Below are 72,089 nucleotides of genomic sequence, written 5' to 3'. Positions count from 1 at the left end.
TTTGTGTGGATTTATCCTCGTCTTCTTCTGTAGGTACTAATTTAAGGCACCGTACCTACTTCCCTGCATGGCTGTTTTCCGGCAACCATCCGGCTAGACCCTGATCAGATGGTCGATCAGTCTATGAGTAGTTCTATGTATCCTCTGGATCCTGTTATTCTCGAGGATGCCCCTGGTCTTATGGAGTCTTCTTGTGGCCTGGTGGAAGAAATACCTGGTCCTTTTCTCGGCCACCTCCCTCAGTGGTGTGTACTGGAGCCTTTCTCTGATGGTTGCATTCGTGATTCTGTTGTCCCATGATGTTCCGTCGATGATCCGGTAGCATGATGTTTCCGTGGCTTCTAATCTTCTCCAGTGTGTCTCTGCTATGGAATTTTGATTGTTTAAAACACTTTGTTTGAATCATATAACACCAATAGGATTTAAAAAATAAAAGATTACTACTAACAAACACTTTATTAAAAAATAATTACAATTTAGTTCTATGGTATAAAACAGTTCATTTCAAAGGCAGTGCATAGTCGTGTATTACATTTCTGACACATAAAGGCAGTTTGTTCCTTAGGACACAAACAACACTGACCTTTGGTTGTTGTTAAGGAAAAATGATCAATGTTATCTATCCTAGTATCGTCGGTCGGCCTAGTAACTACCGAACTTCGGATTTGTTGATTAGAAAATGACCAAGCAGCTGCGCGACCCGGTCTTGCTTTATTTGATTTTAGCAGGATTTGAATAATGTCATTGCGGAACGTTTTCAATATAACGATTTTTTTAATGTTCAGTGCATTGCAGTGTCTTCTATAAAGCAGCCTACCATTATTTACACTTATATCTAGGATTTGGGCTAGCAACTTTAGGTACCATCGATGTGATTGTGGGCCAGTTCGATATAAAGACAAAAGCATGTTAGCAAGGTCTACGTCTCCTATATGCTTATTATACTCTAAAACTACCTGGGGACATGGTATGTTAATTTTTTTTGTTCCTTACAGTATCTTTAAACATGAAATATTGTTATGGTATCAGGAAATGATGAAACTAAACTGACACATTTATTATCTGCCCGTTGGGTAATATTAATTTTCATTTCGTTGTCGCTAACTCTTTCGAAGCTACCTCTTCCTCTTTTAAGTAATACCTTGCCAGAAAACATAATAGAATTTCTCATTCTATTGTTTTGAATTGTCCGTAGGCTAAATATGCCTAACTCACTTCTTACATTTATTATTTCTCAACACGTAATTGGCTAAATAGCCAAGTGCTAAAGCCACAAAAAAAACTCACTTCTTACATATGTAACTAATTCAAGTGAAGTAAACCAATTATCAAAATATAAAATTTTACATGGTTTCTCATGAATACTTATAAGGCTACTACCACTTTCTGCACTATTCCAAAGTATCTTTCCTCGTAATTTGTAAAATTGTGATTAAAAAAGGTATTATCACCATGATAAAGAAAAAAATCGTATACGATACCGGTCACTTCACATCTAAAAAATATTATTAAATAAAAAAAAATCTAAAAAATAATTTAAACCCCTATTTTTTCGACCTGCTTTTTATATATTGTCGTCTAGTTCCTGCTCGTGTTCCCTTATATGGAACCATCATTTCATCTATCGAAAAACGCTGTTCTTCTGGAATTGCTCAGCAGTTTTGGCATATATGTTTCAACAATGGACGGACTTTAAAGTACCTGTCGGTTCCATTATCATCTTCATTGTTTGCGAAATTAATGTTTCTTTTGAGCCTGATAACGTTTTAGGAACATCAAATCAGCTAGTTGATCATAATGGAATAATTGAGACAAAAAATCGCAATAGGAAGACATGTATCTCGATCAACAGCTCAATGCCAACGAAAGATTTTATTTCTTTAATATCAGTGGCTACGGATTTACCTGTCATCTGGGTTGAATACAGATTTGTATTTTCTGATTTGAACATTCATTCTTCACAGAATGAATGTTCGTTTTTGGGTGATGTTGCCGGACTGCATCTTCATTCTCTTGGCGGAAATGTTCGTCGATTGGATCAAGCATGCCTTCATAACGAGATTCAACGAACTCAACCTAGACGTGTACAGGGATTACACCACCAGTTTGGCGTATGACGTTGCACAAACTAGACAAAAACACGCCTTTTCTGATCATTGCGACCTAGTCGCCAGACGCATGGGATTTATACCGTTGCCGTTAGGCGTCGTTATAATTCGCGTGTTGTTTCATTGCGTTAATATAAAAGATTTAGCTTCTATTGTTATTTTATTTTTTGTATTTTTGTTTTTGACTTCTTTGAAGGTTTTAAATAGTTTATTAATATTAGCAAGGGCGTGTTATTGGATTAGTCAGCACAAGATGGATAAGAGCCTTAATTCTCCTAATAATAATAGGTAAGTTAATAACACAAGAATAGGAAGTTGTAGGAACATTTAATTTTAATAGTCATCATCATCATCATCATCCAGTCCTTTGCGTCCACTGCTGGACATAGGCCTCTCTTATTTTTGTCCATTGTGCTCTATCTTAAGCACTTTTCATCCAATTTCTTGAAATTTTCTTGAGATCGTCAGTCTAACGAGTAGGGGGTCCCTACTTCTTTTATCTAACCTCAGCCTCCACTCAAGCAATCTCTTCGTCCACCTTTCATCACTGATTCGGGCGACGTGTCTGGCCAAGTTCGGTTTTACTGTGGCAATTCGGGAAATTACATCGGTAACTCTTGTTCTTCGTCTTACGTTTTCATTTCTAACTCGGTCACGAAGCGATATACTCAGCATTGACCTTTTCCTATAAGCTATTTGCAGCGTTTTTGAAGTTTTAGCTGTCAATGTCAAAGTTTCGGCACCATAGGTCATCACAGGCAACACACATTGGTCAAATGTTTTACTTTTTAGAGAAATTGGCATATCACTTTTAAAGATATCTTTGAGTTTTCCATAGGCTACCCATGCTAGGTTTAGTCTTCTTCGTAGTTCGCATGTTTGGTTGTCTCTTGTGATCTTTATTTCTTGTCCAAGGTTTATGTATTTTTACACCAGCTCTATTTCGTTGTCTCCAATATTGATATTTCCGCTAGTTACTAGGTTTGTCATGAATTTTGTTTTGGAGGTGTTTATTTTAAGACCCACACTGGCACACGCTAACTGAAGTTCATGTACCATTTGTACATATCTCCTTGAGGTTGACCGGGTACAAAACTATGTCGTCTGCCAATTTCAAATTTGTTAGTCTTCTACCGTCAATGTTTAGAAGGTTAGTTCCCTGTCAAATTTTTTACAAGCATATTCTAGTACTGCGGTAAACAGTTTGGGCGATAAGGTATCACCCTGTCGGACTCCTCTGCCGATTGGGATATGATCCGTGTTTTTATGTAGTTTCACCGACATAGTTGCGTTCTTGTATGTATTGTAAATTAACCTTGTATATCGGTAGTCAATGCGGCATGCTTGTAGTTCTTTCAGGATTTTGTCAAATTCTACCGTGTCAAAGGCTTTATGGAAATCTACAAAAGCCAGAACGATTGGTCGATTGTATTCTACAGTCCTTTCTATTACCGTTTTAATGCTCTGTAGATGATCATTTGTTCCAAATCCCAAGGAATTATTGTCGTCACCTACGTGGTAAAAACTACGTCCTGATTTTAGTTTAATTAAGTGTTCGGCCACGTCTTCTGACTTCGCTGAGGCCGACTATGTCCCACTTTATGTTTCTTATTTCGCACCCAAGTTAAGTAAGTCTTTCATCGGATAGCAGGGAAAGTGCATTATATGTTCCTTTATAAAGTGTCTTCTTATTCGGGTAACTTTTTTATGTCTTTGTCAATTTGCCCTCCCCCCCAGAATCCATGGGACAGACTGATAATTTATCAGTGCAAGATTCTGGAAAAAATTTCCTACTTACGTGTGGTATTTGCGTGTTTTCAGCTGACATTTTCGTCAGGGGTATTTAGCCTAACCATGCTGGCTAGATGTGTTTGTGAGTGTTTGTTTCAACCGCCCATTCTGGGTCCGACGCTGTTTGCGGCCACCCACTCTGGATCAGACGCCGCGGGTTGTTGTCTTATACTATACCTTAAATCAATGGTTGCCAACTCCGCCATCTTCGCCGTACCGAAAGCATTTCTTCATCGCCTTAATTTTAAAAGTACTTTTCGTCTTTTAGGGCCTATGCGTTTCGGATGTTGGCGAGCATCATGACGATCTATATTTTGCAGATTGCTGCTTTGAAAAGATTTGTCGTTGTTGTGTTGAACTGCCTACGTGGATTCTTCAGCCAGGAAATCCTTTGTCTTCCTGGACCTCGTTTTCCTTCTACTTATCCTTGCAATATTTGTTGCAGCAATCCATATCTTTCGCTGTGTCTCATGATGTGACCGAGGTATTCTATTTTGGCTGTTTTTATTGTAGTTAACAGCTCTTTTTCTTTTTGTATTCTTTAAAACAGAAAATACGGGGAATCATAATTTACGACATGATAGACTTCATGGTAATATGTTTCTCCATTCCTGTCGAATCTTGAACTACGATGTCCATGATTATTAACATTTTTTAGTTGAGGTGTTGCTATCATGTTGATTTTTCTTGGGACTCATGGGCATATTTAATACAGTATTTTTCATTACCTTCTGTATCCTTATTCCATTCACCATTTATTTGGTTTATCCTTTGGAATTTATTTCTCAACACCGCTAACAAGAGAGCCAACTTATCCGCCCGAAGCTGTTGGTCAATAAGTGGGGAACTGATTATACCGGCAATCACTCGGTCCATATCTGCGTTGGCGGTCCAATTGGATGTCATGTGGATCTACTATGTGCATCTTTGGATCTTAATTTTATCTATTATGACCTTTTGGCATTTATTTATACCCCCAGAGCTCTAGAAAACAATGTACTATTCAAAAACTATTTATGTTATATCATTCCCTTAATATTGGTACCATGAGAATATTTTCTCGTTGTTTTACTCCTTTTTTTGTAGATAATATACCATGACGAATAAAAAATAATATTTATTTTAAATTTATGGACTTTCTAACAAAAAAAGTAATAACATCGTACTGTGTATATTTAAAAAATATTTAAAGTAATATAAAATTTTGTACGTAGGATTAATTTTTAAATTCAATAAATTTTTTTTAGATGTAATAGTCCTCTAGTCACCAGAAGTCGGACTGATACAGCTACTAGTCCATTACATCCTATCGTGGACCAACCTACCCTTCGACCAACTATGCTTTTTCAAGAGATTGACGATAAAAAGGACGAGAAACGTGATGCACCACCAATTCCGAAAGATTTGGGTAAATATAATTAATACATCAGAAATATTTTTACTTTTGCATGTATGCGCGTGGTTCATGCAAAATTAATTTCTTCTCTTTTTATGTCCAATTTTGAAAGGAAGTCTCAGGAAGTTTTTTAAAAATCGATTTTGGTTTGACCTACTTATCTCAGTTTTAGATCTTTTTCTTCGATTGTCTATTTCCGTTGCTTCAGTCTTGTTTTCTAATTCACCAGCACCAGTAAATACACCAAAACATACGAGAATACATGCGTCTCGTGGTCATGATTGGGATTGGAGAGCTCAGTAGTGGCACCATAAGATAGGCCAATTGTGCGGCTGTTTGGTGATTTTTGGAATGAGAATGTTGTGAATGTGCATGTGTGTATAATGTGTGTTAAGCGTGTGTATGGGTGTATGTTATGTTCAATCAACGAATCTACAGTTAATGACATAGCTGCAGATTCTGTCTTAGGATTCTGTTATGTGCTAATTAGGTCAGTGTTTGTTTGGTTGTACTTTGTTTATACCTGTTTTATGTTCCTAGTTATCCATAGGACGTTCCCTATTAACCCAGGATGAGAATTTCCCCACCTAGTCTGTCCTTAGTGAGTTCTACTCAATTTAGAGCTCCTACACAGTCTCAAACTGGCACGACTTATACCTTTTCACGCATTCACAATTTTAATAAGCATACATTTTTTAGGACCCGCTGCTATCTTTGCCAACAGCAACGTGGATTTAAAGAACGCAACTCTAAACGAAGAACTTCTTAAAGTGGAAGGTGATGACATTAAAATCGAAACACTCACTGAGGATGTTACCAGAAGTGTTCCGAATATAAAATCCGAATTGCCCGAAGACGATATTCCACAAGATAGTATTACAGAAGACACTTTCAAGAGATAAGAGTCTGAACCTAATTTAAACAAAATCGAGAATGAAAATTGAGATTATTTATGGGAGTTTATCTTTGTACCAAAGTAAAGTTGTTGATTTTTAATAATTTTCGTTTAATTTTATACCTACTACCTTTACGACAGCTGGAATATATGGTATGTGTTAGAATGTCGGCATTTAGCGTATGCGTACTGTGTATTCTTTTTAAAATGCCTTTACCAAATGAGAATCTCACCTACTGTGAAGTACGGATTGGTATTTGTTTTGTTATTTTTAAAGACATGAAATCTACTGAAGTTATGATTTGCTACTAAACTTTCATCAAGTAACGGTCGAATCTATTACTGATTCCATAATTATATGCCTTTTGTTTATTTCACACAACCTCTCTCTTGATATAAAAGTAAGATTGCTGCGATGCTTCGTCTTCTCTATCCTTTTTTATGGTGTTGAATCGTGGACCTTGAACGAAGATATGTGCAGAAAACTGGAAGCATTTGAGATGTGGCTATATCGGAGAGTGCTTAAGATCCCGTGGACTGACCAAGTCACAAATGAGGAGGTCCCCAGAAGAATGAATAAGAATCGAGAAGTACTGACCACCATCAAATCTCGAAAGTTACAGTTCTTAGGACATATGCGAAATGAATCCAGATATGCTCTCCTTCAAGCCATCCTGCAAGGAAAAATATTTGTAAAACGAGGTCCAGGAAGAAGAAGAACATCTTGGTTAAAGAACCTCAGAATCTGGTTCAATACAACATTTGTGCAGCTTTCCCGCGCTGCTGCAGATAAGATAAAGATTGCCATGATGATCGCCAACATTCGTAACGGATAGGCACATCAAGAAGAGAAGAAATCCTATGCGCCGCAAACACTTCCACAAACTTGTTCTACTCCACTTAATTCCAGTGTCATCTGCATTGAGTTGATTTTGTAGATTGCCTAATCCCGGCACCAATAATTGTTCTTTATACATAACGTACACTTTACAGCGAATTATGTGTTCACCCGCACTATCAAGCTTCCTAAAACACCACTGTCACTTCTTTTAGATTTTAGAAGTATTGGATTATTAATGATTTATCGAACGGTTGAAATCGGTGTCCGAGTCAGAGCGGCAGTTTCTTCTATGGTTGCAGTTTTACTAGTCTGCCCTCAATTCGTTCACAGACCACTAATAACTAGACGTTTTACGCAGGTAGCTCAAGGTCAAACTAAAGTAATTGTCATTTGTAGTACCGACACAAATCTTTATATAGACATTATACGGTTTTTGAAGTGGCTTAGTGTTATAAAAAATCCTAATTTAGATATGATGAATTCCACAATTCCACTACAACGAATATGCCACAGGCACTTTGAAGATAAGTTTGCTTCTACATGGAAGCTTGTACCAAAATGCAAATCCCGAGAACAAATAGCTAATTGATTTTAGATTCCTCTTCTAATCTACATCCCAGAAGTATTTCAATGTTGTGTGCGGAAGCAAATGTAACAGAAAGTAAGTAACCGTGATATGTAGTTAATAAAAATTATTTTACTTGGAGTGAATCATGGTATAAATTATTATATTAACTTTTTGTTTTAGTTGAAAGTTCTTCAAAAAGTAGAGATGCACAATCTACACACATGTTTCAATCATTTGAGATACCCCATTATAGTAAGTATGGGGAAGATAATTAATAATTTTCTAATTGGTTACTATTTGATGAAATTTTTAGTTGCAGACCACAATTACGCAGTTACAAAACGAAGAGATTTTAATTGTACAAACTGATGAGAGTAAGGAATTAAAAGGTAATTGTAGTTAAAATTTTATATTTTTTATTGTCATCAGCAGATTTGTAAACATTCTCTAATATGATTAATTATAAAATTAACAGTTTGATTAACCTTCGGATAGTGATACTAGAGTTTTTTATAAGTTTAGTTGCCTCCGTATTATAGACCAGCTGGTTCTAAAAACTAGAAATAGGAGCTTGCCTGTGTTCACAATCTCCTATTGCTAAAATCTAACAAAGATATATAAAGGTACTGAAACATTCTAGTACTTACAATAAATTGTTTAATACTCACATCAAAAACAGTCTACTAAGTCTCTCACGCAGTAATGCCACTACACGAAGGTTAATATAATGAATAGATTTTGCCTTGTAAGTATTGAATAAATAAATTAACATCACATTTACTTTTAGGTTTTTCTCTTAAGAATATTACACCGCTGAAAATATTGCAGCAGTGTAAGATATCAGGAAGTACAATTACCACTAAAAAGAAAAAAATATATGAAGCATTAAAACAACTACACCATAAATATTCTTTGGAAAGAAATAGTAAAAAGTCTTTTTAACCACAGACTATTTGTAGCTAAAGAGTTTTATAAAGAAAATAAATTGGTTGATCATTCTTAGAATGGCAGCTATGCTAATTCAAATTCAGTACAGAGAGAGCTGTAAAGCAAAAAAGCTAAGACGATTTACTCCTAATGAGAAATGTTTAACTTTGTCTTTATAAAAACAAAGTGCTTGTTCATATAGTATTCTTTCCAATCTATTTATCTTACCCAGTAAGTCATCATTAAACAAACTTCTGGCTCAAATTATTGGGGGCCCAGGAATTAATAAGTTAATATTTTAGTCACTAAAAGCAACAATATCAAAAATGGAAGGAATTGATAAGCATATAGCTGTAATATTTGATGAAATGACGATTATGCCAAGTCTTCGTTTTAATGAGCATAGTAGGTGTATAGATGATTTTGAAGACATGGGAGATGACAGAGATTCATATATAGCAGATCATGTTCTAGTTTTTATGGTAAGAGGTCTAAGAAAACAGTGGAAATCATCTATTTCATACAAATTTTGTAGCAGAGGTGGTGCAAAAACCCCTCAAATTAAAAACTTGTTGGTGGAAGTCATTTCTAATTTCTTAGGAGCCTCAGCCTGCTATGCAACAAGATCGGTTTCGAAGGAAATCAATTTAGCATCTTCCAAAATAACATATTTTTCTTTGTTCGAGTCTCATCTTCGATATGGTCTTCTTTTTTGGGGTTTTAGAACAGCTGCCCCAATCTGATGTTGTTTTTAAATTTCAAAAAAGATCAATACATTATCTCTTTGGCCTCAGTAGAATAACATATTCAAAAAGCTACTTCGAAAATCACGGTATTTTAAGTCTTCCCTCTTTATATATTTTAGAAAGTGTTTGCTTAATTCATAAACACCTCATGTTTTTCCAGCAATACCTAATCATGATTACTCCATCAGAAATTCAACCTTTGATTTGTACTTACTGACCCGCTCACTGAGTTAGTAAATAAATTTATACTCAGCAAAAAAATTGTACAACCATCTCCCTTTGCAACTTAAATTTTCAACTTCTTTCCTAAATTCCCTAAAAGGACAAAAACCCATCTATCTGAAAGACAACGTTATTCAGTGAGTGTCAAATAACTGTCAAAGTGTGGTTACACATTTTAAAGTTTCTCCACATTTTAAAGTTTAATTCGAGATTCCAACCCTGCGTTTAAAATATTGTTAGCTAAATAGAGTATTTAAACAACAAAGTTTCTTCACACAAAAAATAAACTGTGAGTACATTACCAATTTAATACAAATTCAATATTATTAAATATTATACATAACCCATAATTCAATACAACACATCAATTAATCCAGTCTCTGGTTTTTTGGCAACTTCCACAAGTCGAACTAATTAGCCGATACAAGACCGGCTCTAGAAAAATTTTATCAAATGAAGAAAACAAAAATTAAAAATGGATAATTCTGAAAATATTAGTATACCTACTACATCATCAACATCGACATACTCCAATGCAGTAAGCAACTTCAATTTTCCTTCAAAAGAACAAGCCATTATTCTGTCAGCTATCCAAGGTATTAAAATACATGAATACATAGTAGCCATAGGGTCTCTACTCACACCAAAAAATGTTATCTTTGCATCACGAATAGCTAACAACAGAGTTTGTATTTACTTGAACAATACTAGCATAGTAGATACCTTACTAAACAACCATAAAACAGTACTCATCCAAGGCAATGAGATAGAAATTCGAAGACTTATTACGCCAGCAAGGAGACTAGTAATATCAAACATCTGCCCCAGCATTCCGAACAGTATTTTAGAAGAAGAACTGAAACAACTAGAAATAACTGCAGTATCCAAATTAACGTTTTTAAAAGTTGGCATGCCCGAGTCTGAGTATAGTCATGTCTTAAGCTTTAGGCGGCAAATATTTGTCTCTCCGATAATCACCAAACCAATTCCAAATACAATCTTAATAACCTATGACAACACTCCTTACAGAATCTTCCTATCCCTAGATGGTTTAAATTGCTCTAGATGTAATACTACTGGCCACAAAGAAGAAAACTGCACATCAACATCAACTGGTACAGAAACACTTAAAGATCCTTATACCTCAGAACTCGAACTCATGGAAATAAATCAGAATAATTCAGCAACAAATATTTCAGATGATACAACCAACTGTTTCAACCCTATTTCTGCAGATATCCCAACGACAAATGATTCGCTTATAGTACACAGCATACCTTCAACTAAAGCTAACAGCAATAATAGTAAAACAACCAATCAAGCAAAAAGGCAAATTTCAACCTCTCCTGAAATCTCAGAAACTAAAAACCTAAACGAAACTTTCATAACTCCAAAAAAATCCGCACACAAAAAAAAGAAAAAGGCTTTAGATGTCGAAGCCACATTAAAACCAATTGAAAACATTTTAATGACAGCATCTCCTTCATATACGCTAAATTTCTCTGAATTATGCGACTTCGTGATAAACGCAATAGGATCAAAATTTCCTGAAGTCACAGCTAAAAACTATACAGAAGATTTTGACGGCTTATACACCTTATTAAAAATGGTTCACTCAAAATTAAATGATAGACGCATGAAAAATAATATCACAAGAATTATAAAGAAAATAAATCCAACAAATGAATCTTCCCTCACTGAAGAAAGCGACTACGATTTATCTCAATAGTCCAATTATATTCATTCTTCAATGGAACTTGAATGGCTATTATAGCCACATTGAAAACATTAAAATGCTAATCAATGAACTGTCACCACTAATAATATGTCTTCAAGAAACTCGTCTTTCCAACAATCAAGCAAAACTAAAAAATTATATGCCCTATACAAAAAATCGAGCAGTACAGCAAATATCCAGTGGTGGAGTCGGAATTTTTGTACATTCAACCATCCAATCCCAAGAAATTCCGTTAAATACAAATCTGGAAGCAGTAGCAGTTTCGGTAATACATCATTTTAAAATCAACATATGCAACGTATATTTACCACATCCTGACGAAACTACTCTATTAGAACTTCAAAATGTAATTAAACAAATTCCATCTCCAAAATTAATTTTGGGTGACACAAACTGTCACAACATCGCATGGGGATCACAAAGAACAGATAAAAATGGACGAATATTATTAGAAGCAATTAATAACATAAAACTAGTTTTATTAAACACAGGAGCACCTACTAGATTCAATGCACATAATGGCACTTTTTCCTCCATAGACTTATCTATCAGTGATTCAACTTTAGCTCCATTTTTACAGTGGAATACATTAGACCACCTATACGACAGTGATCATTTTCCGATAATAATTACTCATGACAAAGATGAAAAAACCTGTACAACACCATATGAAACTTGGAAATTAAAGTCAGCCGATTGGGAAAAATACTCGAACTTAGTAAGCATACGTATACCAAATCTCGTTATATCAGATAATATAGACACTACTCTATCATCTTTCAATGGTATAATTTTAGACGCAGCCAGAGATTCTATAGGAAAAACCAAAAATATCACAAAAGCTCCTCTTCCTTGGTGGAACACTGAAATCGCATCCGCTTTAAAGCAAACAAAACATGCTTTTAATATATACAAAAAGTTTAACACACCTAATAACTTAAACAATTTTAGATCTTTAAGGGCCAGATCTAGATTTTTAATAAAACAAGCAAAAAAAGAGAGCTGGACCAATTACGTGTCGTCAATTGACTCGTCTACGCCCATAAGGGATATATGGCAAAAAATAAGGAAAATAAAAGGTTCAAAAACATTTAACCATATTGACACAATCACTACAAATGATCTAACAACTTCAGACAAACACGAAATCTCAGAAATTTTAGTAGAACACTATCAGTTGTATTCAAGCAATCAGCAGTACCACCCAAATTTCTTAGAACACAAAGAAAGAACAGAAGCATCAAAAATTAATATAGAAGATACTGCTGATCCACTAAACACTTCCATAACACTTGATGAATTAAATGAAAGTCTTAATAACCTCAAAAATACCTCACCTGGACCTGATGACATACCACCAGTTTTCATAGAAAAGCTACCTATAAGCGCGAAGGTTACTTTAGTAGAGATCTACAACAAAATTTATTCGACCCATAAATTTCCATCTCTCTGGCGCGAAGCAATTATAATACCATTTTTAAAAGACAATAAACCAAAAAACTTATCTTCTTCGTATCGACCAATATCTCTTACCTGTAGCATCTGTAAAATAATGGAAAAAATTCTAAGCAAAAGATTAAAATGGTACTTAGAAAAGAAAAATCTCCTTACATCCATCCAAAGTGGGTATCGATCAGAACGGTCTACAATAGATAACATTATAGCATTAGAATCTGAAATACACGAAGCTTTTATACATAAACAAAAATTAATAGCAATTTTCTTTGACATCACAAAAGCATTTGACACCACGTGGACATATCACATCTTAAAAACAATGAAGAGTTGGAAAATAGATGGTAAATTCCTAGCCTTCGCCAAAAACTTCCTGGAGAACAGAAGTATAAAAGTTAAAACAAACGGTGTCATGTCAACTAAGAAATCACTGGAAAATGGTATCCCTCAAGGATCTGTATTAAGCCCCCTGCTATTCTTAATAGCAATCAACAACGTATCTAACCATTTTATGCTTCCAGTAAAAGCAAACCTTTACGCCGATGATCTTGTAATATATATGAGAAGTAAAAACCTAAAATCAGCTGCATCAATATTACAAAATACACTAAATAAATTAGAAGGGTGGTCTTTAGATATAGGCTTGAGATTTTCAACCGAAAAAACTAAAGTAATAATATTTGACAAAAGAAAAACACAACACCACTTAAATTTAAAACTTAACGGAAATACTCTTATAACAATCAACGAAATCAAATTTTTGGGAATGACATTCGACTCTCAACTAAAATGGACATCGCACATAAATGAACTAATTAAATCATGCCAACAGAGAATAAATCTTCTAAAAGTTCTTTCCAATCACAAATGGGGCGCAGACACAACTATTCTTCTGCGATTATATCAAGCTCTAATTAGAAGCAAACTAGATTATGGATGTATATGCTACGAAACTGCTACTAAAACTCAAATGAACAAACTGGACATCATCCAATCCACAGCATTACGCATAGTTTTCGGAGCTTTCAGAACCACGCCAATTAGCAGCCTTCAAGTCCTAGCAGGAGAACCGCCATTAACTCTCAGAAGACAATATTTTTCAATGTGTTGTGCTACTAAATATCTCAGTGCAAAGGAAAACCCGTTTATAACAAGCCTAATAAGGAGCAACCCTCCAAATCTGTACTCAAATTATTGCCCTAGAAACTTACCTTTCAATGAACGAATAAATCGATTTGAATTCGATATACATCAATTGAGAGCCACTTCTACAAACAGATGCCAGTCTCCTCCCTGGAAAGTTCAAATACCAAAAGTAGATTTTACCTTACTTAACTATCCCAAACACTCACACAATCCTTCTGAAATACAACAACAATTCCGGTCTACCATCTCCAGATACACTGATTTCAAACTAATTTTTACTGATGCCTCTAAAAGCAGTAATGGTGTAGCTGCTGCAGCTATTTTTGAAGACAACACCTCTGTCACCCGTCTAGCCAAGGAGTGTAGCATATATACTGGAGAACTGCAGGCAATCTTCAACGCACTGAACCAATGTACCAGCATTGATACAAACTTTCTTATTATATCAGATTCTCTAAGTGCCTTAAATGGTGTCAAGCAGATGTATCCTACTCATGCCAATTTAGCATTAATAAAAGACATGCTATACAATGCCCAAACATGTGGTAAAAACATAACATTTTTATGGGTACCATCCCATGTTGGGATAAAGGGTAATGAAGCAGCTGATAAAGCAGCAACAGAAACTATCAATAACATGACAATTCCTATTATGCAAAACATACCAATTTCAGACCAAAAAACATTAATAAAAACTTACATGAACAAAATCTGGCAAGTAAAATGGAACGAAACAGAAGCAAAATTAAAAAGTATCAAACCAGATGTTACTTCTGCTTTACTACCGCTCCCAGCTAAAAGACATGACCAAGTAGTTATTAACAGACTGCGGCTAGGTCATACAAAATTTACACATGGATACATCATCTCCAAGGACCCTCAGCCGATTTGCCACATCTGTCAAATACCATTTTCAGTGCAACATATAATGATAGACTGTCCAGTGTACTCAACAGCAAGATCGACAGCAAAACTAAAACACAATTTGAAAGAAACTCTAAAAGAAGACATCAGCAATACAATAAATTTTATCAAAAATTGTAAACTGTATAACAAACTGTAACATAACATAAAATGTTTGTATTTTACAAAACTGTTATGTAAATTTTAATAATATACTAAATGTAACTTTTCTAAAATAAAGATATACCACCCGCTAATAACCCTAGGGGTTGATGCGGTACAAAAAAAAAAAAAAAAAAAACACGTTATTCAGTAGAAGGGTTTCTGAACGAATAGCTTTATGTACAAGTAACTAAAGTATTTGTATAAATATATATTTCAGTATCACATGCAGCAACTTAAACTATGCAATTTGCAATTTATGTAAATTTTGCAATATATTGTGTATTGTATTATTTTTTATTTTGTGATATTGATGATTTATGTAATTTCAGTAAATGCTAAATTGTTATTTTTCAGACTTTTTGTAAGCTTTGTCCATAAAATTGTACAATTTTTAGTGGCAATAAAGCATATTTCTATTGTATTCTAAATATATATACAAAGTTGTTTTACATGTATTAAATAAATAAATAAATTATATTTTGTCTTATTTTTCGTAAATGGTATTGTGTATATTTGAATTTAAAAATAATTTGCACATTTTAAAATTTCAAATGCAATTTTTTTTCAAATATACCAAATTATATTTAAATATTTTACACTTTATTTAAATTTTCCCATCAAAATTTAATTTCCCGCTTGAATTAGTTCCGATGCAAATCTCTGGGAGCGCTGAATTTCATATCTAACTAAAGTATTGTCGTGAAGCATCTAGAGGTAGGTGATTTGTGAATTCGTCCCTGAGCAGGTACTAGAACATAATGCTACTCTTAATTTCTTCTTCTTATATCCTATCCAATTAGTGGATATTGGCGACAATTCTGGCATACTCCTCTCGGTCTTGTGTGGCTCTAAAGAGTGCATGAGCATTGAGGTTTGTCCAATCCCTTATGTTTTTAAGCCATGAGTATTTCTTTCTTCCGATGCTCCGTTTTCCTTTTATCTTCCCTCCCATAATAAGCTTTAAGAACTGGTACTTGGAATTTCGAAATATATGACCCAGATAAGCAGTTTTTCTTCTTTTTATTATTGGTAGAACAATTCTCGTTCTCTGCCCATTCGATTTAATACTTCGACATTTGTTGTGTGATCTGTCCAGGGAATTTTAAGTAGTCTTCTAAATACTCACATTTCAAAGACCTCCATTCGGTTCATCACATTGGCCTTTATGGTCCAGGTTTCTACACCATATAGCAGTATGGAGTAACATTTTACAAAGCGATATCGAGGCGTTAAGTTAAGGCGTCTGTTGCTTAGCAAGGTTCTCATATTAGTAAATGCTGTTCTGGCTTGCTCAATCCTGCTACGTAATTTCTCTTAATTTCTACCGATGCTAATTACGGTACTTTAATGAAACCACTCACCTAGTCGCCGAGCAGGGGATTATAATTTCTGAGAAAAACAACTTGAGCTTAAGAAAGTTTAAATTTATTTTCACTTTCATTTTGTAATAACTACTTGACAGCAAAACATTATGGAATGCTCTAAACGTTTTAAGTGCATGTGGAAAACCTGTAGTACGTGGTATAAATAGTTAAAAAGTGGTGAAGTGTGTTGGAGATGTGCGATTTGCTCCTGTAAAGCTAAAATTTGTACTCCCAGTGCCGTAAAGTTGATTATACCCATGAGAAAAAATTGAAAAAACTAAATAGGCAGATAGTGAGTGTTGTTGTTAAACGTAAAGCAGCCGATACCATTTGTGAGAGTGAGAAGCCTTGCAAGATAATACACACTGTTTTAAGAGAAAAATCCTGATCAGTTAAGTACTTAGTCAAAGACATTAACAAACTATATTCGCAACACTATTTATAAGAACAGAAGAAAAACTGGTAATACTAAAAAGTATAACAAATGCTATTGCGTCTATAAAAACAATAACTATTAACACGTTCATTGTAACCAGATAATTACTTGTGCATTAGCTGTACCGCCCACCTTTTTTTTTCTGATTTTTCTATTGAATGTTTACAATGAATAAAAAGATCATTGAGAAAAATACACCCATGGGTGTAACCGGCAAACTCTAATGAAAATTTCATTAGAAATGCCGATTACACCCATGGGTGTAAGTCAAATTTAGAGTAATTTTTGACGATATGGCATTAAAAAACAAAAAACACTTAAATCACTTTGGGCGAATGGTATTTAAAAAATACTCGACACAAAAACCAGGTGATCCAGTGCAAGCGTTGCAAACATAAATAGTTGCTTTTCTTTTATTTTGCCTCCTGCATACTAGGCACTCCGTCCTTAGGACTCAATTTACCTTTTTTGAAGTATCTCCTGTACCCTAATTTGCTTCAATTGTTTTCTCTATTTTTTCCAATTTTTGCTCTCCAAGATCAATTTTAGTTTTATTTTCAACACCACCCTCAGGCAACATAGTCTCCAAAATTAATTGTAAGAAATTATATAGCGACTTTCTTGGTTGTCCTGAATAATTATTGTATAAAATTAGTGAATTTCGTAACAATAATTGCAGTAGGTATATAAATAAACAATTTCTTATACCAACGCAAAGGTTTCCATTTGGTCTTGACGTTCAATGAGGGACATAATGTTTGTTATATTCATAAATGGCTGTAGGTTTCAACTTTACTTGACCAGGTTTATTGGTGGTTTCCGTCATTGTATCACTAAATTCTCTCTAATTGATTTATTCTCTCCTTTTTGTAATCTTTTTTGTACAACAAATACTGGATTAAGTACTTTTTCTATTTCTGTGTAATGTTTCTGTACAATAGGTTCCTTTTGTACCCAATTTTCGTCCCAATTCATAGCTATTATAAAAATTGTCCATAAATACCGAATGTCCAAGATTGTATTTCTCCTCTAACAACTTCAATACCACTTTTTCTGTGTGACCGGTACCGCTGGTTTCATCCCCTCTTCTTCTTCTTCAGTGCCTTATCCGGTCCGGATGTTGGCGATCATCAAGGCTATCATGGTTTTGTTGACTGCTCTGCGAAACAGCTCCGCTGAGGTCATCCCAAACCATTGTCGGAGATTTTTCAACCACGAGATACGACGGCGTCCCGGTCCTCTTCTGCCAAATACTTTACCCTGCATAACAAGTTGAAAAATTCGATATTTTTCTTCGTTCCGCATCACGTGGCCGAGGTACTCAAGCTTACGTTGTTTAATTAAATTAAGCACTTCTTTTTCTTTTGTCATGCGCTGTAGGACCTCAACGTTAGTGACATGGTCCACATAAGATATTATTAAGATATATTCATCCCCTGCTCTACTGTAAACGATAAAATTGTGAACCAATCCATCAGTTTCTGTCAACATGTAGAGTTTAATACCTTATTTATGACGTTTATTTTGTATATATTGCCGGAATATAAGTCTTCCTCTCCAAGACATCATGGATTCATTTAAAGAAAGGGATTTTCCTGGAGTTTAAATTGATTTCATTTTGCTATTGAAATGATCCACTACAGGACATATTTTGCGTAAACGATCTTGATTATTAATATCATTTGGTGAAAAATGAAGGCATCGCATAATTATTAAAAATCTGTTTTTGGACATGTACTTCGAAAAATTAGTTTTGAACAACCTGTGTGTGGACCAGTAGTCCGAAAATCTTGGGAGCTGTATTATACCTAAAATAAATTAAAAAATTTGTATTGCGTAACCATGAAACCATGAAATTTCAAAACTACCTGTTGACAATGTCAGGTACCTGTTAACAATATTAATCCAATAAAAGTTTTCAATTCTTCCACAGTCAGCTCCTTCCAGGAGGTAATACGAGACTTCTGTTTTATGTTTCAGAAAGAAAGATGGTTACAGCATTTTCGTTAGCGTTTGTAACAGTCAGTTCCAGCAAATGTTCATCAAGTAACAATGTGAAAAAATCAATTGGATTGTTACTGTCGAGGTTTGCCAAGAATGATCGACGGCTACGAAATTTAAGCTTTTGTAGTTCTTCTATATCTACCCACGTAGGAGAATTTCTACCAGAAGTAGTAGCACCGACATTTCAACTTGCGGAGTTGATTAATTTGCTAATTCTTCTGTCAAACGTTCCAATTCATAATCGTCATCAGTACCTACACCACTCATCACTGTTGTCTGAATATTCTTCACCGCTGTATCCTGCAGACATATAATTATCCTCCTCTTCAGATTCTAAATATGTCGCAATCTTATAGAGGACGCTTGCGCTCATATTTTGATAATTTTTGAGAAAGCCTCATTCTCTCTTTGAAGATCACCCTGCACTACTCATTGTCTTTTAAAATGATTTTAAAAAACAGTAATATAACGAAAAATGTCAACAACAATGTTATTTAAAACAATAACACTACTTAAACACAGAAAACTGACATTTGTCTGTTTACATTATGACTTAAGGTCGTGGCATATTATCATGTACGTTGCGTTTCCACCACATAGCGTTTAGTTTCCGAAAAATATAATTTAAATGGTTTTAAATATGAACAACGCAGACTGTCCGGAACATAGCGTTTCAGACACTTAACGTTTCCGTTGAGTATATTCGAAAACAATATTTTACTGATGCCGACGGCTACGTAACGAGTCGTAACCGGTTGGTAAGGATAATGTGAATTAGATATCCGTCGTTTTCCCCTTGTTTATTTAGGTATTTATTTGATTTTGATACAGAGTATGTATTTAAAAAAATAATTTTCGAGGCTATTTTGTCATTTATGCATGTGTTTTTATTGCTTTGTGACAATTAATCACGGAAGTGATAAAAAATTAGGACTTTTGTACGGAAGGTATACCTCTTCTTTTTAAAAATACTTTTTGGTTTGATATGTATGGCATCGTTAAATGTAGTATTTTGTTTTTTAACTGAAGGTGAAATTAAATTTAAAACATATTTAAACTGAATCCTATTCATTCTAAAATATCCACAATATTTTTCATCGTCATCAATTAATTCTCCGTATAAAGTCCAGTATTCAAATTCCTTCTTCCTTTCTGTTAGCATTGGATATACTTCAAAACTTTTTTTTAACACAGTTTTTCATTCTTCATCGTTAAGTAGAAGTGAAATTGCACATAATTTTTATCGAAAAAAGCGAGATCATATCTTCACCGAACCAAACTGAAACGTTCTATGTATGAAAATGTAAACGTGCATCCCAATTGCTGGAGTGGAAACGCTACGTGCCGGAAACTATACGTGCACGATAATATGCCTCGACCTTTAATGCACACAAGTCCGGCAGTTAGGGCACCGAACAACGTTGTTCGGTGTTTAGGGTGCCAGGCCAGAAGCCAACTGACATGATATCGTTCTCTGAGCCTTTGCTGTCAGCAACCAGCATTACAAATGTTTAGTATAATGTTCATTTAACATGTCTACGAAATTTTATTCTATTCGAAATATTGCCGGCGTTACATTGATCGCATATGTTTATGTGGCAATACTACAAAACCTTAAAATACACCCATGGGTATAGTCGGCAATAAACGTGTTTATAGACAATAAAAGATATAAACTTTGTCTTCATTACCGACGATATTGAAGAAATTATCGTATTTTCGTGTCTAACAAATGTTACCCGCCTTTGCAAAAGTAGCAAATTATATATCAATAGTATATCCAGCTACTTTCTAGATAATTTCTTGCAGTTATTCACACTGCATGTATTGGAAATGCATATTATATTCCACTTGCTTTTTGTTTACTACCAAACAAAAGAAATGTTCTTATAAAAATGCCTCTTGGCTTCATCAGAGCGAACTCCGATTTATATTTCCCCTAAAAAAATCAATTTAGAATTATTTAAATAAATTAAAGAAGAAATTTAACTAGGCGGGAATTCAATAAAAGCCTTTTATAAAAAAATTAATTACAACATTGTGGAAACTTCAATAAAACCGCGAATTTTATCTGCAGCTGAAGAAGTTATTTATGCGTAAAATATGAGTTTTTCAGTGTTTAAATAATGATCCCGTTATTCGAAACACATAATTTTTGACTATGAATTATTTGGGCTAAAATGATAAAATTAATGTCAAGGATTAATAAGGATATAAAAAAGAAAAGTGTCGTTTTACCAGTATTATTTATTTGTTAAGAAAAACTAAATTAACTCTCAATAAAAATGTTATTTAACATTTATTACTTTTAATCATTTTTGGATGAGTTTTTGTCACATGATCTTTACAAACGTCTGGTTTATTATCTTTTAGTAACTTGCAAACAGTAGATGTAAGATCTATCGTAGCTTGATCTTCGATATCTGCATCATAGACGCCATTAAATCTTACATTTGGTACCCAAGGTAACCTAGGATTAAGCTTTGCTTGTCTGTCCTCATACGATAATAAAAGTTCAGTTCCACGGTCACCATGATAACAATCACTAACGTTATCCCAGGAAATGCTGCTTGGCAACAACTGCAAATAATTAAATTAATAAAATAATATCAAAGCTATACTAGAGTTGATGATTGTAATAAAAGTTGAATGGATGAGTTTTAGTTTACTAAGAAGTGGCCATTAATATTTAGGCTTTATGTAAACTAAAGTGATATTTTGACATTTTTTGTGAATTAAACGAATTTCAAATCATTATAATTGATTATTCTTTTTAAGAAATTTTATTATTAATAATTTTCCGTGCAACTTTCACAAAAAATATGATGAAATGAGGTTTTTCATGAGGCCTCTTAGTAACTTTCCGTTTATAATGTTCAGCACTTATAGTCATAAATATGAACTTATTCAATATTCAGTTCTAATTACAATAAAATATAAAATTAACCTCGTTAATATATTTTCATTGGCAATACTTCACTTCTACTTATACATATCCCGAAATAAACTTTTAGCAAACTCAGCTAATGAAACTATACTTACTTTTTTGGCCAGTTCTAATTCTTGTCGCTCGTTGCGATCGCGTTCGTCAGTGGCAGATAAATGTTTATATATGAAAGTAACGAAGTCTAATGAAGATGGATTTTGATCAAGAACACAAGCGTGGATTCTGTTAATATAACATTCTTCGTCACCATGCTGGCAAAAAAATGTCACTTTTCCATCAGCGCTACGTGAAGATTGCTACAAATGAGAAAGACAGTTTAGTAAAATATGCAAATTGATTTGAGAATTGTGTTGTGTATAAGTAGTATTCAATATTATCTCGGCGAATACGATATTCAGAAAAAATAGTGGAAAAAATTCAACTCTTCTTCTTCCTTCTAGTATGTAGGCTTTAAAACCCGTTTCTTCTTCAATATTAGCCTCCTAAATTGTTTAAATTATCGCACCATCTATTTCTTGGTCTGCCAATTTGGTGACTTATCTCGTGCTATTCGTACTATTCTATCCTCTGCCATTCTACTAATATGTTCGTTCCATTCCTGTTTCTGTTTTGTCACCCATCCATTTTTGTCTTCTATATTGCATCCTCTTTTTATGTTTTCGCTTTTCTCCCTATCCAACAGACTTTTCCCTGATATTCGTCTGAGTATTTTCATCTCTGTTGTTTCCAGTAGTGGTCTCGTTTTAGATGTGTCAGGTCTTGTCTCCGCCGTGTATGTTAATATAGGTCTAATTGCTGCTTTATAGATTCTTGTTTTTGTGTCTTGTCTTAGGTGTTTGTTCTTCCAGATTGTATCATTAAGAGATCCCGCCGCTTTACTTGCTTTTAAGCTTTGCTGTCGTACTTCTTCTCCAACATCTCCGTAACTAGTTATATCTATTCCCAGACATGTAAACCTTGCTTCCTGCTTTATTATTTTCCCATCAATTTCGATTTTACATTTTTATATCGTAGTGAGTATTTGGATGTTGTCAAACATTTGGTTTTTTTCTGCTGATATTATCATATTGTATTTCTTGGCTGTTGTATTGAAGATGTGTGTTAATCTTTGGAGCTTGTCTTCTGTCTCGGCGATTAATGCTGCGTCGTCTGCATAACATAATATTTGGATCTCTTTGTTCCCCATTCTGTAACCATAACCTTTATGTACTGCTTGTATTATTTCGTCAATTTTTATATTAAAGAGAAGTGGGCTTAACGAGTCACCCTGTCTGACTCGGCTTTGTACTGATATACACTATTTCAGTTTTTCATTTATCTTTGCCTGTATTCGATTATGGAAGTAGATGTTTTCGATGGTTTGTATAATATTGATTGGTATGTTTCTTTTATACTCTAGGTGTAAGACGTCTTCAAATTGGATGCGACCGAAAGCCTTTGTCACGTCTATAAAACATAGATATGCTTGTTTATTGTACTCGATTGCCTGTTCTGTGATTTGTCTTAGCACAAATACGGCGTCAACGCAGGATCTTCCGAATCTGAATCTTTGTTGTTCATCTGATAAAGTTGTTATTTTATTGATTTTGTTGGTTAGGACTTTTGTGGTAAGCTAAAGTGCAATGTTCAGTAGATTTATACTTTTATAATTGTTGGTGCCTTCTTTATCTCCTTTCTTGAACATTGGTATCATTATACTGTTTCTCCATGTGTCTTGTATCTTGCAGTGCAATATTACTGTTTGTATAAGTTTTGTCATCTCAAGGGTTATTCTTTCTCCTCCAAGTTTTAGAAGCTCGTTTGTTATTCGTCTGATCCTGGTGACTTTTTATTTTTGAGTGAATTTATGGCTATCTCTACTTCCTGAAAACTGATTTCTATTTCGTGTCTTAATTCAGACGTTCAACTCGATAAACAGAAAACAATTTAATAATTAAAAAATGTAGAAACTGAGTTTATGTATAACTTTTTAAATGAATTACGTTACAAAAATAATAGCTCATCAAAATATCTTATTCAAAACAACACGTATTGAGCTGAGCTAGTTAAAAAAATATTTATACATGGAAAACTCATAAGCAACATCAAACTCTTCGACAGTTTTGAATCGTTAAAAAATTTTGTGAACCACTCCATTGATTATTGCACTAAATTTGCACTGCAAATAAAACCTTTTCCTAAGTGCCTTCTCTGTTGAGGTTGGCGATCAATATGGCAAATTTCTCTCTATTCTGGGCTTGATGAATTAATTCATTTCCTTTTGTGTGGGTCCAATCTCTGATCTTTCGTAGCCAAGATTTTTTCTTTCGTCCTATTCCCCTTTTACCTTCAATATTGCCTTCTAATATTACCTGGAGCTACTCAAATTCCCTATGGTGCATTATGTGTCCTAGATATGACGTCTTTCTAATTTTGATAGTTGGAAATAAATAAGAGAACTAAATTTATAATTTAATGATAATTAAATAAAGATAACCCTTATGATAGACCAAACCCAAATATAGATCATGAATTGGTTGGTCATTCGAGTCCATTTCAAACTGAGTTGTAGAATTAAATTACAGATTTACTCGCAATATATTTATTTAGCTAGCGACGATATCTTTCGACAACTACAGTTTTCTGGTCATCATCAGGTCACGTCAATAGATTTCGTACAAATATTGATGTGTACAAATTTCTGGGAACAATCTTGGAGTTTTAAGATGTTAAGTATTTTCCACATTGAGATACGGAACGAAAAGTTGAACACATAAGGAAAAACCCATAAAGAGAATTGAACCGTTCGCAATTTCGTGTTATAAAAGGATATTGAAAACACAACAGGTTCAAAGAGTCATCAATATCGAAGACAATAGACAATAAATATGAGCCGTTAAAAACAGATGGACAAGATCATGACAGAAATAAGAAAGTGATGTCATAACAGCTGGATTTTTATAGATAATAAAAAAGTTCAGTGTGAGGATAGATATAAAAATGTGAAAAGATAAAAACTAATATTAATCAAATACGACACAAAAAATACTACATGCAATATGTCAATAAAAACGTCAAAATACTATAGTATGCAATATCTCATAGACGAACATGGAAATCCCTATTTTTCTTCTTAGCGAACTACTGACGGTATTATTAAAAATCCAATATAGCTCTATCTGTGTCACTTACATAGAATGCTCCTAAAATCTTTCTCTTTTTATACGTGCCATATGACAATGGCATAAGATTATCCCGTTGAATAACCTCCGTTGTGGGTGGTGGAGGTTGTATTACGCACACAGTTGCTAGATTTTATTTAATTTATGAAGATAAAAAGAAAAACACACAAAAATTAACAGGCATTAAGATGATTTAAAGATAAAAAAATATGTTTCTGCATAAAAATAAGATAGTGCCATAGCTCTTTGGCACTACCTCATGGGTCACCACTGATTTAAAGCTGGAAAAATCCTATATTATAAGCTCATTATTATCTACTCTTTAAACAAATATTTTCACTTACACTCCATCCAAAGGGAACCAGGTCCAATTTTAAGCTATCTGCCAATTTCTCGTATGAAGGATATAGCTGTGTTAGGATAAATTCATGACAACCAGGGCATAAACCTTCATAAAACAGGGTAAGAGTCAGATCAGCCTCCTGAAACAATAATTTAAATAAAATGGGTGATACAAATACGCAACAAAGCAAATTTGTAGATAATTGTAAAAAAGAACCTATTACATAGATTAGGTTGAGTTAGGTATAAATTAAATTTTATTTAAATCTCCCAAAATCAAATAAAATTTTTTTAAGAGAATCAAAACATAATCATCTAATAAAGTATAAACTGCATTAAAGGAAACCAGATGAAACACTACAAGAATCTCATGGCATCTGGAGCAACACTGCATTTTAAACAAATTAATTTCAGTTAAAAGTTTATTTATATCATATTAAATAATGAGATTGTGTATTATATAGTACCTAAAATACAGGGTTTTCTATTTAAAATTACTGAGAAAATAATATACTTGCATTTTGATTCACCCTATATTCGATATAAAGAAAATTAGCAATATCAATCATTTATGAAAATTTTGACAATCAACAAAAAAATGTGATAGTAATAGATTATTGTCTTTGTGCTTCTTTTTACCCCTATTCAGGGAGTTGAATTTATTACTATTTTCATATAAAATTGGTTATGAATTTGTATAACATAATGGAACTTTATATTGTTGTAATAGAGAAGTGAAAGAGATTTCTAATATAAAATAAAATACAGGGTGTTCCATTAAAAAAAAAACAAAATAAGTTTGGTCTGCCACTAGTTATCAAACACCCTGTAACATTCTAATTAATTTTATAATATGAGTCTTAAATGACCCTTAAATTTCCCAAAGCGATAAATGCTTACCTGAAATGCACGTCAACCAAAACAACAAGAGCCATATCATAATTACAAGACAATCAGAAACGAAACGTAATGCACATGTAAGAAAAATAAAAAATGATCACTGGTAACGCTTTTCGAAAGAAATGGAACATGATTTTTTTGGTCTGCCAAAGGAAATATGGCGCTTTATAAAAAGTGAAAGAATGGAGGTAAAGGGAGTAATAGAACCAAAGCAGACAGAACAACTAACAACATTAATTAATACAATTATAAAACACAATAAAATACCGAAAGAATCTAGAATGAGCGAACTAATTCTACTATTCAAAAAAGGAGATAAAAATCAACCAGAAAACCACAGAGGTATAAACTTGTTAAAAACTACTTCAAAGCTCATGTACAGATGCTATATTCATCATAAAGCTAGTTACTGGGAAAGCACTATTAAAAATGACTTGATTTGCTCTTCGCGTGTGCCGCTGGTAAATAATCAAACTCCGTGCGAAAAGCTGACTTTATTTTGAATTACACAATACATGAATATATGAACGCTAATAAGTATTATATCCGCTTGCTCTGAATGCTGTATCACCGATCTCGATCCGTATTTGAGTGCTGGGGTCTTGGGGTGCTTTTAGGGACTCTTCCTGGGTTCAAATATGGTATAATTTCTGCATACGCATTTTAGAATCTCTCGACAATCAGCTAAGTGCAAATATCACGGTTCTGACATTTTACTGACAGCTATTTTACTGATTGACAAAGCATGGAAAACTGTAACACCCCTAACAATTCTCAACTGCTTCAAAAAATCCGATTTCTTTAAAGAAGATCAGGAAAATCTTCCAATACTTATGGATGATGAAGAACCAGCAATAGAACCATTAGTTGACATCAGTGGTGTGAGTTTTTTTGACTTTGTTCAAGTGGATAAAGATGTTGCTGTCTCAGGTTCACTAACCAATGGCGAAATTTTATCTGCGACATATACGAATGAAAAAAGTAACGATGAAGATAAGTACGATACATCAGAACTTTTGGCAGATGTGTCAGTTAAGGAAACAAGATCCTCATTCGATACCTTACAAACCTTCTGTCTACAAAACGAAAGTGATGAAGAAGCATTTTAGGCACTTTTTCTTAAAAAAAAATTATTGAGCAGTCTGAGCAGCAGCAATGTGCTTTGAAGCAAACCAGTTCTTTCGAAAAATTGATTAATTCACATTATGAATACATACATGTATGTACACGAATGTACCTCTAAACTTTTGTTTAGAGGTACATTCATTATAGAATAGCAGTTAATAAATAATAATTCATCAACACTTAATAATTCGAAGTTTAATTTATTTTCTCTCAAAAATTTGAACCATTTGATATTTCAAACACTCAATAATTCGTAATATTTTAAGAGTCCCTCGAGTTTCGAATTACCGAGAGTCGACTATATATATATATATATATATATATATATATATATATATATATATATATATATATATATATATATATATATATATAATGAAATCATAATACAAAGTCCAAAAGTATATTGAAAATATTGACTGATATTAATTTTTACCTGCACGCTCGACGACACGCACACTGTGGCTGCGAAGAACAATACCAATTTTGATAGAAACATCTTGGTTAATATTATCATTACTTCAGTAAGACTGCTTTTTATAGTATATTGAGTTGTCGCTTCTTAGTATTAGATGCATATGATAAAGATCAGAATATAATCATTAAGATAATAGACACAAACACTTGAGTACATTAAGGACTATTAAAATGGAGAGTATTAAAATTTCAACGAAATCTTCTTCAACTTATTTTTATATTTTTAGATAATACTGAATATTGTAACGAAATAGCCCATCTCCGATACGTCATAATTCTTAGAATAATAAAAAATAAAAATAAAAATAAAAATAAAACCGTTTATTGCCTAATAAAAATTTTACATGTCATTCATTTCATTCATTTTAGCCTTCTTTCTTCGGCGTCCCGCTCTTGCACCGCCAGCTATTTGATGTTTTGACCTCTCGGCATCCTGGACATCTTTGTGTGGATTTATCCTCGTCTTCTTCTGTAGGTACTAATTTAAGGCACCGTACCTACCTCCCTGCATGGCTGTTTTCCGGCAACCATCCGGCTAGACCCTGATCAAATGGTCTATCAGTCTATGGGTAGTTCTATGCATCCTCTGGATCCTGTTATTCTCGAGGATGCCCCTGGTCTTATGGAGTCTTCTTGTGGCCTAGTGCAAGAAATACCTGGTCCTTTTTTCGGCCACCTCCCTCAGTGGTGTGTACTGGAGCCTTTCTCTGATGGTTGCATTCGTGATTCTGTTCTCCCATGATGTTCCGTCGATGATCCGGTAGCATGATGTTTCCGTGGCTTCTAATCTTCTCCAGTGTGTCTCTGCTATGGAATTTTGATTGTTTAAAACACTTTGTTTGAATCATATAACATCAATAGGATTTAAAAAATAAAAGATTACTACTAACAAACACTTTACTAAAAAATAATTACAATTTAGGTCTATGTTATAAAACAGTTCATTTCAAAGGCAGTGCATAGTCGTGTATTACATTTCTGACACATAAAGGCAGTTTGTCCCTTAGGACACAAACAACACCGACCTTTGGTTGTTGATAAGGGAAAATGATTAATGTTATCTATCCTAGTATCGTCGGTCGGCCTAGTAACTACCGAACTTCGGATTTGTTGATTAGAAAATGACCAAGCAGCTGCGCGACCCGCTCTTGCTTTATTTGATTTTAGTAGGATTTGAATAATGTCGTTGCGGAACGTTTTCAATATAACGATTCTTTTAATGTTCAGTGCATTGCAGTGTCTTCTATAAAGCAGTCATCCATTATTTACACTTATATCTAGAATTTGGGCTAGCAACTTTAGGTACCATCGATGTGATTGTAGGCCAGTTCGATATAAAGACAAAAGCATGTTAGCAAGGTCTACGTCTCCTATATGCTTATTATACTCTAAAACTACCTGGGGATATGGTATGTTAATTTTTTTTGTTCCTTACAGTATCTTTAAACATGAAATATTGTTGTGGTATCAGGAAATGATGAAACTAAACTGACACATTTATTATCTGCCCGTTGGGTAATATTAATTTTCATTTCGTTGTCGCTAAGTCTTTCGAAGCTACCTCGTCCTCTTTTAAGTAATACCTTGCTAGAAACCATAATACAATTTCTCATTCTATTGTTTTGAACTGTCCGTAGGCTAAATATGCCTAACTCACTTCTTACATTTATTATTTCTCAACACGTAATTGGCTAAATAGCCAAGTGCTAAAGCCACAAAAAACTCACTTCTTACATATGTAACTAATTCAAGTGAAGTAAACCAATTATCAAAATATAAAATTTTACATGATTTCTCATGAATACTTATAAGGCCACTACCACTTTCTGCCCTATTCCAAAGTATCTTTCCTCATAATTTGTAAAATTGTGATTAAAAAAGGTATTTTCACCATGATAAAGAAAAAAATCGTATACGATACCGGTCACTCCACATCTAAAAAATATTAAATTAAAAAAAAAAATCTAAAAAATAATTTAAACCCCTATTTTTTCGACCTGCTTTTTATATATTGTTGTCTAGTTCCTGCTCGTGTTCCCTTATATGGAACCATCATTTCATCTATCGAAAAACGCTGTTTTTCTGGAATTGCTAAGCAGTTTTGGCGTATATGTTACAACAATGGACGGAGTTTAAAGTACCTGTCGATTCCATTATCATCTTTATTGTTTGCGAAATTAATGTTTCTTTTGAGCCTGATAACGTTTTAGGAACATCAAATCAGCTAGTTGATCATAACGGAATAATTGAGACAAAAAATCGCATTAGGAAGGCATGCATCTCGATCAACAGCTCAATGCCAACGAAAGATTTTATTTCTTTAATATCAGTGGCTACGGATTTACCTGTCATCTGGGTTGAATACAGATTTGTATTTTCTGATTTGAACATTCATTCTTCACAGAATGAATGTTCATAACCAAAAGTCCTTATTTATTCTTCAAACAATTAAAAACCCAATATTTCCAACTTCTTATGGGACAAATACACACAAATTAGAAATGTCTTTAAAACCCCCGCTCATTGTGATGTCAGAGCTTAGGTAGTCTATTACTTATACTTCACTGATATATATTTTGAATATCGGATAATGTTTATTTTTTTAGTTCGTAGAATTAAAAGGCAGCGTTTTTAAAAAATTCAACAACAACCTATTCCAAGTTTCCTGCAGCGACGTACGCGAGCGGTTTCACTTATGTATTCTGCTGTTCATGGTGATCCTTCAAACGATGCGTGAATATTCCTGGAAATCGGAGCGTTTTTGGGTGATGTTGCCGGACTGCATCTTCATTGTCTTGGCGGAAATGTTCGTCGATTGGATCAAGCATGCCTTCATAACGAGGTTCAACGAACTCAACCTAGACGTGTACAGGGATTACACCACCAGTTTGGCGTATGACGTTGCACAAACTAGACAAAAACACGCCTTTTCTGATCATTGCGACCTAGTCGCCAGACGCATGGGATTTATACCGTTGCCGTTAGGCGTCGTTATAATTCGCGTGTTGTTTGATTGCGTTAATATAGAAGATTTAGCTTCTATTGTTATTTTATTTTTTGTATTTTTGTTTTTGACTTCTTTGAAGGTTTTAAATAGTTTATTAATATTAGCAAGGGCGTGTTATTTGATTAGTCAGCACAAGATGGATAAGAGCCTTAATTCTCCTAATAATAATAGGTAAGTTAATAACACAAGAATAGGAAGTTGTAGGAACATTTAATTTTAATAGTCATCATCATCATCATCATCATCCAGTCCTTTGCGTCCACTGCTGGACATAGGCCTCTCTTATTTTTGTCCATTGTGCTCTATCTTAAGCACTTTTCATCCAATTTCTTGAAATTTTCTTGAGATCGTCAGTCTAACGAGTAGGGGGTCCCTACTTCTTTTGTCTAACCTCAGCCTCCACTCAAGCAATCTCTTCGTCCACCTTTCATCACTGATTCGGACGACGTGTCTGGCCAAGTTCGGTTTTACTGTGGCAATTCGGGAAATTACATTGGTAACTCTTGTTCTTCGTCTTACGTTTTCATTTCTAACTCGGTCACGAAGTGATATACTCAGCATTGACCTTTTCCTATGAGCTATTTGCAGCGTTTTAGAAGTTTTAGCTGTCAATGTCAAAGTTTCGGCACCATAGGTCATCACAGGAAACACACATTGGTCAAATGTTTTACTTTTTAGAGAAATTGGCATATCACTTTTAAAGATATTTTTGAGTTTTCCATAGGCTGCCCATGCTAGGTTTAGTCTTCTTCGTAGTTCGCGTGTTTGGTTGTCTCTTGTGATCTTTATTTCTTGTCCAAGGTTTATGTATTTTTACACCAGCTCTATTTCGTTGTCTCCAATATTGATATTTCCGCTAGTTACTAGGTTTGTCATGAATTTTGTTTTGGAGGTGTTTATTTTAAGACCCACACTGGCACACGCTAACTGAAGTTCATGTACCATTTGTACATATCTCCTTGAGGTTGACCGGGAACAAAACTATGTCGTCTGCCAATTTCAAATTTGTTAGTCTTCTACCGTCAATGTTTAGAAGGTTAGTTCCCTGTCAAATTTTTTACAAACATATTCTAGTACTGCGGTAAACAGTTTGGGCGATAAGGTATCACCCTGTCGGACTCCTCTGCCGATTGGGATATGATCCGTGTTTTTATGTAGTTTCACCGACATAGTTGCGTTCTTGTATGTATTGTAAATTAACCTTGTATATCGGTAGTCAATGTGGCATGCTTGTAGTTCTTTCAGGATTTTGTCAACTTGTGTTTCTACCGTGTCAAAGGCTTTATGGAAATCTAAAAAAGCCAGAGCGATTGGTCGATTGTATTCTACAGTCCTTTCTATTACCGTTTTAATGCTCTGTAGATGATCATTTGTTCCAAATCCCAAGGAATTATTGTCGTCACCTACGTGGTAAAAACTACGTCCTGATTTTAGTTTAGTTAAGTGTTCGGCCACGTCTTCTGACTTCGCTGAGGCCGACTATGTCCCACTTTATGTTTCTTATTTCGCACCCGACTACCACTGAACTGTTCCGCGCTGCAATAAATAAAGTAAAGATAGCCGTGATGGGCACTTTAAGAAGAAAATTTCGCACCCAAGTTCAGTAAGTCTTTCATCGGATAGCAGGGAAAGTGCATTATATGTTCCTTTATAAAGTGTCTTCTTATTCGGGTAACTTTTTTATGTCTTTGTCAATTTGCCCTCCCCCCCAGAATCCATGGGACAGACTGATAATTTATCAGTGCAAGATTCTGGAAAAAATTTCCTACTTACGTGTGGTATTTGCGTGTTTTCAACTGACATTTTCGTCAGGGGTATTTAGCCTAACCACGGTGGCTAGATGTGTTGGTGAGTGTTTGTTTCAACCGCCCATTCTGGGTCCGACGCTGTTTGCGGCCACCCACTCTGGATCAGACGCCGCGGGTTGTTGTCTTATACTATACCTTAAATCAATGGTTGCCAACTCCGCCATATTCGCCGTACCGAAAGCATTTCTTCGTCGCCTTAATTTTAAAAGTACTTTTCGTCTCTTAGGGCCTATTCGTTTCGGATGTTGGCGAGCATCATGACGATCTATATTTTGCAGATTTCTGCTTTGAAAAGATTTGTCGTTGTTGTGTTGAACTGCGTACGTAGATTCTTCAGCCAGGAAATCCTTTGTCTTCCTGGACCTCGTTTTCCTTCTACTTTTGCTTGCAATATTTTTTGCAGCAATCCATATCTTTCGCTGTGTCTCATGATGTGACCGAGGTATTCTATTTTGGCTGTTTTTATTGTAGTTAACAGCTCTTTTTCTTTTTGTATTCTTTAAAACAGAAAATACGGGGGAATCATAATTTACGACATGATAGACCTCATGGTAATATGTTTCTCCATTCTTGTCGAATCTTGAACTACGATGTCCATGATTATTAACATTTTTGAGTTGAGGTGTTGCTACTATGATGATTTTTCTTGGGACTCATGGGGATATTTAATACAGTATTTTTCATTACCTTCGGTGTCCTTATTCCGTTCCATTTATTTGGTTTATCCTTTGGAATTTACTTCTCAACACCGGTCACAAGACAGCCAACTTATCCGCCCGAAGCTGTTGGTCAATAAGTGGGGAATTGATTATACCGGCAATCACTCGGTCCATATCTGCGTTGGCGGTCCAATTGGATGTCATGTGGATCTACTATGCGCATCTTTGGATCATCCTTTTATCGAGATTATGACCTTTTGGCATTTATTTATACCCTCAGAGCTTTAGAAAACAATGTACTGTTAAAAAACTATTTATGTTGTATCATTCCCTTAATATTGGTACCATGAGAATATTTTCTCGTTGCGTTACTGCTTTTTTTGTAGATAATATACCATAACGATTAAAAAATAATATTTATTTTAAATTTATGGACTTTCTAACAAAAAAAGTTATAACATCGTACTGTGTATATTTAAAAAATATTTAAAGTAATATAAAATTTAGTACGTAGGATTAATTTTTAAATTCAATATAAAATTTTTAGATGTAATAGTCCTCTAGTCACCAGAAGTCGGACTGATACAGCTACTAGTCCATTACATCCTATCGTAGACCAACCTACCCTTCGACCAACTATGCTTTTTCAAGAGATTGATGATAAAAAGGACGAGAAACGTGATGCACCACCAATTCCGAAAGATTTGGGTAAATATAATTAATACATCAGAAATATTTTTACTTTTGCATGTATGCGCGTGGCTCATGTAAAATCAATTTCTTCTCTTTTTATGTCCAATTTTGAAAGGAAATCTCAGGAAGTTTTTTAAAAATCGATTTTGGTTTGACCTACTTATCTCAGTTTTAGATCTTTTTCTTCGATGGTCTATTTCCGTTGCTTCAGTTTTGTTTTCTAATTCACCAGCACCAGTAAATACAACGAAATATACGCAGCAACGTGGATTTAAAGAACGCAACTCTAAACGAAGAACTTCTTAAAGTGGAAGGTGATGACATTAAAATCGAAACACTCACTGAGGATGTTACCAGAAGTGTTCCGAATATAAAATCCGAATTGCCCGAAGACGTTATTCCACAAGATAGTATTACAGAAGACACTTTCAAGAGATCAGAGTCTGAACCTAATTTAAACAAAATCGAGAATGAAAATTGAGTTTATTTATGGGAGTTTATTTTTGTACCAAAGTAAAGTTGTTGATTTTTTATAATTTTCGTTTAATTTTATACCTACTACCTTTACGACAGCTGCAATATATGGTATGTGTTAAAATGTCGGCATTTAACGTATGCGTACTGTGTACTCTTTTTAAAATGCCTTCACCAAATGAGAATCTCACCCACTGCGAAGTACGGATTGGTATTTGTTTTGTCATTTTTAAAGACATGAAATCTACTGAAGTTATGATTTGCTACTGAACTTCCATCAAATAACGGTCGAATCTATTACTGATTCCATAATTATATGCCTTTTGTTTATTTCACACAACCTCTCTCTTGATACAAAAGTAAGATTGCTGCGATGCTACGTCTTCTCTGTCCTTTTTTATGGTGTCGAATCGTGGACCTTGAACGAAGATATGTGCAGAAAACTGGAAGCATTTGAGATGTGGCTATATCGGAGAGTGCTTAAGATCCCGTGGACTGACCAAGTCACAAATGAGGAGGTCCCCAGAAGAATGAATAAGAATCGAGAAGTACTGACCACCATCAAATCTCGAAAGTTACAGTTCTTAGGACATATGCGAAATGAATCCAGATATGCTCTCCTTTAAGCCATCCTGCAAGGAAAAATATTTGTAAAACGAGGTCCAGGAAGAAGAAGAACATCTTGGTTAAAGAACCTCAGAATCTGGTTCAATACAACATCTGTGCAGCTTTTCCGCGCTGCTGCAGATAAGATAAAGATTGCCATGATGATCGCCAACATTCGTAACGGATAGGCACATCAAGAAGAGAAGAAATCCTATGCGCCGCAAACACTTCCACAAACTTGTTCTACTGCACTTAATTCCAGTGTCATCTGCATTGAGTTGATTATGTAGATTGCCTAATCCCGGCACCAATTGTTCTTTATACATAACGTACACTTTACGGCGAATTATGTGTTCACCCGCACTATCAAACTTCCTAAAAACACCACTGTCACTTCTTTTAGATTTTAGAAGTATTGGATTATTAATGATTTATCGAACGGTTGAAATCGGTGTCCGAGTCAGAGCGGCAGTTTCTTCTATGGCTGCAGTTTTACTAGTCTGCCCTCAATTCGTTCACAGACCACTAAGAACTAGACGTTTTACGCAGGTAGCTTAAGGTCAAACTAAAGTAAATGTCGTTTGTAGTATCGATACAAATCTTTATATAGACATTATACGGTTTAGGAAGTGGCTTAGTGTTATAAAAAATCCTAATTTAGCTATGTTGAATTCCACAATTCCACTACAACGAATATGCCACAGGTACTTTGAAGATAAGTTTGCTTCTACATGGAAGCTTGTACCAAAATGCAAATCCCGAGAACAAATAGCTAATTGATTTCAATGTTGTGTGCGGAAGCAAATGTAACAGAAAGTAAGTAACCCTGATATGTAGTTAATAAAAATTATTTTACTTGGAGTGAATCATGGTATAAATTATTATATTAACTTTTTGTTTTCGTTTAAAGTTCTTCAAAAAGTAGAGATGCACAATCTACACACATGTTTCAATCATTTGAGATACGCCATTATAGTAAGTATGGGGAAGATAATTAATAATTTTCTAATTGGTTACTATTTGATGACATTTTTAGTTGCAGACCACAATTATGCAGTTACAAAACGAAGAGATTTTAATTGTACAAACTGATGAGAGTAAGTAATTAAAAGGTAATTGTAGTTAAAATTTTATATTTTTTATTGTCATCAGCAGTTTTGTAAACATTCTCTAATATGATTAATTATAAAATTAACAGTTTGATTAACCTTCGGATAGTGATACTAGAGTTTTTTTATAAGTTTAGTTGCCTCCGTATTATAGACCAGCTGGTTCTAAAAACTAGAAATAGGAGCTTGCCTGTGTTCACAATCTCCTATTGCTAAAATCTAACAAAGATATATAAAGGTACTGAAACATTCTAGAACTTACAATAAATTGTTTAATACTCACATCAAAAACAATCTACTAAGTCTCTCACGCAGTAATGCCACTACGCGAAGGTTAATATAATGAATAGATTTTGCCTTGTAAGTATTGAATAAATAAATTAACATCACATTTACTTTTAGGTTTTTCTCTTAAGAATATTACACCGCTGAAAATATTGCAGCAGTGTAAGATATCAGGAAGTACAATTACCGCTAAAAAGAAAAAAATATATGAAGCATTAAAACAACTACACCATAAATATTCGTTAGAAAGAAATAGTAAAAAGTCTTTTAACCACAGACTGTTTTTTAGCTAAAGAGTTTTATAAAGAAAATAAATTGGTTGATCATTCTTAGAATGGCAGCTATGCTAATTCAAATTCAGTACAGAGAGAGCTGTAAAGCAAAAAAGCTAAGACGATTTACTCCTAATGAGAAATGTTTAACTTTGTCTTTATAAAAACAAAGTGCTCGTTCATATAGTATTCTTTCCAATCTATTTATCTTACCCAGTAAGTCATCATTAAACAAACTTCTGGCTCAAATTATTGGGGGCCCAGGAATTAATAAGTTAATATTTTAGTCACTAAAAGCAACAATATCAAAAATGGAAGAAATTGATAAGCATAAAGCTGTAATATTTGATGAAATGGCGATTATGCCAAGTCTTCGTTTCAATGAGCATAGTATGTGTATAGATGATTTTGAAGACATGGGAGATGACAGAGATTCATATATAGCAGATCATGTTCTAGTTTTTATGGTAAGAGGTCTAAGAAAACAGTAGAAATCATCTATTTCATACAAATTTTGTAACAGAGGTGGTGCAAAAACCCCTCAAATTAAAAACGTGTTAGTTGAAGTTATTTCTAATTTCTTAGGAGCCTCAGCTTGCTATGCAATAAGATCGGTTTCGAAGGAAATCAGTTTAGCATCTTCCAAAATAACATATTTTTCTTTGTTCGAGTCTCATCTTCGATATGGTCTTCTTTTTTGGGGTTTTAGAACAGCTGCCCCAATCTGATGTTGTTTTTAAATTTCAAAAAAGAGCAATACATTATCTCTTTGGCCTCAGTAGAATACCATATTGAAAAAGCTACTTCGAAAATCACGGGATTTTAACTCTTCCCTCTGTATATATTTTAGAAAGTGTTTGCTTAATTCGTAAACACCTACATGTTTTTCCAGCAGAACCTAATCATGACTACTCCATCAGAAATTCAACCTTTGATTTGTATTTACTGAACCCGTCCACTGAGTTAGTAAAGAAATTTATATTATATTCAGTAAAAAAATTGTACAATCATCTCCCTTTGCAACTTAAATTTTCAACTTCTTTCCTTAAGTTCCGTAAAAGGACAAAAACCTATCTATCTGAAAGACCATGTTATTCAGTAGAAGAGTTTCTGAACGAATAGCTTTATGTACAAGTAACTAAAGTATTTGTATAAATATATATTTCAGTATCACATGCAGCAACTTAAACTATGCAATTTGCAATTTATTTAAATTTTGCAATATATTGTGTATTGTATTATCTTTTATTTTGTGGTATTGACGATTTATGAAATTTCAGTAAATGTTAAATTGTTATTTTTCAGACTTTTTGTAAGCTTTGTCCATAAAATTGTACAATTTTCAGTGGTAATAAAGCATATTTCGATTGTATTCTAAATATATATACAAAGTTGTTTTACATGTATTAAATAAATAGATAAATTATATTTTGTCTTATTTTTTCGTAAATGGTATTGTGTATATTTGAATTTAAAAATAATTTGCACATTATAAAATTTCAAATGCAATTTTTTCTCAAATATACCAAATTATATTTAAATATTTTACACTTTATTTAAATTTTTCCACCAAAATTAAATTTCCCGCTTGAATTAGTTCCGATGCAAATCTCTTGGAGCGCTGAATTTCATATCTAACTAAAGTATTGTCGTGAAGCATCTAGAGGTAGATGATTTGTAAATTCGTCCCTGAGCAGGTACTAGAACATAAAGCTACTCTTAATTTCTTCTTCTTATATCCTATCCAATTAGTGGATGTTGGCGACAATTATGGCATACTCCTCTCGGTCTTGTGTGGCTCTAAAGAGTGCATGAGCATTGAGGTTTGTCCAATCCCTTATGTTTTTAAGCCATGAGTATTTCTTTCTTCCGATGTCCCGTTTTCCTTCTATCTTCCCTTCCATAATAAGCTTTAAGAACTGGTACTTGGAATTTCGAAATATATGACCCAGATAAGCAGTTTTTCTTCTTTTTATTATTGGTAGAACAATTTTCGTTCTCTGCCCATTCGATTTAATACTTCGACATTTGTTGTGTGATCTGTCCAGGGAACTTTAAGTAGTCTTCTAAATACCCACATTTCAAAGGCCTGCAATCGGTTCATCTCATTGCCTTTATGGTCCAGGTTTCTACACCTGGACCACATCCTACACTATGGAGTAAACGTAACATTTTACAAAGCGATATCGAAGCGTTAAGTTGAGGTTGCTGTTGTTTAGCAAGGTTGTCATATTAGTAAATGCTGTTCTGGCTTGCTCTTTCCTGCTACGTAATTTCTCTTAATTTCTACCAATGCTAATTACGGTACTTTAATAAAACCACTCACCTGGTCGCCGAGCAGGGGATTATAATTTCTGAGAAAACCAGCTTGAGCTTAAGAAAGTTTAAATTTATTTTCACTTTCATTTTGTAATAACTACTTACCAGCAAAACATTATGGAATGCTCTAAACGTTTTAAGCGAACGTGGAAAACCTGTAGTATAAATATAATGTGGTATAAATAGTTAAAAAGTGGTGAAGTGTGTTGGAGATGTACGAATTGCTCCTGTAAAGCTAAAATTTGTACTCCCAGTGCCGTAAAGTTGATTATACCCATGAGAAACAATTGAAAAAACTAAATAGGCAGATAGTGAGTGTTATTGTTAAAAGTAAAGCAGCCGATACCATTTGTGAGAGTGAGAAGCCTTGCAAGATAATACACACTGTTTTAAGAGAAAATCCTGTTCAGTAAAGTCAAAGACATTAACTATATTCGCAACACTATTTATAGGAACAGAAGAAAAACTAGTTATACTAAAAAGTAGAACAAACGCTATTGCATCTATAAAAACAATGACTATTAACACGTTCATTGTAACCAGATAATTACTTGTGCATCAGCTGTGCCGCCCACCTTTTTTTTCTGATTTTTATATTGAATGTTTACAATGAATAAAAACATCATTAAGAAAAATACACCCATGGGTGTAACCGGCAACTCTAATGCAAATTTCATTAGAAATGCCGATTACACCCATGGGTGTAAGTCAAATTTACAGTAATTTTTGACGATATGGCGTTAAAAAACAAAAAATACAACACTTAAATCTCTCTATTTTTTCCAATTTGTGCTCTCCAAGAGCAATTTTAGTTTTATTTTCAACACCACCCTTTGGCAACGTAGTCTTCAAAATTAATTGTAAGAAATTATATAGCGACTTTCTTGGTTGTCCTAAATAATTATTGTATAAAATTAGTGAATTTCGTAACAATATTTGCAGTATATAAATAAACAATTTCTTATACCAACGCAAAGGTTTCCATTTGGTCTTGACGGTCAATGAGGGACATATGTTTGTTATATTCATAAATGGCTGTAGGTTTCAACATTACTTGACCTCGTTTATTGGTGGTTTCCGTCATTGTATTACCAAATTCCGTAGTTAAGTATAATACCTCTATTTTATCCTTCCACTTGCCCACGTGAACTCCGTTGCGAAATACGGATTTATTCTCTCCTTTTTGTAATCTTTTTTATACAACAGGCACTGGATTACTTTTTCGATTTCTGTGTAATGTTTCTGTAGGTTCCTTTTGTACTCAGTTTTCGTCCCAATTCATAGCTATTATAAAACCTGTCCATAAATACCGAATCTCCAAGATTGCATTTCTCCTCTAACAACTTCGATACCACTTTTTCTGTGTGACCAGTACCGCTGGTTTCATCCCCTGTAAACGATAAAATTGTGAACCAATCCATCAGGTTCTGTCAACATGTACAGTTTAATACCATACTTATGACGTTTATTTTGTATATATTGCCGGAATATAAGTCTTCCTCTCCAAGACATCATGGATTCATCTAAAGAAAGGGATTTACCTGGAGTTTAAATTTATTTCATTTTGATATTGAAATGATCCACTACAGGACATATTTTGCGTAATCGATCTTGATTATTAATATCATTTGGTGAAAAATGAAGGCATCGCATAATTATTAAAAATCTGTTTTTGGACATGTACGTCGAAAAATTAGTTTTGAACAACCTGTGTGTGGACCAGTAGTCCGAAAATCTTGAGAGCTATATCATACCTAAAATAAATTAAAACATTTGTATTGCATAACCATGAAATTTCAAAACTACCTGTTAACAATGTCAGGTACCTGTTAACAATAATAATCCAATAAAAGTTTTTAATTCTTCCACAGTCAGTTCCTTCCAGGAGGTAATACGAGACTTCTGTTTTATTATGTTTTCAGATCGTTCAGATTTCAGTTTCAGATGTCAAGATGGTTACAGCATTTTCGTTAGTGTTTGTAACAGTCAGTTCCAGCAAATGCTCATCAAGTAACAATGTGAAAAAATCAATTGGATTGTTACTGCCAAGAATGATCGACGGCTACGAAATTCAAGCTTTTGTAGTTCTTCTATATCTACCCACGTAGGAGAGTTTCTACCAGAAGTAGTAGCACCGACATTTCAACTTGCGGAGTTGTTTAATCTGCTAATTCTTCTGTCAAATGTTCCAATTCATAATCGTCATCAGTACCTACAGCGCTCATCACTGTTGTCTGAATATTCTTCACCGCTGGATCTTGCATATATTTATCCTCCTCTTCAGATTCTAAATATGTCGCAATCTTTTAGAGTACGCTTGCGCTCATATTTTGATAATTTTTGAGAAAGCCTTATTGTCTCTTTGAAGATCTCTCTGCACTACTCATTGTCTTTACGATTTTAAACAACAGTAATATAACGAAAAATGTCAACAATGTTATTTAAAACAATAACACTACTTAAACACAAAAAACTGACATTTGTCTGTTTACATTATGACTTAATGCACACAAGTCCGGCAGTTAGGGTGCCAGAAGCCAACTGAGATGATATCGTTCTCTCAGCCTTTGCTGTCAGCAACCCGCATTACAAATGTTTAGTATAATGTTCATTTAACATGTCTACGAAATTTTATTCTATTCGGAATATTGCCGACGTTACATTGATCGCATATGTTTATGTGGCAACTCTACAAAACCTTAAAATACACCCATGGGTGTACTTGGCAATAAACGTGTTAAGACAATAAAAGATAAAAATTTTGTCTTCATTACCGACGATATTGAAGAAATTATCGTGCTTTCGTTTCTAACAAATGTTACCCGTCTTTGCAAAAGTAGCAAATTACGTATCAATAGTATATCCATCTACTGTCTAGATCATTTCTTGCAGTTATTCACAATGCATGTATTGGAAATGGATATTATATTCCACTTGCTTTTTGTTTACTACCAAACAAAAAGGAATGTTCTTACAAAAATGCCTCTTGGCTTCATAATAACGAATTCCGATTTATATTTCCACTAAAAAATATATTTAGAATTATTTAAATAAATTAAAGAAGAAATTTAACTAGGCGGGAATTCAATAAAAGCCTTTTATAAAAAAATTAATTACAACATTGTGAAAACTTCAATAAAACCACGAATTTTATCTGCAACTGAAGAAGTTATTTATGCGTAAAATATGACTTTTTCAGTGTTTAAATATTGATCCGGTTATTCGAAACATATAATTTTTGAATATGAATTATTTGGGCTAAAATGATAAAATTAATGTAAAGGATCCATAAAGTTATAAAAAAGAAAAACGTCGTTTTACCAGTATTATTTATTTGTTAAGAAAAAGTGAATTAACTCTCAATAAAAATTTTATTTAACATTTATTACTTTTAATCATTTTTGGATGAGTTTTTGTCACATGATCTTTACAAACGTCTGGTTTATTATCTTTTAGTAACTTGCAAACAGTAGATGTAAGATCTATCATAGCTTGATCTTCGATATCTGCATCATAGACGCCATTAAATCTTATATTTGGTACCCAAGGTAACTCAGGATTAAGCTTTGCTTGTCTGTCTTCATACGATAATAAAAGTTCAGTTCCACGGTCACCATGATAACATTCATTAACGTTATCCCAGGAAATGCTGCTTGGCAACAACTGCAAATAATTAAATTAATAAAATAATATCAAAGCTATACTAGAGTTGACGATTGTAATAAAAGTTGATTGGATGAGTTTTAGTTTACTAAGAAGTGGCCATTAATATTTAGGCTTTATGTAAACTAAAGTGATATTTTGACATTTTTTGTGAATTAAACGAATTTTAAATCATTATAACTAATTATTCTTTTTAAGAAATTTTATTATTAATTTTCCGTACAACTTTCACAAAAAATGATGAGAATGATGAAAAGAATGATGAAATGAGGTTTTTCATGAGGCCTCTTAGTAACTTTCCGTTTATAATGTTCAGCACTTATAGTCATAAATATGAACTTATTCATATTCAGTTCTAATTACAATAAAATATAAAATTAACCTCGTTAATATATTTTAATTGGCAATACTTCACTTCTACTTATACATATCCCGAAATAAACTTTTAGCAAACTCAGCTAATGAAACTATACTTACTTTTTTGGCCAGTTCTAATTCTTGTCGCTCGTTGCGATCGCGTTCGTCAGTGGCAGATAAATGTTTATATATGAAAGTAACGAAGTCTAATGAAGATGGATTTTGATCAAGAACACAAGCGTGGATTCTGTTAATATAACATTCTTCGTCACCATGCTGGCAATCAAATGTCACTTTTCCATCAGCGCTACGTGAAGATTGCTACAAACGAGAAAGACAGTTTAGTAAAATATGCAAATTGATTTGAGAATTGTGTTGTGTATAAGTAGTATTCAATATTATCTCGGCGAATACGATATTCAGAAAAAATAGTGGAAAAAATTCAACTCTTCTTCTTCCTTCTTGTATGTAGGCTTTAAAACCCGTTTCTTCTTCAATATTAGCCTCCTAAATTGTTTAAATTATCGCACCATCTATTTCTTGGTCTGCCAAGTTGGTGACTTATCTCGTGCTATTCGTACTATTCTATCCTCTGCCATTCTACTAATATGTTCGTTCCATTCCTGTTTCTGTTTTGTCACCCATCCATTTTTGTCTTCTATATTGCATCCTCTTTTTATGTTTTCGCTTTTCTCCCTATCCAACAGACTTTTCCCTGATATTTGTCTGAGTATTTTCATATCTGTTGTTTCCAGTAGTGGTCTCGTTTTAGATGTGTCAGGTCTTGTCTCCGCCGTGTATGTTAATATTGGTCTAATTGCTGCTTTATAGATTCTTGTTTTTGTGTCTTTTCTTAGGTGTTTGCTCTTCCAGATTGTATCATTAAGAGATCCCGCCGCTTTACTTGCTTTTAAGCTTTGCTGTCGTACTTCTTCTCCAACATCTCCGTAACTAGTTATATCTATTCCCAGATATGTAAACCTTGCTTCCTGCTTTATTATTTTCCCATCAATTTCGATTTTACATTTTTACATCGTAGTGAGTATTTGGATGTTGTCAAACATTTGGTTTTTTTCTGCTGATAGTATTATATTGTATTTCTTGGCTGTTGTATTGAAGATGTGTGTTAATCTTTGGAGCTCGTCTTCTGTTTCGGCGATTAATGCTGCGTCGTCTGCATAACATAATATTTGGATCTCTTTGTTCCCCATTCTGTAACCATAACCTTTATGTACTGCTTGTATTATTTCGTCAATTTTTATATTGAAGAGAAGTGGGCCTAACGAGTCACCCTGTCTGACTCGGCTTTGTACTGATATACACTATTTCAGTTTTTCATTTATCTTTGCCTGTATTCGATTATGGAAGTAGATGTTTTCGATGGTTTGTATAATATTGATTGGTATGTTTCTTTTATACTCTAGGTGTATGACGTCTTCAAATTGGATGCGACCGAAAGCCTTTGTCACGTCTATAAAACATAGATATGCTTGTTTATTGTACTCGATTGCCTGTTCTGTGATTTGTCTTAGCACAAATACGGCGTCAACGCAGGATCTTCCGAATCTGAATCTTTGTTGTTCATCTGATAAAGTTGTTATTTTATTGATTTTGTTGGTTAGGACTTTTGTGGTAAGCTAAACTGCGGTGTTCAGTAGATTTATACCTTTATAATTGTTGGTGCCTTCTTTATCTCCTTTCTTGAACATTGGTATCATTATACTGTTTCTCCATGTGTCTTGTATCTTGCAGTGCAATATTACTGTTTGTATAAGTTTTGTCATCTCAAGGGTTATTCTTTCTCTTCCAAGTTTTAGAAGCTCGTTTGTTATTCGTCTGGTCCTGGTGACTTTTTATTTTTGAGTGAATTTATGGCTATCTCTACTTCGTGAAAACTGATTTCTATTTCGTGTCTTAATTCAGACGTTCAACTCGATAAATAGAAAACAATTTAATAATTAAAAAATGTAGAAACTGAGTTTATGTATAAATTTTTAAATGAATTACGTTACAAAAATAATAGCTCATCAAAATATCTTATTCAAAACAAAACGTATTGAGCTGAGCTAGTTAAAAAAATATTTATACATGGAAAACTCATAAGCAACATCAAACTCTTCGACAGTTTTGAATCGTTAAAAAATTTTGTGAACCACTCCATTGATTATTGCACTAAATTTGCACTGGAAATAAATCCTCCTCCTTAGGGCCTTCTCTGTTGAGGTTGGCGATCGATATGGCAAATTTCTCTCTAATCTGGGCTTGATGAATTAATTCATTTCCTTTTGTGTGGGTCCAATCTCTGATCTTTCGTAGCCAAGATTTTTTTTTTCGTCCTATGCCCCTTTTACCTTCAATATTGCCTTCTAATATTACCTGGAGCTACTCAAATTCCCTATGGTGCATTATGTGTCCTAGATATAACGTCTTTCTAATTTTGATAGTTGGAAATAAATAAGAGAACTAAATTTATAATTTAATGATAATTAAATAAAGATAACCCTTATGATAGACCAAACCCAAATATAGATCATGAATTGGGTGGTCATTCGAGTCCATTTCAAACTGAGTTGTAGAATTAAATTACAGATTTAATCGCAATCTATTTATTTAGCTAGCGACGACCTCTTTCGACCACTACAGTTTTCTGGTCATCATCAGGTCACGTCAATAGATTGCGTACAAATATTGATGTGTACAAATTTCTGGGAACAATCTGGGAGTTTTAAGATGTTAAGTATTTTCCACATTGAGATACGGAACGAAAAGTTGAACACATAAGGAAAAACCCATAAAGAGAATTGAACCGTTCGCAATTTCGTGTTATAAAAGGATATTGAAAACACAACAGGTTCAAAGAGTCATCAATATCGAAGAGCTGAGATGTCTAAATAAAGAATTAGAAATCATAAGAACTATTTTTAAGAAATGCTTGTTAGTTATTAATAAAAAACTGCTTGGAATGAACCGAAAGATAAAACCTTTCCAAACACAAAATGAAGATGAAAAAAAGCTCGATGTCAGACATAATTTAAACTCTTAAAAGTAGGGATATAAGATATGGTATAGACAATAAATATGAGCCGTTAAAAACAGATGGACAAGATCATCACAGAAATAAGAAAGTGATGTCATAACAGATGGATTGTTACAGATAATAAAAAAGTTCAGTGTGAGGATAGATATAAAAATGTGAAAAGATAAAAACTAATATTAATCAAATATGACACAAAAAATACTACATGCAATATGTCAATAAAAACGTCAAAATACTATAGTATGCAATATCTCATAGACCAACATGGAAATCCCTATTTTTCTTCTTAGCGAACTACTGACGGTATTATTAAAAATCCAATATAGCTCTATCTGTATCACTTACATAGAATGCTCCTAAAATCTTTCTCTTTTTATACGTGCCATATGACAATGGCATAAGATTATCCCGTTGAATAACCTCCGTTGTAGGTGGTGGAGGTTGTATTACGCACACAGTTGCTAGATTTTATTTAATTTATGAAGATAAAAAGAAAAACACACAAAAATTAACAGGTATTTAAGACGATTTAAAGATAAAAAAATATGTTTCTGCATAAATATAAGATAGTGCCATAGCTCTTTGGCACTACCTCATGGGTCACCACTGATTTAAAGCTGGAAAAATCCTATATTATAAGCTCATTATTATCTACTCTTTAAACAAATACTTTCACTTACACTCCATCCAAAGGGAACCAGGTCCAATTTTAAGCTATCTGCCAATTTCTCGTATGAAGGATATAGCTGTGTTAGGATAAATTCATGACAACCAGGGCACAAACCTTCATAAAACAGGGTAAGAGTCAGATCAGCCTCCTGAAACAATAATTTAAATAAAATGGGTGATACAAATACGCAACAAAGCAAATTTGTAGATAATTGTAAAAAAGAACCTATTACATAGATTAGGTTGAGTTAGGTATAAATTAAATTTTATTTAAATCTCCCAAAATCAAATAAAATTTTTTTAAGAGAATCAAAACATAATCATCTAATAAAGTATAAACTGCATTAAAGGAAACCAGATGAAACACTACAAGAATCTCATGGCATCTGGGGCAACACTGCATTTTAAACAAATTAATTTCAGTTAAAAGTTTATTTATATCATATTAAATAATGAGATTGTGTATTATATAGTACATAAAATACAGGGTTTTCTATTTAAAATTACTGAGAAAATAATATACTTGCATTTTGACTCAACCTATATTCGATATAAAGAAAATTAGCAATATCAATCATTTATGAAAATTTTGACAATCAACAAAAAAATGTGACAGTAATAGATTATTGTTTTTGTGCTTCTTTTTAATTATATAGGGAGTTGAATTTATTACTATTTTCATATAAAATTGGTTATGAATTTGTATAACATAATGGAACTTTATATTGTTGTAATAGAGAAGTGAAAGAGATTTCTAATATAAAATAAAATACAGGGTGTTCCATTAAAAAAAAAAACAAAATAAGTTTGGTCTTCTACTAGTTATCAAACACCCTGTAACATTCTAATTAATTTTGTAATATGAGCCTCAAATGACCCTCAAAGTTCCCAAAGCGATAAAAGCTTACCTGAAATGCACGTCAACCAAAACAACAAGAGCCATATCATAATTACAAGACAATAACAAACGAAACATATGCACATGTAAGAAAAATAAAAAATGATCACTGGTAACGCTTTTCGAAAGAAACGGAACATGATTTTTTTGGTCTGCCAAAGGAAATATGGCGCTTTATAAAAAGTGAAAGAATGGAGGTAAAGGGAGTAATAGAACCAAACCACATAGAAAAGAATACACAGATTGACTACCTAAAAAAGCTCTATACAGAAGAAAAACAAATGACGCTAGAATCGGAAACACCAGAAATTACCACAAATGAAGAACTTAATATAAGTATACTGAGAGTTCGTAAAATAATTTAAAAGCTGAAGAACAAAAAAGCAGCAGGTAAAGACGAAATACCAAACGAATTACTGAATTATTGTGGAGCAGCAATGATAGAACAATTATTAACATTAATTAATGCAATTATAAAACACAATAAAATACCGAAAGAATGGAGAATGAGGGAACTAATTCTAATATTCAATAAATGAGATAAAAAACTACCAGAAAACCACAGAGGTGTAAACTTGTTAAATACTACTCCAAAGATCATGTACAGATGCAATATTCGCCATAAAGCTAATTACTGAGAAAGCACTAGAGTATAATAGACCAGAATTGCTGTGTCTGATCGACTTAAAGAAAGCATTTGACAGAGTAAGACTCAAAGATGTAATATATCTTCTGTATAATAGGAAAGTTCCCCTAAATATAATAAAAACTATTGACAACATAGACCAAAACAATAAAATTAAAGTCAGAATAGATGGACAACTTACATAACCTATATAAATAGGTAGCGGAATAAGACAGATGGAATCATCAAAACCGTTAACAAAGAAAGAGGATACAGAATGGGAAGCAAAGAAGTATAAATACTCTGTTATGCGGACGACGCAATATTGATAGCTTAAGATGAAGAAACTCTGCAAAGACTGGTCCACAGATTTAACATAAGAGCAAAAGAATTTAGTATGGCAATCTCATCTCAGAAAACTAAAACCCTAGTAATCAGAAAAGAACCAATCAGATGTAAAATAGAAATTGATGGCATCAGTATTGAACAAGTAATGAAAATAAAATACCTTGGAATTACACTGTCAAGCTATGAAGACCTGGACAAAAAAGTAAGAGATCAAGTACAAAAAGCAAATAGACTGACAGGATGCCTTAATAGTACTATAGGGAGAAACAGACATATTAACACTGAGATTAAGTCAAGAATTTATAAAGCCAGTGTAAGACCAATAATGACGTATGGCTCAGAAACAAGACCTGACACAGCCACAACATAAAGGCTACTCGAGTACTCTCTCAACCATAATAAAGCACAAGAAGAAAATTAATGCTGCTCAAACTGCTGGAGTACGGAAAAGAACTACTAAAGGTAAATTTCCTCGTCTGGAAGAAAATCTGGCTATTTGGCTAAGACAGTGTAGAGGACAAAAAGTATCTATTAGCGAAAACTAGTTAAAGGAAAAAGTAAAAGAGTTCGCGTCTACTCTAAGCATCAAAAACTTTGCGGCAAGTGAAGGGTGGCTTACAAATTTCAAAAAGAGTAATGAAGTTGTGCTTAAAAAGTTTGTGGGGAAAGTGGAAATGTTGATGATGCAGTTTGCTTAGATTGGCACGGTAAATTAAAGACCTTGATTGAAAACTATCATGCCCGAGACATTTTTAATACTGTTGAAACTGGCCTATTTTTCAAATGTTTACCGGACAAGACGCTTACTTTTAAAGATGAAAAAGGTCATGGAGGAAAACATAGTAAAGAGAGGTTGACAGTTTTAAAGTTTAGATGATGACAGAACTTTTTAACAATTGGCTTTTAACAGTTCATGGGGACATGAAACGGCAAAAGCGGAAAATTTTACTGTTTTTAGACAATTGCACTGTCCACAACAGTCCTCCTACATTGTCCAACGTGGAACTCTACTTCCTTCTGCCAAATACAACTTCCAAACTGCAACCATTGGACCAAGGGATCATCCATAATTTTACGACATTCTATCGCAAAGAAGTTGTTAAGCCCGTTTTAGAATCTCTCGACAATCAGCTAACTGCAAATATCATGGTTCTGATAGCTATTTTACTGATTGACAAAGCATGGAAAACTGTAACACCCCTAACAATTCTCAACTGATTAAAAAAATCCGATTTCTTAAAAGAAGATCAGGAAAATCTTCCAATACTTATGGATGATGAAGAACCAGCAATAGAACCATTAGTTGACATCAGTGGTGTGAGTTTTTCTGACCTTGTTCAAGTGGATGAAGATGTTGCTGTCTCAGGTTCACTAACCAACGGCGAAATTTTATCTGCGACATATACGAATGAAAAAAGTAACGATGAAGATAAGTACGATACATCAGAACCTTTGGCAGAGGTGTCAGTTAAGGAAGCAAGATCCTCATTCGATATCTTACAAACCTTCCGTCTATAGAACGAAAGTGATGAAAAAGCATTTTGGGCACTTTTTCTCTTAAAAAAAATTATTGAGCAGTCTGAGCAGCAGCAATGTGCTTTGAAGCAAACCAGTATAATATAAATCTTTCGAAAGATTGATTAATTCACATTATGAATACATACATATATGTACAAGAATGTACCTCTAAACTTTTGTTCAGAGGTACATTCGTTATAGAATAGCAGTTAATAAATAATAATTGATCAACACTTAATAATTCGAAGTTTAATTTATTTTCTCTCAAAAATTTCGAACCATTTGATATTTCAAACACTCAATAATTCGATATTTTAAGAGTCCCTCGGAGAGTCGACTGTATATATATATATATATATATACATATATATATATATACATATATAATAATATATAATAAAATCATATTACAAAGTCCAAAAGTATATTGAAAATGTTGACTGATATTAATTTTTACCTGCACACACGACGACACGCACACTGTGTTTGCGAAGAACAATACCAATTTTGATAGAAACATCTATATATATACATATATATATATATATATATATATATATATATATATATATATATATACATATATATATATATATATATACATATATAATAATATATAATAAAATCATATTACAAAGTCCAAAAGTATATTGAAAATGTTGACTGATATTAATTTTTACCTGCACACTGGACGACACGCACACTGTGGCTGCGAAGAACAATACCAATTTTGATAGAAACATCTTGGTTAATATTATCATTACTTCAGTAAGACTGCTTTTTATAGTATATTGAGCTGTCACTTCTTAGTATTAGATACATATCATAAAGATCAGAATATAATCATTAAGATAATAGACACAAACACTTGAGTACATTAAGGACCATTGAAATGAAGAGTATTAAAATTTCAACGAAATCTTCTTCACATTATTTTTATATTTTGAGATAATACTGAACACATTGTTAAGTGATAGTGAAGGATCAATTTATTTTAATTTTAATCTTCTGTTCTAAAATATCTCTATCTTAATCAGAAATTAATATCATAAAAATAAAACTGATGATATCAGGTGTAATTTGCATCTTCCGAGCATTTGGAGAATAAAATTAATATAGATATATTACCATTATCTATGATACATGAGATACTTGTAACGATGTTTAGTATAGCCACTCCCACTTATTCTTGATAAATATTTTTACAGCAACAAACCTGAAGCACCGTTCTAAGTAAAAACATTACATTCTAATTGGAATAAAGAAAAACGAATAAACAAACAAAACACAAACAAGATCAAAGAACTGCATTTATAAGAACCTTGTGAATGCAACAATTATTATGTGGGAGAAAGCAGAAGACCACTAAATGTTAGGATAAACGAACATGAAATATACATCAAAAACAGAGACTTCAACAAATCACCGCTAATCGGATATGTCAACATGTCTGAGACAATGAGCACATAGTACAGTGGAAAGAGGGATCAATAGTCAATGAAAGAAACAGACATGAAAAGATAAAAATCAAAGAAGTAGCTCTCATCTTACTTCATGAAAAAAAAAAAAAAAAAAAATGTGTAGTAAACACCTTAGCAGAATGTAGTAAGCTCTGGTTGCCGATAATAGAACAAGAAGTTAGCAACAAGAACATCTAACATTAGCGGTTTAATAGAGAGTTAGAGACACATTATCTACAATCATAATATAATACATCTACAACACACAATACATAAACACATCACATAGTACATAAACACACAAAATAATCATAATTTGATATCATGCTGAGCGATAAAATATCACACTCAGAATTATTAACTTAAAGCATGGCTGTATGTCTACAAGATCGAGGCCGAGTAAGTCAACCGCCGCGCGCCGATGCCATTCTGGGAAACAGTACATTATTTTAACAGCGCATTATAACACAATAACAGCACATTATTTTAAAATAATCTCTTTGAAAACGATTTTCGGTGCAAAACGTCATCGAAACGTCAAAATCAACTATAAAATGTAATTTTCATTACAACCAATTGTGGATGATATACAACCACCTCCTCCTTGGTGAGATTTTGAATGTGAACAAGTTATTTCTGACAGTAAAGATGCTTTAAAAACATATAAAATTAACTCTAGTTTCGCTAATTATGTACGATGTCAGGAAGTATAGACTAAAAAAAAGTTCTAAAACTAAAAGCGAAAGAAAGTTGGAAAAACTGGTGTTTATCCTTAAATAAAAATATGCCTACTAAAAATGTTTGGAATAAAGCACGGAAAAGGAAGTATAATCGAAGTATTATACTTCCCACCACCATCAGTTAAAACTGCTATAGAAATTCAAAATATTCATATAACTTCACGTCACTTTCTTTTAAATTCATTTACACGGGAAGAACATCACTTTGCCCTAACTAATAGTTTTAACACTGCTCCGGGTTACGAACATGTTAAATATCCTATGCTTACAAAACTTCCAAATATAGCGAAAAATGTATTACTTGATATTTTCAATGATTTACTTTTTAACGATGCAGAAATTGATATAATAAGAACTGTTCTTGTCCTGCCAATCCTTAAATCAAATAAAGATCCGAACTTGGTACAATCATATAGGTCAATCTCTTTGATGTCGTATGTTTTGAAGACTTTGGAAAGTCACAGTTAGACTAAAACGGTGGATAACTCATAATCAATTAGCTTGTCAAAATCAATTTTTTTTTTAAAAGGGGTTGGTTTTCTAGATGCTCTTAGTACTCTTGTGGTAGACATAAACAATAATTTGGCCAGAAACAAATACCTTTCTGCGCTTTTTATAGACGTAGAAAGTGCGTATGATAATATATGCCTCCCCATTCTAAGAGATAAGATGTTGAAATTATTTCATATTCCAAATCAGGTAGTCAACCTGATTATTAAATTCTATGCTTATAGAAAATATTTTTAAGACACTTTGATAACAAAATTAGAGGTCCAAGAAATAACAACAATACACTTCCACAAGACTCAGTTTTAAGCACTGTTCTCTTTAATTTGTACATTATTGATGTACATAAATTAAGTTTTAATCATATTCCGTTTAAAATCGTACAGTATGCAGGTGACCCCATACTGAAAATAAGAAATTTGATACCACTATGGCTTCTCTTACAGATATCTTTGGTGTTGTTCATAAATGGTTAACATTAAATGGTTTTCAGATTTCCTACCCCAAGTCTGAAGTTTGTGTTTTCAGTAGAACAACATACCTAAATTAAGTCACATTGTCCTAGGTTCTTATAATTTTCCCCTTAAGGACTCCGTGAAATATCTTGCCTTTTTTTAAAGGTTAAAGTACGTTTATTGGCGTTTCAATTTCCACTTCGGAAATCGTTTTCAAAATACAAACATTAGTAAATGAAACAAATTTTGTAAAAATTTTTTGAAAAATGAACAAAAAAACAAAATTTGTTTAATTTACTAATGTTTGTATTTTGAGAACAATTTCCGAAGTGGAAGACTTTACTTGGTGGAGAGCTGACGTTGAAACCGCTTTACTATTCTATTTAATTGTGCCTATATCAGGTTCATATTGGATCATGGATGTATCTTGTATGGCTCTGCTAGTTTACAGATTTCAAACAAAATAGATATCTTGCAGAACTCAGCCCTACGTGCATGTTTTGGTGCCATGAAAGCAACTCCAGTTGAACCTCTTCATGTAGAGGTTATTAAGCTTCATTTGAATTAAAGAAGGCAGTTCCTTGCAGACAAATTTCTTCTCAAAATATCCAGAATAAACAGTAATCTATATACAAATATAGTAGTATTAAATGAACAAGATCTTCCAAATAAATATTGGTCGAAGAAAAATTCTCTACTAATGTGCACCGCACTTCAGTCTAATCAATATATCCTCAATGATTTATATTATTCCAGCTTAACTCTGTCAGATCTTTATGATTACAATTCATTGTTTCTAAATATAAAGTTTATAAAACCTTCATAGGTATACTTAGTGATAATTTGCACAATAATATTAACTTAATAAACTCAATACTTGCAAGCTTCGAAGCATCAGTGGCAATATATACCGATGCTTCCAAGTCCAAGTATGGTGTGGGATGTGCTTTTTATATCCCCTCCAAAAATATTAATTATTATTTCTACAAAATGGATAACATATTTTCTATATTTAGTGCTGAAGCTATTGCAATCTACGAAGTTTTGACATTTTTAACAAAGTCTACAATTGATTCTGCAATAATTATATCGGACTTCCTGTCTGTTTTAAATTTCTTTTTTTTATTTTATTGATAATTTTTCGACTGTTCTAACAACCATTCAAATTTCGTCATTTTGTGTCATGTGGAACAATTTCACCCAATCATGTCAACATTAGACTGATAATTGCATTCAGTGCAATTTTCAATCCCTATGACAACACGATCGAGTTTGACAACTTCATCCAAATAAATTTCAAAATGTCACGTTTCAAGAACACCACAACAAGATTATAAATATTATGCGTGGTAATAGATCTTCTATAGTAGAGAACAGCAACGAATCTAATGTTAACTTAAATTTTAATAATTGTACTTTCACTAACTGTACTTTTAATAAATAAATGTTTCGTTATGTTGAGTTATGATTTTTTTTTTCGAAAAATTATCCGCCGAATATCCCTAGGACATTGATGCCTCATAAATTCATGACAAATTTCTCAAGCTCGTTGCTTGGTAACAGCACTCAGCCTTCGGCTTAGTGCTGTTACCAAGGAACGAGCTTTCGATTGTCATGAAATTATCTCGTCTGTTTTCCTAGCTTTCCTGCCATTTGGGGTTCTTTATTAAAATTATGTATTTGATTTCTCTCGACGATTTGAAATGCAAGCCGTCGAACATCATTGATCACGAGGTCAAACATCAACGTTTCCAGTCTTAAAATGTAATCAACTAGCTCCTTCCCCACTGCTGTTGGTAACACACTGTCTTAGCAAAAAGTCTTCGTTTTTTCATTTGCCTTGACATTGGTCCCCTTAAGGTGATGGAGCAAGGTAGGCTTAGGGACTCCATACTGCCTTCAGCATTCATTTAATTCCATGTCTCCATTACGAAATATTTGAAGAGCCCGGCTCATGTCGTCCACATTCCAAGTGCCATATTTTCCTTTGAGCGTCTAAAACACACAAGAATGGTCTTCTTCATATGTCATCTCCTATAAGAAGGTTGGCAACTATCATGGCAATTCGCACTTTCGATACCGCTGCTCTAAAAAGGCCAGCAGAAGTGCAGTTTCCTTCGCGACTCCTTCTACCCTGTATTCTTCCTTGCATTATTAATTGCAACAAGTTATAACGCTCGCCCCTCATGACATGTCCCAGATATTGCAGTTTTCTGATTTTAATTGTATTTAAAACCTCTTTATCTTTTTCCATTCTTCTCAACATATCGACATTCGTGACTCTATCCACCCAACTTATTCTTAATATCCTTCTGTAGGCTCATAACTCGAAGGCTGCTAATCTGTCCGAAACATCTTTCTTTAATGTCCAAGCCTTTAACCCATAAAATAATACGGAGAACACGTAGCATCTCAGAAGTCTTATCTTTAAAGAAATTGAAATGTCCCTGCTGCAGAGTACTTTTTTTAGTTTGTTGAAAGAATTTCTTGCCTGTCCTATTCTTGCCTTAATCTCTTCTGAACGGTATATATAATAATATATAATAAAACGGTATATATATATTTATATACAAATAATTTAATAATACAAGAACGGTGTATGTTATTTATTTATTTATTTTTGGAAATGAAATATATTTTGGCTTTTTCAATTCTTTGTTTTATCTCAACTGAGTGGTCCCATTGGTCGTTTATGGTGGTTCCTAAGTAGTAGCAATGGGGCACTTGGAGTATTTGTTGTTGGTCTATCTGTAATTAACTAGGTGGAATATGCTTCTTACTGATGACCATGTACTTTGTTTTCTTGATGTTAAAATCAAGCCCGTATTCTTGACTGATTCTCCACAATTGTGTTACTAGTGTCTGTAAACCTTCTAAACTGTCTACAAAGAGGATGGTGTCGTCTGCATATCTGATGTTATTCAGGCGCTCACCATTTATGAGAATACCCTCTTCGATATGCTCTAAGGCCTCTAAGAGAAAGAGTATGCAGCCCTGTCGTACTCCTCTCTTTATTGCAACTTTTTCTCTTAGTTGGTCTTCTGGTAGTCGATAAAGGATACATAAATATCGCAGTTGACATCTCTGCACCTTTGAAATAATACCTGAACCGCGAACAAGGCTTCTCTTGTACCTAACGCATCCCTGAATCCAAACTGCGTTCGTGAGATCTGTGACTCGTATTTCTGATAAATTCTTCTGTGTCTCTCATATTTAAGAGGGTTTTAAGAATGGGGCTCATTAGGCTGATAATAACAAATAATTAGTATTAAGTATATAATTAGTTATTAGGCTGATAACAATAAATGTAGATTTTAACCAGCTCTCTGGGATTTTTCCCGAGTCATAGATTTTATTGAACGTTGTCGTAAGCCATTTTACTCCTTCGTCTCCAATGATTTTTAGAAATTCTGAATGAAAGTTGTCTTTGACTTCGTCTTGAGTGATTGATGGTCCGGTGTCGTATTCCATAATTATCTGGTTGTTATCTCTGTCGTGATCGAATGTCTTCTCGACGTGTCTCTTCCATATATTCTTTGTTTGTTCAATGTATATTACCGGGTCACCATGATCATCAGTCATATGTCCTGATCTCTTGGGTTTGTACATTCCTGCTGCCTCATTTACCTTCTTCTGGAGATTAAACGAGTCGTGTCTACTTTCCAATGATTCTATTTCTCTGCATTGATCTTTCAACCATTTGTTTTTGGTTTCTCTAATAGTGTTTCTTATTTCTTTGTCAATTCGTTTATACTCCCACGTGTCTCTGTTTTCAGCTCTTCTTCTATTCTCCATCATATTTAGGATTTTATCAGTAATCCACTCTTTTTTTACCGTTGTTGGGCGAAGATATTTATCTAGGATTGTCTGGTTAATTTGTTGTAGTTTTGCCATTTCGTTATCCGGTTCATTAGCTTTGTCTGCATTTTTTAATTCTTTTTCTATATATGTTTGTATCTGGTGCCTGATGTCTTCATTTTTTAATTGTCCTAAATCGTATTTTTTTGCTTTTGCACTCTCTGATTTCAGCTTTAGTCTGATGTTAACTACCAGTGGGTTATGGTCCGACCCGATATCAGCACCAGGATATGTTTTGGCTGATGTTATTGAGTTTCTGAATCTTTTATTCACCATAATGTAATCAATTTGGTTTCTGATGATGTCATCTTTGGGTGTCTTGCGGTGATCTCCACGTATATAATCTCCTAGCTGGTAGTTTAAAGAAAGTGTTGGTGATTAGCAGTTGTTCTTCCACAGCGAAGGTGATCAGACGATCTCCGCGTTCGTTTCGTTCCCCCAGTCCAAAGAATCCTATGGTTTTTTTACATCTACCCTTTCCCACTTTGCCTCATTATGAATTTGATGGCTTGAATTTGCCAATTCAAGCCTCTTATAAGCATTTTTATTTCGTTTTTGTGAAGTTTTTTCAGAACACTCATTAGTTCCGAATAGAAAGTTTCGATATCTTCGTATGTAGTAGGTGCATATACCTGGATTATGTTGGTCTTAACAAAGAAGGTGTCAGTTTTGGCTACTTTTCTCTAACTTTTGACAATTTAATTTATACTGACACAATTGGTATTTAAAAAAAATTCCAATCAACCTAAACGAATTATTTGCTGGGACAAAACTGGAAAAATGGCCGTACAGGATTAATAAGGATATAATAAAAGGAGCAATCGTTTTACAAGTATTATTTACTTAAATATAACAAAAAAATAAATTTACCCGGAACAAATAACTCATTTAACACTTATTATTTTTAAGCATCTTTGGATGAGAGTTTATCACATGATCTTTACAAACGTCTGGTTTATTATCTTTTAGTAAGTTGCAAACGGTCGATGTAAGATCCATCACAGCTTGCTCCTCTATGTCTGCATCATAGACGCCATTAAATCTTACATTTGGTACCCAAGGTAATTCGGAATTAAGCTTTGCTTGTCTGTCCTCATACGATAATAAAAGTTCAGTTCCACGTTCACCATGGTAACAATCATTCGCTTTATCCCAGGAAAGGCTGCTTGGCAACAACTGCAAAACATCAAATTAATAAAATAGTATTAAAGCTATACTAGAGCTGACGATTGTAATACAAGTCAATAGAATGAGTTTTCGTTTACTAAGAAGGGATCATTATTATTTTTGGTTTATTCAGATTAAAGCGATATTTTGAAATTTTTTGCGAATTATCAGAATTTTAAATCGTTATGGTTAATTCTTTTTAAAGAACTTTTGTGATTATTGTTCAACATTTACACAGTTGTAATTAAAATAAAATATCAATTCAGCATCGTCAATATATTCTAATTGGCAATACTTTCCTTATCTCGAAATTCACTTTTTACAAACTCAGCTAAAGAAAATATACTTACTGATTTGGCAAGTTCTAATTCTTCTTGTTCGTTGCGATCACGTTCATTGGTGGCAGACAAATGTTGATATATAAAAGTAACGAAGTCTAATGAAGATGGGTTTTGATCAAGAACACAAGCGTGGATTCTGTTAATATAACATTCTTCGTCACCATGCTGGCAAGTAAATGTCACTTTTCCATCAGCGCTACGTGAAGATTGCTACAAATAAGAAAGAGAGTTTAGTAAAATATGCAAATAGAGATTCGAGAATTACATTTTGTATTAGTAGTATTGAATTTTATCTCGGCAATCCCGATATTAAGAAAAAAAAAACAGTGAAACAAAAAATAAGGACACATAACAAAACACCCATAAAGAAAATTGAATCGTTGCCAATGTGGTTTTATAGAAGGATATTGTTAACAGAATGGATTCAAAGAGTCACCAATATTGAAGGGCTATGAAGTCTAAATAAAGAATTAGATATCATAAAAACTATTTTTAACACGAAATCAACGTACAGATGTAAAAGGAGTTCGAGTGATACACAATCTAAACTCTTGTAGTTCAATAAACAAATATGAGCCGTTAAAAACTATATGAAAAATATGCTTATTATGCTATACATAAAGTTATATCACAATAGTTAGACTGTTATAGATGACAAAAAAGGTTAAAGTGGGGATAGGTATAAAAATGTGAAATAATAAAACCCAATATGAACAAAACCCGATATGAAAACAAATATTATATGCAATATGTCAATAATGACGTCAAAATGCTACAATATGCATTCTCTCATGTAAGACGTATATCCACATCCCAATTTTTTTATTTAGCAAAAAAATTTTCCAGTTCCTACCGGATTTAAACCTGCGACCTACCGACGGTAAGTTTGCAGTCTCTTCAAACAGCTATCGATAACTCATTTTAAATTCTTTTTATGACGTTTTGGTTTTCTGAACAGTAGGTATCGTAACATTGTAATATTATATAAGATAAAGCTGTAAATATGCCATATTATACGAACAAATTAATTTTGTCTGTTTTTAAACAAATATTTTCACTTACACTCCATCCAAAGGGTACCAGGTCCAATTTTAAGCTACCTGCTAATTTCTCGTATGAAGGATATAGCTGGTTTATAATAAATTGATGACAACCAGGGCATAAACCTTCATAAAACAGGGTAAGTGTCAGATCAGCATCCTGAAACAATATTTAAAATAAAGTTAGTGATACAAATACACAACAAAGTAAGTTTGTAATAAAACGAATATATATATATATATATATATATATATATATATATATATATATATATATATATATATATATATAGAAATGTTTCTTCAACGTTGAGTTTCCCAAAAAAAATCTTTATTTCGAAAATAAAAGTTACAATTTTGAGAAATTCTACAAACTACTACATTTAATGATTTTAAACTTGACTATTGAAACATAATAATTACAATAATAATAAAAATATTGATTTCTTCCTATTTATAACGTCGGATATCGGAATCTGCTGATTCTTAATAGTAAGGGAGCTTATGGCTACATTTCTCCTCCCTCCATTGGTTGGGACTTCGTCCTCGAAGTTTTGGTTACTTCGGCTATCAGCTCATCTAATATCTGGATCTGGGCAGGATGCAATTTTTCTCCAAATAGGATTTTGGAAATTCGTTTTCTTTTCCTAATTAGGAAGATTATTAGGAAAGCTAAAATAGTTACAAATATTATAACAGAAGTGGTGCTCAGTCCTATTGATAATCGGGGTAGTACTTCTATGGTATCTATTAGTTGAATTTGGCCATGTGTCTCTGGGATTGTTAATTTTTCAATTTCAATTTCATGGTTTGGTATTAATTTTATTGGAACAATTTTTGGAATGGAAATGTCTTGAGTCGTCTTTTTATTAAATTGGATACCTTCAATCATTATGGGTACATCTGTCATCAAGAGGCTGGTTGAATTAATTTCTATCTGCTGGATTCTCATTGGGTGAACTATTCCTAGCAATATGACTTTGCTGGTTTCTTGGAAAAAGTTCTCTGTGATTAATGTTTTTGTGCAATTATCTACATTGGGTATGTTACATTTGGATTGTACATAGTTGGAACAAACTATGTTATCGCCTTGTCCTATACAAGTGTCGAACCATTTATTATTTGTATAGTAGCTTGCAGGTGGCAGAATCATAACATGATCTTTGTTTAGAATGGGATAGATTTTATAGGTAGTGTAAGGAATTTCATGGAGTATAGGGATTTTAATTATTATGAGCATTGTATTTGAAGTTACACAAACTAAAGTTTTTGTTGACTCTATAAGTTAATAAGGGTGTTCATTACTATTGGGAATTGAATTTCTGGGATAAATTTTGAGAAGGTTCTCTTTAAGGTCTATTATTTCCTTTAAAGTGAATAATTCTATATTAGAGATATTAAGTTCAGATAAAGTAATGGTTCTTATAAGTTTCATTAGAAATTCGTTTATATTTTGGAGATTTATTATATATAGCTGTATATATATATAGCTGTCAAAATCAGCTGATAATTTGTTGAGTGCAGATATGAGAATTGAATTATCAGAATTTAGTTTTTCTAAAAGTTTATCGAATCTCGTGTTAAAAGAGTTTCCATAAGATATTTGGTTATTAAATTTTTTTATGATTTCATTTTGTTTATTTTCTAAAGAGATTATGTGTGATTTTAACAAGTCTAAGTCAGAGTCGTCTGGATTTCCAGTCACGTATTTGATGGCTGTACCTAGAAAATTAAAAAGTCCGCGTTTCTATTTTCGCGTAATCTTGTGTAGATCGTCTTTTGTTTGTTTTTGTATGTGGGTGTATTGGGAGTACAGTAGCGAGAGAGGTGCATTTTTGAAGTGATCTTTGAAATAGCTTGTCGGACTAGCGTCAATACTGTCGGATAATTTGTCTAGTGGAATGTGAAGAAAATGTCTGTGATAGTGGAAGATTTCTCTTGATTTGCCTATCTCTTCAGCATAGTAACCATTATTCGTAATCTCCTGAATACTGAGTGGATGGACCAGGGCGAGGATTGTCCTGTGAAAAATTTGGGTCTTGAGTAGGTTTGTCTACATGTTTTCGTATTCGTTTTACATATTTAAGGTGAGTGCTTGTTAAATTTTGTTTATCTGTTTTACCGATTATTTTTGTTTTGTCTTGTGTTTCTGGATGAATAGTGGAGAAAGGGGCTTGTAATTTGGACTTATGTTTTTTCTTAGAAACTTATAGGGATTTTGTAAGGTCTATTTCCGGAATATCTTCGGCATTTTCGTTTTGTCTATCTAAAAGTTGTTGTCTTTTTTGTTTTTGTTTATTATATAGTTCTGCAATAAAGGGTTGGAGTTCTTCTTTATGTCTTTGATTATATGTTTCGTATATCGGAAGATCAAAGTCGAAATGTATTTCTTCTGCATAGGGTCCGTACAGAATTGAGAAAGGGGAATAATCTGTGGAACTGTGGATTGATTGGTTGTAAATAAGAATGGCGTGTGTTAGAATATCATCTAACGAATCATTTGGATTTTGGGCTTGTAAGGTCCTAAGTTTTTCAATAAGAGTTGAATGAAAGCGCTCTACTGGAGAGTTTGAGGAAGAATTGTTTACTGTTGTAAAATGTATTTCGATTTTGTGGATATTTAGGAATTCTTTAATGACTGCGGAATTAAATTCGGTGCCGCTGTCGCATACAATCTTTTTTGGATAATTGTGGTGGGAAAAGTAGTGTCTTAATTTATTTAGTATGGAAATCGAAGTTTTGTCGGTGAGCTTATAGCATTGACCGTATTTGGAAAAAGAATCGATTATTGTGAGATACAGATTTTTATTGCAGTGGAATAGATCGATATGTAATATATCAAAAGGTTTTTGACCTAACAACGGTCCTAATTGGGGAAGTTTATAAGGGCGTCGTTCGTATTTATTTTTTAGGCAAATTTCGCATTTATTGATAAAATTAGAAATAGTTGTCTGCATTGAGGGCCAATAAAATTTTTGTTTTAAGTGTTTGTAAGTTTCAATTATTCCGTTGTGATTTTCTACGTGATATTTCTTTATGCATTCTATTTGTTGGTTTTCTTCTAGGGAATTTAATTCAAAATGCGATAAGTATTCGCAATAAGGCTCGTTGATTCCGGTACAGAAAGTTTTGAGGGCAATGTTTTTGAAGTATGGAGTTTTAAAAGTGACTGTCGCGGGATTATCGTTTAGGGTGATGTGTTGGAGTAAATCGTTCAGATTTGTAGTTATTCTCTGATGATAATTGTCGTAGGATTCACTATGTTTTTGGACGGTGGTGGATAGTTGTGTTACTAATATGTCTTCGGAACGTCTGTCTCCGTATTTAGTTAATAACGCTGGACGAATTTCTGTCCAATTGGTTTTATTAGAATAGTTTAAGAAATTCCTAGGTTCTCCTTTAATTCGAGATATGGGAATTTAAGATAAATTCTTGGGACGGATTTAAATCTTGGGTGCCTAAGAAAACTATTAAATTATCTACTGCTTTGATAAAGGTGGAGAGGTTGTCTCCAGAAGAGAATTCGGGCAGAGTTGAGCAAAGGCTAGCAATATCGCTATTGGTCATCGGCATTTTGGAACGTAATTTAGATGCAGGCTTAGATTTAGGGGTTTGTAGATTTCTTTTTATTTTTAAATTTAAATTGTCGAATAGTAAACTTAAATTTTCGATACTATTTTGGGAAATATCATTCAATGTACTCATAAAATATATGCAAACATGTAAAAATATAAATACAAATATATATAAAAAATTCGTTAAAGTAAAATGTTATAAATAATATAAATTCAATAAACAATAAATAATAAATTCAATGTAAATGTTTAAGAATTCAATTAAAATAATAAATGCTCATAAACAATGGTAAAGAAAGGAAAAACTTACGCAAGGATGATCGTGTTTGATTTCCAATACATTTTTCTCTTTTAATAGGTTCTTCAGGATTTCATTAAACTAATGTTGACCAGGAAACGACTATGTTTTCTGTATGAAATATCCTGTTCGCAGCGCCAGAAATGTTTCTTCAACGTTGAGTTTCCCAAAAAAAATCTTTATTTCGAAAATAAAAGTTACAATTTTGAGAAATTCTACAAACTACTACATTTAATGATTTTAAACTTGACTATTGAAACATAATAATTACAATAATAATAAAAATATTGATTTCTTCCTATTTATAACGTCGGATATCGGAATCTGCTGATTCTTAATAGTAAGAGAGCTTATGGCTACATTTCTATATATATATATATATATATATATATATATATATATATATATATATATATATATATATATATATATATATATATATATATATTGAATATGCAAATATATGGTCAAGGAGCACAAATTCGTTAAAGTTTCCGTCCTCGAATCGGTATCAACGGACTTTTCGAGTTTGAATTTGTATCAGCCCGAGTGTGTAAAGAAGCAGGGATGCTGAAATTACGTCATAATCCTCTATTGATACCGATTAGAGCACAGGCAGTTTAACTAATTTGTAGGCCATATATTTGGCTATTCAATTCAACAAAGCGATAGCAGCTTTTGCTAAAAGATTTATTAATTTATTGCATATATAAAATTCCCGGGAAGGGTTCCCCGGGAACGGGGAAGACTTTTAAGCGATACATCTAGTCCAGTAGTAGCTGCAAAACGCAAAAACATTGAAATTATATCTTTTATTGAGGTGCAATTTGATAATATTGGACATTTTCCAGAGCACACATAGCTACACTTACCTTTAAGATGCAAAACCCCGATTGTACAGAAAAATCAAGATGAAAATGTCAGAAGTGCAATGTCCAAGTACTTTTGGGTACAAATGAACCCATAACAATTTTATATATATATATATATATATATATATATATATATATATATATATATATATATATATATATATACATGTTATATTTTTTTTAATGTCAAAAAATGTTATATGAACAAACTATTTTTTATTTAGTATTTATCTACTATTAAGTCAATATAAGCTTTGTAATCCCTTACAGTGCCTACATCATATCTATCTTCAGAAAATACTGATTTGTATTGATTAATCAGTTCCTCAATTTTTGATTGTTGATTTAAATCTAAATCATTTTATTTCTAAAGGGTCTATATTTAGGAATATTGTCATTATCTACACTTGAGTGCAAAATAATCGACTCAAAATTATTTTGCGAAAGTACGTCGCCTGTTTTAATCTAAAAAGTGTAAATTTAAAAATATTTAGTGTATAGTCGACACGTAATTTCGTGAGAAAATTTATAGGAACCAGAGGAGTAAAATACTACTAAAATGGCAACACTGTTAGAGTTACCACTACTTTATTGAACAGTAGCGTAGATATCTAATTTTTAATTAAATAAAAGTTTTTATTTTTATTTAAGAAAAAGTTTCATTTTCTATAAAGTTTAAATAAAAAATATTGGTGTTGTTAACTTCTGTGATATATCTAGGAAGTGATAACACTAATCGACTCGGCTAAATAGAACTTATTGTAAAATAACAATACCTATAAAACATTGTTAATAAAAGTAATTATCACATACAATTAAATAAATTTTTTATGTACAAGTATTTTAGTATACAAACGTTTTAATAACACAACTGCTCATAAGTTTTAAAACTTATGATCACATTTTATCCCTGATAACTTAGTTATTGTAATAAAAAAAATAAAGAATTAATTTTTTAAATTATATACAGCGTATTCTATTAACAACTTTGGTTTGACACCGTGTGAGAGAAGACTTAGTATCTCAATAATTTAAAAATGGGTAATAGGTCTAAAACTTTTATGAACATCTTTTTTATATATCTAGCAGGTATTTTATAATAACTTAACCTGTACTTTGATTATTTTAAATTAAATTATGTTGTATGTTTTTGTTCTATCATGAAGTGTATTTGTACTCTATTTTCAAAGATATATAAGCAAAACGAGAATTTGTACAATTACAATAAAAATAAAGGTTTCAACTAACACCTAGTTGGAAATAAGAACTTAATAATCTACTCATAATCACTGCTATCACTAGTATCAGTTGTATCTTCTATATTTATAGTTCATTTGGTTAATGCTGGTAAATATTTAACATAGTCATTTTCCACTGCGATTACATGTTTGATTACACTTTTCCAGTTGGTTGCTGTGATCTTTGTGACTTCTCTTCTAATTAACTGGAGAGCAGTAGACAAAAATTTAGGAGCCACGTTTCTTCTTTTTCTATTACCTTTAAGTTGTGTCCATATTAACTCTATTGGGTTCAATTTACAATAGTAAGGAGGAAGTAATTGTAATACTGGGCATACCAAGCACGGTATGCCCATTACTGCGAGTACAGTTATCAACAACATATTCCTTCTGGTACTGTCTACTGTCAACAACTTCCAACAATTCCTTTTTACTATATGATGCTTCAAAGTACAAATCTTTCTCAAACAAATTCTTGAATTTGTAATTTGTTTCAAGTAATATTTGGAATTTTCTCATTAATCTTGAATAATATGATACGTTGTCCATGATAATCACACTATATTTAGGTAATCTCTGAAGAAGAGGTTCCTTTAATATTTTTTTGTAGGTATTAATAATACATCATCGATCCATCTATTTTCTCCACCGCAGTGTAAAATTATAATTCTCTGTCCTGTCATGTAGGTAAGATGTTTCTCCTATAGTCTTGTAGCAGATTGCTTTGGACACTGATAAATATGTTTCTACAATTGCTTCTGATTTAGACAATTTAGAACACAATTCTTCATAAACATGTTTCAGCATATGTTTGGATGGTATCATCAGAGAGGTATTGAAAATGTCGCTTACATTTTACTACACGGCTTTGTAAAGATATTCCAATTGATTAGAGGGTTCCGCTGGCTCTTCAGCTGCAGAAGTTAGTTTTATAAAAACTAACTTCTGTTTTTTTCTTCAAAAAAAACATTAAACGTTTACATCTATGGTTCCTGAGTTGAACTTTTTTTATACTTCATTTCCATCATATTGATAGCTGAAAGCATTATAATTGACGCTCGAACTTCTTGTGCGATATATATGTATATATATATATATATATATATATATATATATATATATATATATATATAGATTTTTCAAACCATGATTCACAAATTGAACCCTCCTATCCTCATGATAATCTAGATTCACGTCTTTATTTTTTTTACAGATATTAATAATAAATGTCGATGCATCCATTTTCTACACCGCAGTGTAAAATTATAATTCTGTCCTTTATTGGGCGGTAATGAATTAGAACACTTTTTGTTATTATTCGTCCAACTTTTTTCACGGTGTCATGAATACCATACCAGGTTTCATCCAAATAAACAATATTTCGTTTAAAAATAAAGTTTAAAATAATATAAAATATTATACCTGCCTACCCAATTGTAAACCACTGGACGGTCGAAACGAATTTTATTGGGATAAACTACTTTATGGTTTCGGTTGCTCAGGCAAAAATTGTTATCTTACGCAAAGAATGCATCGATGATAACTTTATCTGAGCGACTGTACATATTTTACCAGGCTCATCTAAATGTAAATATCGATGAGAATATTAAAACTTTGTATTATTATACATCTTAGTCATTGATAATTTTGCAGTTAATAACTACTCCTGGTAGAGTACTTTTATTTTATTTTTTATTGTCTGCTTTTATTACAGATAAATATATTTTTACACAGTCTCACCGAAATACGAGGCGACTATACAATCATTAACGTCATGAATGAGTTAAGAAAGTTAAGAAAGAATGAAAAAATTTTGGTTTTTGTTGAATTGGATGACGCATTACAAATAAATAATGCAACACGTAGAGAGGGGGTCAGAATTTGACTCATTGAAATCGACACGCACTGACTTAACGCGTTCGGTTAACATCATACGCATCAATTTCCCACTAATACATCAGTCACTTACGTTCGCAACTGCATTACAAATGGATACCACATCCGTCAACGCAACTCAAGCAGTAGCATTATTGAGAGAAGGCCTGAGCCAAAGGGCCGTGGTAAATCGACTAAATTTACGCCAATCTGCTGTGTCCCGAATGTATCGTTAGTCGATAGAGAGAGATGATCGATTTCTTATACCGAAATCCCTGAGAAATCGACATTTGAGTGGTGCTAAACTCAAAGAAGAGCTTAGAGAGGTCTGAGGTGTGGTTACTAGCGTTTGGACAGTCACAAGGAGACTAAAGGCAGCCAACCTGACACCAAAATTTTTGATTTTTTATAATTCCACTTTTATTTCTGAACCAGCAACCTGATTCGGGATGAAAACGTCCAACTTTTTCTTTTTTCACAAATCTCATAAGATTTTTTTTCTATTTTTCAAAATACGATTTTTCTTTTTTCATGGCGTCTTTGTTTTTATGAAGTGTCTAGACCTTTTATTTCATTAAAGTGATCTTCAGTTTATTCTTGAGTGTCTATCAATTCTGTCAGCTATATAATTAACAATTCTGTCCAATAGCTATCAAATCAGTAATAATTTTTGTATCTAACAACTGGTTCATTTGTAGAAGTCTTTTTTGCTTAAGACGATATTTTAATAAAGAAACATTTATGTATCTCAATTAAATGGTATATAGTCCATTTCCATCATATTGATAGCACATTATGTATGCGAATCCCTAAACTGTTGGTACGGGTGACTCAATGAAAAATAGATATTTGTTAACAAGTTTACAGAAGTATATAGGAAAACAATTTTAAATTGAGTATGCCCACCAGGTATAAAGGTTGAAGCAGAATAGAATACAATAGTTTTGAGGGTTACTAATCCCTAAATAAAGTTGCCAGTGTCGGAGTGATGGAGATTAACAGGTACTAATGAATTTGCAAGAAATGTAAGATGTTTATTTTATTGGTTATATATGGCCGTAACAGGGGCCGATTTGTAAAAAAATGAATATTATTTTAATCAAATTCCATTTTAGATTCACTGCTTTCTTCAGAATCTAAGGAATCTTCAACTCCAATGTTAATTATAACCGGTTCCAGCATTGCATCAGTCATATTATCCAAATTCCACATTTTATTTTCTTCCTTGTGAGCATGACTTAACAGCATTTTTCCAATTTTCTGGAGTTACTTTTGATAAGGAATGTTCTAATAATTGTTGTCTCCTAATTTAAAAGTTTTGTTGTTGCGTCCGACTTCAACCTTTACTTGAGACCATATATTTTCTATCGGATTCAGATCACAGTGGTATGGGGGTAAACGTAAAATAATTACATCACGGTTTAATGCCATTTCATCAATTATATATTTTTTATAAGCTGCTTTATGTTGCTTTACAATAGGTAATAATTCCTTTTTTGTCGAATTCTCCTTGTACTCAATTGCGTGTTTATCCAACCATTCGATTATCTCTCCTTTTATCCACGCCGTTGTTGGCAATTTTTCTGCTAGTCTTGAATGGTAACTAGCATTATCCATGACTATGACAGAATTTTTTGGAATTAAATCCAACATTTGCTCAAAATATTCTTTAAAAACGTCAGCAGTCATTTCCTCGTGGTAATCTTTGGTTGATTTTGAGGCAAAACTTAATAATCCACCATTGACAAAACCGTATTCGTTTCCAATATGGGTTATTATGAGTCTGCGTCCTTTTCCAACGGGAATATTGTTTATTCCAGTAGATATACCTTCGATGAATGCCTGACGGGAACTTTTCACATTTGTATCAACCCATAGATATGGTACAGTATGACCTTCATTTAGCCAAGTCTCGTCCAAATAAAAAATTGTTTTCCCTTCTTCTCGGTACTTTTTAATAGTTCTTAGATAATCTCGTCTCCAACATACAATGTAATCTTTTTCAATTAAAACGGATTTTCTTCTATTCTTTTGCCAACGAAATCCCATCTCTCTCAATAGTCCCCATAATTTCTTGTTGCTTATGATTGGAAACTCTTCGTTTTCTCTAATTAATGTTTGGATTTTATCCAATGTTGGAAATTCTTTGTTAAAAAAAATGAGTGGATGCTGCGTCTTATCATGTTTTTATGTATTTCTTCAATTTCCAAGGGTTTACTCCCTCCACTCTTCTTGGGAGATGAAACGGTTCCTCCTTTTCTTTCGTTTAGGAATCTATAAATTGTTGCTTCTCCAACCCCTGTCATATTTGAACACATGTTAACGATTTCACGAACATTACTTAAAGGGCGTTGATGTACAAGTGCATCGTGTACATTTAATATTATATTTTTCTTTCTTAGACTGAAGGCACCTTTAAAACTACACTTAACCGGGATAAAATCTGTTGTCGACGTCATTTTTAAATGCAAATAACAAAATATCGACACCAAAAACGTAGGTAGGTAAGACATGAACAATGTACATCTACAAACTAAATGGAAGATGCAAACAATTTCTAATTTATATTATTGGCATAAGCTGTAATTTGGCATAAAAACTACTTAAACTATCATTAGTGAAGCCTTATCAGTAATTCCAGGTAATCGTTCAAAGAAGGTATTCTTTTTGTGTCAGGCGATAACTTGTATAGAAAACAATAATCACCTTTAAATTACTGTTTACATTAATTTATTTCGTGAAACATTAAATTCTCTCGTTAATCACCCGTGTATAATTAACAATAATCGTGTGGCATATATACCGACGTTTTTTACGCACAAAAAAGGTATAGTGAGATTAGTGGACACTTATTTTACAGAAGATTTTTTAAAAGATAATGAATTGTTGACGGCATCTTAAAATATTAATTTTTTTTATTTATTTCAAAACAAGTATAAGGTGACGCCTATGGTTTTTTGACCTGTTTAGGATTTGCATACATAATGTGCTATCAATATGGTGGAAAAGGACTATAGCTTAATGGAGTCCACCCTTTGTCTGCATATGTGCCACAAAACTTTTTTTTTCCATTTTTCCTAAAAATAATCTTAGGATTCCGATTTTATCGGTGTTTTGATTGAATGTTAATCTAGTACATTCACCTTTAAATGTTTCAATCCATTGTAAAACGTCCACAATTTTACCTGTGAATTTTTCTATTACGAATTTTTCTGGTATTTGTTTTTTAATATAGGTTTCAAATTTTTGTTTTTTATTTGATGTAGTTACCCTCTCTAAGATTTGTTCTAAAGCGCCAATAAAACTCCAGTTGTGGACATTTGAGACTTCAGTGTGAGCACTTTGCACTAGAATTGATTTTTGTTAAAGTTATTTTTACTTTTTGAAAAGATGCTGTGGCCTGTATTTTTCATGATTGAAAATATTTTGTATATATGGCATATATGGCAGTAATAAAAATTAATAATGGCAAGACAAGAGTCACTGTTGAAAGCTAAATAAGACTAAGTATTTTGACAGTGGCGTAACAAACTATTAAAACCTAAATTACATATTAAAGAAAAACAAAAAGAGTGTCTTTCGTTATCTATATATATATATATATATATATATATATATATATATATATATATATATATATATATATATATATATATATATATATATATATATATATATATGTCAGAGTTAAAACACACCAGAAAAAGATGCCATAAACTAAGATTTACTATCTTTACCTAAATTTTAAAAATTCTAGAATGTATTTTGCCCATTATTTTATATTTTATATGTGTGTTATTAATGTTTAGTGTCAATTTTTTTATAAATAATCTTAACGACTAGTAAGTTGCACTGAAGAATTGTGATATTTTATAAATATTTACATATTTTTCTTATTACAGTGTCTTGAAAAAGGAATAAAACCATTCCGAAAGCTAGACAAAAAGTCAAAATAGTGTTTCATTAACATATCGGCCAATTTTCTGACTGCAACCCTAATAAACTGTGTTGTTTGTATATATATATATATATATATATATATATATATATATATATATATAAATTAAATTATACGAAAGTCCATAAGAATTTTGAAAATATTGAATTATATTTTACCTGCACGCTGGATGACACGCACACAGTGGCTGCGAAGAACACTAGCAATTTTGACAGGAACATCATCATGTAATATTGTAAATGCTTCAGTAATACTCCTTTTTATAGTATATTGAGCTGTTACTTCCTTGTATTAGATGTATATGATAGTGATCAGAATATAATCTTTACGATAATAAAGGACATAAACACTTGAGCACAAAGGACAGAATATGGAACAATTACAACGATGATATTCAAATTTCAACGAAATCTTCTTAAATGCGTTTTTATCTTTTGAGATAATACTGAATTTATTATTTAGTGATTGTGGGGGATCACAATTTAAGTAATTACAATTTTAACCAGTTGTTCTTTGTTTCAGCTGCAGTGCTGTTTTGAACTTTGTTAGAGATAAATTGTCATAAAAATAAATCTAATGAATCATTTGTAATTTGCATCTGTCGAGGGTACGGTGAAAAACAATATAAGTATATTAACGTTTAATATTCATGTTATTAAAGTAGAACTTTAATAACATGAAATTAAAAAAACCATGTTTAA

General features: G+C 32.9%; 5 protein-coding genes across 5 annotated transcripts; 2 read left to right on the top strand and 3 right to left on the bottom strand.

Moving 5' to 3' along the window:
* The first annotated feature begins 1,980 nt into the window (after positions 1-1,980).
* On the top strand, positions 1,981-6,284 carry LOC140438429 (protein TAPT1 homolog). The gene is made up of 3 exons (XM_072528111.1): positions 1,981-2,396; positions 5,147-5,307; positions 5,995-6,284. The coding sequence occupies exons 1-3, from the start codon at positions 1,987-1,989 to the stop codon at positions 6,195-6,197; spliced, it is 774 nt and encodes a 257-aa protein (XP_072384212.1). The 5' UTR covers positions 1,981-1,986; the 3' UTR covers positions 6,198-6,284.
* Positions 6,285-20,934: 14,650 nt separating this feature from the next.
* LOC140440080 (gamma-interferon-inducible lysosomal thiol reductase-like) lies at positions 20,935-27,775 on the bottom strand. Its single transcript, XM_072530349.1, has 4 exons — positions 27,617-27,775; positions 25,158-25,295; positions 21,748-21,948; positions 20,935-21,285 (listed from the first exon to the last, which is right to left on the bottom strand). The coding sequence occupies exons 1-4, from the start codon at positions 27,695-27,697 to the stop codon at positions 20,998-21,000; spliced, it is 708 nt and encodes a 235-aa protein (XP_072386450.1). The 5' UTR covers positions 27,698-27,775; the 3' UTR covers positions 20,935-20,997.
* A 2,491-nt stretch (positions 27,776-30,266) lies between these two features.
* On the top strand, positions 30,267-34,305 carry LOC140438964 (protein TAPT1 homolog). The gene is made up of 3 exons (XM_072528598.1): positions 30,267-30,835; positions 33,679-33,839; positions 34,133-34,305. Exons 1-3 carry the CDS (start codon positions 30,369-30,371, stop codon positions 34,303-34,305), a joined length of 801 nt encoding a protein of 266 aa, XP_072384699.1. The 5' UTR covers positions 30,267-30,368.
* A 7,896-nt stretch (positions 34,306-42,201) lies between these two features.
* LOC140440079 (gamma-interferon-inducible lysosomal thiol reductase-like) lies at positions 42,202-50,843 on the bottom strand. Its single transcript, XM_072530348.1, has 4 exons — positions 50,685-50,843; positions 46,627-46,764; positions 43,030-43,230; positions 42,202-42,552 (listed from the first exon to the last, which is right to left on the bottom strand). Exons 1-4 carry the CDS (start codon positions 50,763-50,765, stop codon positions 42,265-42,267), a joined length of 708 nt encoding a protein of 235 aa, XP_072386449.1. The 5' UTR covers positions 50,766-50,843; the 3' UTR covers positions 42,202-42,264.
* Positions 50,844-57,845: 7,002 nt separating this feature from the next.
* On the bottom strand, positions 57,846-71,702 carry LOC140440088 (gamma-interferon-inducible lysosomal thiol reductase-like). Its single transcript, XM_072530361.1, has 4 exons — positions 71,547-71,702; positions 59,595-59,732; positions 58,542-58,742; positions 57,846-58,200 (listed from the first exon to the last, which is right to left on the bottom strand). Exons 1-4 carry the CDS (start codon positions 71,613-71,615, stop codon positions 57,913-57,915), a joined length of 696 nt encoding a protein of 231 aa, XP_072386462.1. The 5' UTR covers positions 71,616-71,702; the 3' UTR covers positions 57,846-57,912.
* Positions 71,703-72,089: the final 387 nt, after the last annotated feature.

This window comes from Diabrotica undecimpunctata, chromosome 4 (assembly GCF_040954645.1).
Source record: "Diabrotica undecimpunctata isolate CICGRU chromosome 4, icDiaUnde3, whole genome shotgun sequence".
NCBI lineage: Eukaryota > Metazoa > Arthropoda > Insecta > Coleoptera > Chrysomelidae > Diabrotica > Diabrotica undecimpunctata.
Note: the sequence above shows the minus strand (reverse complement) of the source record. Positions and strands in the feature narration are given on the sequence as shown.

Excerpts from the sequence above, each read along its gene's own strand:
- LOC140440088 (XM_072530361.1), bottom strand. The coding sequence starts at position 71,615 with ATGATGATGTTCCTGTCAAAATTGCTAGTGTTCTTCGCAGCCACTGTG. Across the intron at positions 59,733-71,546 it reads GCGTGTCATCCAGCGTGCAG|GATGCTGATCTGACACTTAC; the intron begins GTAAAATATAAT and ends ATATTGTTTCAG. Across the intron at positions 58,201-58,541 it reads AATTAGAACTTGCCAAATCA|TTGTTGCCAAGCAGCCTTTC; the intron begins GTAAGTATATTT and ends GATGTTTTGCAG.
- LOC140440080 (XM_072530349.1), bottom strand. The coding sequence starts at position 27,697 with ATGATAATATTAACCAAGATGTTTCTATCAAAATTGGTATTGTTCTTC. Across the intron at positions 25,296-27,616 it reads GCGTGTCGTCGAGCGTGCAG|GAGGCTGATCTGACTCTTAC; the intron begins GTAAAAATTAAT and ends TTATTGTTTCAG. Across the intron at positions 21,949-25,157 it reads TGGTTCCCTTTGGATGGAGT|CAATCTTCACGTAGCGCTGA; the intron begins GTAAGTGAAAAT and ends TCTCATTTGTAG.
- LOC140438964 (XM_072528598.1), top strand. The coding sequence starts at position 30,369 with ATGGTGATCCTTCAAACGATGCGTGAATATTCCTGGAAATCGGAGCGT. Across the intron at positions 30,836-33,678 it reads AATTCTCCTAATAATAATAG|ATGTAATAGTCCTCTAGTCA; the intron begins GTAAGTTAATAA and ends TAAAATTTTTAG. Across the intron at positions 33,840-34,132 it reads ACCAATTCCGAAAGATTTGG|TGGAAGGTGATGACATTAAA; the intron begins GTAAATATAATT and ends AACTTCTTAAAG.
- LOC140438429 (XM_072528111.1), top strand. The coding sequence starts at position 1,987 with ATGTTGCCGGACTGCATCTTCATTCTCTTGGCGGAAATGTTCGTCGAT. Across the intron at positions 2,397-5,146 it reads AATTCTCCTAATAATAATAG|ATGTAATAGTCCTCTAGTCA; the intron begins GTAAGTTAATAA and ends AATTTTTTTTAG. Across the intron at positions 5,308-5,994 it reads ACCAATTCCGAAAGATTTGG|GACCCGCTGCTATCTTTGCC; the intron begins GTAAATATAATT and ends TACATTTTTTAG.
- LOC140440079 (XM_072530348.1), bottom strand. The coding sequence starts at position 50,765 with ATGATAATATTAACCAAGATGTTTCTATCAAAATTGGTATTGTTCTTC. Across the intron at positions 46,765-50,684 it reads GCGTGTCGTCCAGTGTGCAG|GAGGCTGATCTGACTCTTAC; the intron begins GTAAAAATTAAT and ends TTATTGTTTCAG. Across the intron at positions 42,553-43,029 it reads AATTAGAACTGGCCAAAAAA|TTGTTGCCAAGCAGCATTTC; the intron begins GTAAGTATAGTT and ends AATTATTTGCAG.